Raw genomic sequence first — 72,089 nt, 5'->3', positions numbered from 1 at the left:
ACATGCATACCATCAACTTTATTTTTTTTCTTCATTTGGACTTTTCGCACAACAGAACCCTGAAAGAAGCATTTACTTTAGTGAAAAATATGACTGTGAAAACGTAAATTATCAGCAGGCTGCAGGCACAGCTTCCTGTCTTCTAAAACTAATAGTAACTCAGTTCTATGTGGCAACTGACATTGCCCACTTAATTCAGCACAGAAGTTTTATACAGATGTCTAATGTATCACTGGCAGTTTCATTATCTAACTTAAACAGGAAAAACCAAGCTATGCTTGACCCCGAGGAAGCAATGAAAGAACATATACTTATTAATAAGAATTGTACTAAGCTATTTTTACAATCGGTTCCAAAACTAGAAGTATGTACTCTTCAAATGAGCTCTTTTCCCAGAAGCTGTTTGGAATTGTGGCTGAAAAAGATAAATTGGCCAACAACAGGCTGAAGCATGAGCAAAGTAGTTTTGAGATGTAGTTATGTTCCTTTCTTCCTCATGGGTAAAGGCCTCCTAATTAAGAAAAATTGATAGTGGCATTGACTTACTCATAGACCATCCGTGGGTGAATCTTGCACAGAAAACACAGCCAGTTTATTCTAGTCTACTGATATCTGTCTTAAGAAAACATTGTTTTCTGATCTTTTAATATTTCAAGAAATTGTAAATTATCTTTACTACCCATTCAAATGTAAAGTTAGTGATTTGAGATACAACCACTTTATAAAGCATATTGAATTATATATTTGCACACAAACTTTGTCCTAATACATATTAAAATGTCCCATTATATCTGGAATAGTAATGGAAGTTGTTTCTGAGTTTCTAGGTCAGTCCTGCTATTTATTTTAAAATACTTCTTTTTATCCAAAACTAAAATTCCCTATGCAAGTTTGGTTTGCTGTTGTTGTTTGGTTTTGCACTGGACTTTTTTTTTTGATGGAAGCCAAAATTAGTAGACTATTCAGAAAGAAACAAGCTGTCAGGAAAAATATAAATCAATAATACAGGAGTGGCCGATGTCCCCGTGTGGTCACTTGTACTGGCAGACCAAGAGGGATGGAAAAATACCGCCCTCTTCTGACTTGCTTAATCTTGAGGACGGCATTTTGCCATTGCCTGTCCAGTGGAAATGTCTCCCTTCCTATCCAACCCTTCAGACCAGGGTGGTCCAGTGTCCACCTTGCTCAGATTTTTAAATTTCAGTCTCATTGCTTTTAATCTGGGACATCGCACTGTGACACCACTGGTTTTATTTTCTGTTAATCTCCGAAGTTCTCCACTGTCATCCATTTACAGCCCATCCATTTGTGCCTGTGTTTGTCTGTGCCTGTGTCTGTCCCTGTCCCTGTGCCTGCTGCCGGGGCTGCGGGCAGGGAGGGTCACTCGCCGCCGGTGGCGGCTGCGGGCCGGGAGCGGCAGTGTCCGCTCCGTCCCGGGAAACTGCAGAGCGCCGGGATGCGGGGCACGAGCTGCCTCGGGAAAGCGGCGGGCACGGCAGGACGGGAGCGGGCAGGGAGCAGGAGCGCAGGGAGGGAAAGGCGAGGGGACAGCAGGGCCAAGCCGGTCTTCCGGGCGAGCCCCGAGCCCTCCAAGAAACGCACAGCCAAACGGCATCGTTTGTGTGGCGGGTCTTTGCTTTGATGTGTCGAGGCTCCTCCCACAGTTCGATTTCCCAGGCATTTTTTGCCAGGCATCCGCCCCACCTCGAGTGGGGGTCACTCGCAGGCCGGTGGTGGAAGCTTCCCCTGCCCTGCCCGGCTGCCAGGCACAGCCTCCCCGGGATGGGGCTGTCAGCACATGTACAGCCCTTACAGTCATGATCCCCTCATGTATAACACGTGTTGAGGCAGAAATAAAAACAAAATTGGTCCCTTTTAGGTATGTGAATTTATGATTTAAAAGGTGCCACATAGTGATACATAAATACCGATCATGAATAGAAACCCTGCAAAGATTTTATTTTGGTGCTTGTTTGTAGCTAAAACGGAATTAATTAGCCTTATATCCTGAACATGGAGGTTCAGCACATGCTTTTGCATGTGAATAGTAACCTTGAAATCACTAGGAGCAACTATCAGAGTAATGGGAAGCTTCATGTCCGTTACGGATCTGAAATCTACTGCAGATGTTTACACAGAGTATGATTTTAAAAATTGTATGCTTTTATTTACGTTGATGGGATTATTTGCCCCCAGTCAGATGATGAATTTGTACGGATTTTGGATTTAATCTTCTAAAGAAAGGAAAAGGGGAAGGAATTGAAAAGGAGAATGTATTACAAATTTCTCCTTCTTGCAATAGGTACCTCTACCTGCTACAAAATATACTGTCCACCCACAGTTACATCTGAAAAATTACAACAGAGAACACAGAGGATGCTCTCCTGTGTTTGAGAGCCTTTGCAGCAATATGGAGTGACAGCAGAATGACTGCAGCTGATGAAAAAAGATATTATTATCAAGCTGCATAATCAGCAATTTATTTCACTTGTTTGGGTTTAAGTTTTTTCTTTTTGTGCTCTAATGCTGGTACTGAGCTTTTGGTTCACAATGAAAACCAATATATGGTCTTTATTACAGCTCATTATTTTAGTAATTTTGATTACTTTGCCACTTGAATCAGTGCAAGGATAGTCAAAATATCATTGATATCATTCTCAATGGAGAACTATGTAAACCAAAAAATAAGCTTGTTGAGTAAAAATACGTTGTCTTAATGACTGTAATCAGTAACGCACATAGTAAATGTAGTAAAGTAAATGCTGTCTTTATCTGCTGGCCATGTTGTGCTCTTAGTTGCTGCAATTATTTCAAAATGAGTGGAAGAAAATGTCTTTTCCCTAGAGTGACTGTTGTCCTTCTGTTCTTAAGTGTGATGTGTGCCACGGAGGAAGGAACTAAAGGATCTTACTGTCTATCTTTTTCCACCTCGCCAAGTCCAGAAATCACTTTTAGAGCAATCCTGAAAAGCCACACATCTGTATCCAGTTACAAGATTATTATGACATTATTATTAGAAATCGCTGCACAACAACTTGCCAAATGAACCATTAAAAGCAGGCCAAACTCACTGAACCACAGTAAAATCGATTAACGGCTGCTTGGGGCAACATATGGTCTTTGAAGGTCTTTATCGTTTTAACCATTTGTCTCTTCCAGTGTTTGTGGCAGAGCCCTCAACCTCTCTTTCATTTTAATGTAAAGAGCCATTTCAAAAACTGTAACTTGCTCTTAGTGACAAGCTCATTTGGTGATGTGTCACTGTTCAATTATACCTCTACTGCCATGCAGAAATCTGAATCAAAGGGAGAAAATACCTTTTAGTGTCCAGGAAAATGGTGTGTTTTTTCTGCTTTGGGAACTTCACTTGAGCCTTTTTGGCTGCTGCTTTGCCCTATGCCCTGAGCACCCCTTTCGCGGTTGTTGTTTTTGAGGCTGAAGTTCCAGAGATGCTAAACCATTTTTTCTTCAGATGAAGAAGAAGATGATGATGATTTTCTCAGATTTCTCTGGTTCCCGTAAGCGGAGTTTGCACAGTTAGAGCCCGCTGTGCAAGTCCTGAGCAGCAGCTTGCCTGTGCCTCAGAGCATGTGCCAACACCGCCGTCTAGCTCCCACAAAGGCTTTGTGCACTTCTGCCGCTCGGTTAACACAGCTTTGTCGAGCCTCTCTCTGCGAGCCAAGGTCCTGTAGTACTGGCTTCTGTTTGGAAACACAGAATCGTTTGAAGTGGTCACAGCACGAGATGAGGGATGGAAGAGGGCAGCAACAAACAGTAGAGGAGATCTGAAGCGGCAGTGCATCAAGAAAACTCACTGTCTGCGTTTGCAGATCGGGAAATGAAACCCATCTGTCCAAACTCTTACAAGATATCTGGCAGCACAAAAAGGCAGAAAACCCAGTTCCAGGTCTGTTCAGTATTTCTGATGACAGAGCTTTGCAATGTCATTGAACAGGCTCTCCTGATATATCATCCCACTGATATGCCCTTTGGACTCAGTGTTGGATCCTGCTTTCCTGTGTGTGTCTCTCTCTCCCTTATTCTTCTCTGTCTCATACCACAAATACATCTTTTTTACTCTTCCCCCACAGAAGTTGAAGTTTTTGCTGTGGTGATGGTTTGTGGTGACCTGGGAGCTACTTGCCTGAAGTAGTCTGAAGTACTGTGTTTAGGTTTTGTATGCATCTTTTGTCTGGTCACCTTGGGATTTTAAAAGTTTGTATAGTTTCCATTTACCATGAAATCGCATTTATTTACCAAAACCTGTATTTATATAGCCTTTAGGTTACAGATGGTATTGCATAAATAATAAAGAGGATAATGAAATCATATAATTATTTTTAAGGAGGCAGAAGGCTCTATTAGGGCTCTATTTTGAAAATTCACTATCCCTCCATTTTCAAACAATATGCAGTGCAGGAATGAAGCAATTATGTTCGAGCTTTCCAGGTGGTGTTACTTGTGAGAAATTGATTATCATCATATATTACAGCGATTAAAAGCTGTGGCCTGACTAATTATTTAGTTTCTTGTTTTTGCTTGTTTTCAATAGCCTTCCTTAAATAATTCAGCCACAACATTATAATCATAGAGTCATAAGGGCTGGAAAAGACCTTCGAGATCACCAAATGAGACCTTTGATCAACCACCACCCTGGCATTTAGACCACTACTCTAATTGTTACATCCGGTCATTTCTTGCACACTTCCAGGGATGGCAACTATACAATTTCCCTGGGCAGCTTGTTCTAATGCCTGACCATCTTTTCAGTGAAGAAATCCATCCTGATGTCCAACATGGACCTCCCCTGGCACAACTGAGGCCACGTCCTCTCCTCCTGTCAGTAGCAGCCTGGGAAAACAGAATGACCCCCACTTTCAGGTAGCTGTAGATAGTAACAAAGTCACACCTAAGCCTCCTTTTCTGCAGGCTAAAAATCTCAGTTCCCTTAGCCTCTCCTATAGAACTTACTCTGTACACCCTCCACCAGCTCTGTTGCCCTTCTCTTCAGCACTTCAGGACACACTTCAGCACCTCAGTGTATTTCTCATAGTGAGGGGCCCAGAACTGGACACAAGACTTGAGGTGTGGATTCACCCAGTACAGGGGCATGGTCAGTGCCCTAGTCTTGCTGGCCATGCTATTTCTGGTACAGGCCAGGATGCCATTGGCCTTCTTGGCCACCATGGACGTATGGCTGGCTCATGTTCAGCCATTGTTCACTTACACTCCCATGTCCTTTACCTCTGGGCTGATTTCCAGCCCCTCCTTCCCTAGCCTGCAGCTCTGCATGGGGTTGTTGTGACCCAGGTGCAGGACTGACACACAGCCTTGTTTAACCACACACAGCTGGCCTTGGCCCATGGATCCAGGCTGTCCAGATCCCTCTGCACAACCTTCCTGCCCTCCAGCAGATCAGCTTGGTGTCATCTGCAAATTTGCTGATGGTGGACTTGATCCCCTCACCCAGATCATCAATGAAAATATTAAACAGCACTAGCCCCAGCACTGATCCCTGAGGAACACCAGTGGTGACTGATCCCCAGGTGGATGCAGCACTGTTCACCACCACTCTCTGGACCCAGCCACCCAGACAGTTCTTAACCCAGCAGAGTGCTCCTGTCCAAGCCATGGGCTGTCAGCTTTTCCAGGAGTGTGCTGTGGGAGATGCTGTCAAGGGCTTTGCTGGAGTCCAGGCAGACAATATCCACAGCCTTTTCCTCATGCTCTAGGTGGGTCACCTTGTCATTGCAGAAGATTATGCTGATCAAGTGAGAAATGCCTTTCCAAAACCCATGCTGGCTGGGCCTGATTCCCTGCTTGTCCTGTACATGCCATGGGACCACACTCTAGAAAACCTATTCCATAAATTTCATTGGCACCAGGTTTAGCTGTCCTTACATATTCTTATCAACCTTATAATTAACATGTATCCATGGGTACTGCTTCATGTTAATGAGATAAGGTTGTATTTGAAGGAAAATCTTTTGTCTTCATTAAAGCAGCTGTTAGTGTGGCTGCATACCTGGGTGAATCAACTAATCATTTCATTAAACGAAAGTACTCTTAGCTATGCTAATCAAAAGCATGCTGATCACAATTTTTCCAAACAAACCCCCTGAAACCTATACAAACAAACCACTTCAAGACTAATAAACCAGTCTAGCTCTGATATATAAGCTATGCTTTATTAAAAAGGATTAAAAAGAAAAAAAAAAGATCTGAGGGAGATTTCATCAGCATTATGCATATATTCCTTTAGCCATCTCTGGTGATGTCATCCGAATGGTTAATGCTGCCTAAACATAGTTATTGGCTGTATAATATTGAATGTGACAGGAAACACAGGCTTTCTGCTCTGAACTGCATCTTCTTGGGTGAGAAGAAGATGGTGGATACTGAACACTGAGACAGCCCTCCTTATTAAATCCCAGAAGTAGGTTGAGGAGCTTTCTATGTGCTTCTTTACTTCTATGAGCAAGAACACGAGCAGAAACCGAACAGAGAGTTTGAAAAAGAAGGAGAATGTAACACTGTCAGTGAGCAGCTTCATAGACAGCTTTTTGAAAGAGATGTAGATTACTGTATTTAAAAATGAGACAACAGGTTAAAACTTTATAGGTGTGGTTTAAGCACAGCAGGCAAATAGGTACTACGCAGCAGCTGCTTGATCACTCCCCCTCCAGCAGAGCAGAAGTGAAAAACCGTGGATTGATATAATAACAGCTTAATAGGTAAAGCAAAAGACACACATATAAGGAAAACAAAACAAATAATTCCTTCACCACTTCCCAGAGGCAGGCAGGTGTTCAGCCATCTCCAAGAAAGCAAGGTTCCATCACATGTAACAGTGACATCAAAAGTCAAATCCTCTCCCCCTTGATTCCTTCTTCTTCACCCAGATTTATATATTGAGCATGATCCCACAGGATGTGGGATACCCCTTGATTCCACTAAGGCCAGCTACCTTGCCAGTGTCCCAGCTTCTCCCAGCTCCTTTATACCCCCAGCCTCCTCCCTGGTGGTGTGAGTGAGGAGCAACAAAAGTCTTGGCTCTGTGGAAACCCTACTTAGCAGTAACAGAAAGTGCTTATATTATCATCACTGTGTTAAGTGCAAATCCAAAACACAACCCCATACTAGCCACTGTGAAGAAAACTTCCCCAGCCAAACCCAGTACATTCTCTACTCCTTACTTTGTATAATTTATTTCATGTTGTAGCCCTACATGATTTAATAGAATCTCATTGACACCCCCATCTTCTCCATCCTTTGATATAATAACACAAATACCATTCCCTTACTCTATGAACACCCCCTGCAAAAGCCCATCAAATGTCAACATATGTCCATAGAACACCAACTGAATTAATTTCAGAGCCCATGAGCAGGGACTCTGTCTGTTCTGCTGGTCACTCAGGACAGGAGAGGAGGGGAGAGGTAGTGTGGTACTGTGGCCTAGAGACAGCTCAGGTTAAGTCACTGCTGCATTTGCACTGTTTATTGTAAGACTTGTCCTTCGTTGGTTCATGTGGTACCTAATACAGTAATTTCAGTCAGCAAAAGTCAAATGGGTACGACAATTTAAATTCATTACTCTTTCCACCCCTGTGCCAGACTGAAGGGTTTAATAGTGTAATGAACTCGGCACATTGCTTCTATCTGGCTAGCAACAAGGGGTTCCTGCTACAGCAATTACAGGGTCCACCATGGACCTCCACGGGATGCAGAAGGACAGCCTGCCTGACCATGGCTTCACCATGGGCTGTAGGGGAATCTCTGCTTCATCATCTGGCCTACCTCCTGCCCTCCTTCTTCTATTTCAGGGAAAGGACTTCTCACACTCTTCACCTGTACTGTGGACTCCTCCAGAGCTTACAGTCCCTTTGACTCAAGTTCATACTGGAATTTCAGCCTAGCCATTACATCAGCACACAGCTGCAATGGCCTGGCCATGTGCCAGCCAGGCACATCCTGGCTGTTATCAAAACGTTCCCAGGCACAGCAAAGTGAAGTGATAAGAAGCACAGCACTACAGTAAACAGCCACCAACGAGACCTGGATTGCAACAGTCAGGCAAATGACCCTGTGGGCAAGCACTGGAGCCTACTGATTAATAATTAAACAGCCATAACAGCTGTTTCACCTAGCAATTCCAATTTAGGCTGTCGTAATCTGAGTTTTTTGAGCCCCACGTTGGTGTGGTTTAACCCAAGCCAGCAACTAAGCACCCCACAACTGTTTGCTCACTCCTCTGTGGTGGGATGGGGAAGAGAATTGGAAGGGTAAAAGTGAAAAAAACTCTTGGGTTGAGATAAACACAATTTAATAGAGAAAGTAAAAGTCACTCACAGAAGCAAAGCAAATCAAGGAATTCATTCATTGCTTCTCATAAACAGGCAGGTGCTTGTTCACCCATCTCCAGGAGAGCAGGGCCCCATTCTGTGTAAGGATGAATTGGGAAGACAAATGCCATGGCTCTGAACTTCCTCTCCTTATTTCTTCTTCCTCCAGATTTATATGCTACACGTGGCACCATAAAGTATGAAACTGGGATATCCCTTGGGTCACATGGGGTCAGCTGTCCCAGCTATGTCCTCTCATAATTCCTTGTACATCCTCAGTATCCTCACTGGTGAGTAGGTGAGGAGCAGCAAATGACTTGGTTCAGCAGAAAAAAACCCATCCCTATGTTATCAGCCCTGTTTTCAGCATAAATGCAAATCACAGCCCAACAGTGCGACGAAAATTAGCTCTACCCCAGGCAAAATCGGCACCTTCCCACTAGACTAGAATGAGGTATTTTCTAAACGTCTATGGGGCCTTTAATCCCACTTCTATGTTACCTGTGAAGGAGGCAGAAATGGCTTCTTACTTCTGCCATCACACTGACATGACTTCAGGTCAGCATCAGGATGTGGAACTGAAAATGTTTCTAGGACCCTTGACATTTACTCCAGCATTGAGCTGTGACAGCAGTACAGGAGAGAGGATACAGAGAATAGTAAAGACAGGCTGGAGAAGTAAAAGCTCTTGAGTGATGCTCTCAGTTCTTTTAATATATGTAGAAATATCACACAGGTTTCTCAGTTAGATAAAAGCCATGTTATAAAAAGAGAAGGGTCTCCTTCTACCTTCTGGATGTCACTGAGAAAAGTACTTGTCATCAGCAGGGACATTATCAAGTGTTTCATCTCTCTTGTAAGCAGTCATAATCTCTGCCTTGGACTTCAGGGACAAGAGAAAATGGACAGGTCTTGGTCCTCCAAGATTTTTGCAGAAGCATCCCCAAGCATACACATCGAGCAGCAGCTAAGATGAAGGGAGAGAAATTCAGCTGCTGCTGCTGCTGAACCCGATAGTCCTGCACGGCTCCAGCCGGGGATGACGAGGAGTATTTTGCCATCTCGTGGCAGCTCGGAAGCAAAGCACCTCTATGTGATCACAACCACTCGCTGCCCAGAAGGAACAAAGCCAAAAAAGAGAGACATCCATTGAGCTGGCTGCAAAGTGACCCTTGGAAGGTTTGCAGCAGAGCAGGCCACAGCCCTGAACTGACTGGTACCTGCCCATGTGCAGTCCCGGGTGCATGCCAGTGGTGGAACCTGGAACAAAGGTTGAGAAGATAACACTAAAGAGGACCCAGCCTGGGGCAGGACGGTGGTCAGAGACTAGTTCTAACTCCTGCTCTTAGTGTCATGCTGCCGGACAGACAGCCCAGGGAAAGGAGTGGATAACTGCAAGGTGGCAAAGGCTTCAACACCACAGTAAGAACAAGAACACACTGAAGCTGAGCTTTTATGGTATGGACAATGAAGAAAGATCCAGCTAGTCGGCTTTGGCTCAGACAAAGCTGGTGGAGAGGCAGACAGCTTGTTAGCCCAGAAACCCTTGGAGGAACACTGCTATAGGTCTATGACCATTTTCATGTATTTGCCGGTGATGTAGCTGAGATGGGAGATGCTGAGCAAACTCAGGAATTGAACAACCTGAACCTTCCACTGATCTCTCTTCCCACAGGAGCTGCTGCTGCTGCGCCTGAGGAAGCAGTGTCCAGGATGCCAGGGCACACCAGAAAGAGGGCTGGGGGTTGTCCCTGGCCAGGGACTGCAGATACCACTGTCAACAGCATGGGCGCTGCCAGTGCTTCTGTGGCTGCTGCTCAGGAAGACATGAGATGAGACCTCTCCACACTCTTATTCCCACAAAGCTGCTGGCAGGGAAAACTCCTGCTGCTGACCAAAGGACCCCAGAGGACCTGATGGCAGAGGAAGGACAGCCAGGCTCCCCAGCTTCAAGAGGCATGTGGGATGAGATGCTGCCAATCTCTATGGGCAGTGGCAGAAGAGCCACATGACTTCTGCTCTTCACAGCTGTGTAGAAAGCCAGCGCCTCAAACCAGACCCATCTTACTTCCCGAATTGCTTCTTTTCAACTCTGAAATTATAAACCCCTGTGAAGAGCCTGGAATGCCTCTGTCCTGGTTTTGGGCAAATTTGGGGGAAAACCTCCAGAAGGAGCCCCCAGACAGCAAACCCCACGACTCCTCCCCCCCCACCACCGGGTTCGGGAAGAATATCCTCAGAGAAGAGTGGGAGAAAAAACCTGTTTATTTAACAAGCAAGACACTCCCCAGCACAGGGAAAAAAAACAACACCAGCTGACAAAAAAACTCTTTCACCGTTCTGAAGGGATGACAAGTTCAGTCTCTCCGGCGAGTGGTCGCTCAGTTATCAGTCTCTGGCGCTGGGGAATGACTGCTGCAGGTGACAGAATGCAGACTCCCGGTGTTTCTTGGGGTTTCCCAGGTCCCCGTCCAGAACAGGTTCAGATGGTATCCAGGAGAGGGAGGGAACGGGGTGGAAAAGAAAAAAGTCCAGGGAAAAAGCTGGACTGCCTAGCTGAACTAACTAATAAGCAAAAAGCAAGGGCAAAGCGAAGGAAAGAAAAAGAGGCAGAAGCGAGCAAGCAGGCAAGCAAGCAGGCAAGCAAGCAAGCAAGCAAGCCAAGCTAAAACCTCTCCTAAACATAGACCATGGGGGAGGTGAGCCGGCTGATAACAAGACAAAACAAAGCTTCACTCTCAGAGTCAGTCCTGGAAGCACAGGACATAATACCAAACATAATCAGAACACACGATTGGAGATACAAACACCGTAACATCACCCTAGGACAGCCTCTCAAATATACATTTATATTTCCATGACCAACTTTATATTTCCAACTGCCCATTTTGCCTATGAACTGATGCATCAGGGCTGGGTAAGGGCCCTGATGCCAGGAAAGGGTGCAGGTGACAGTGAGGCTCCAGCCACTAGACAGGATGGATACGTGTGCTCCAGGTGTACCTACTGGGGAACGGAGGCAAGTAAAATGAGTGAGTCTTGGCACCCTCATACAAAGCAGGACTGCAGGTCACAGCCCACATGCCTGGTGCTGCCTGCTGTGAACACAGGAGAGGTTGCATCTGCCCTGAACACCAGGGAAAATTACTGGGGGATGTAACTCCTGAGTAAACTTCAAGGTGGGCTACCCATGGTGGGAAGCAGGGCCTGGGTCCAGGCATGTCATGAAGGATAGGCCCGTGATGCTACCTGGGGAGATCTTCAGGAGTCGAGTGCCTGTTGGGAAGTGCCAGAACATACATTTGCTCTTGAGCAAGAAGCAGGAGAAGTTGGTGTGTGGGAATGAGTAAAATGGCTCAGGATATGGGGCAGGGTTATCACATGAAGAGCTGTGCTGGTACTTCAGGGATCTATGAATTCATGTGTGCTTTTGCAAACTTTAGTCCATACTGAATGTGGGTAAGAAAAGGGACAGGGCTGGCTGTGCTCATGTTTTGCACAAGTCCTGGTGTAATATATGCAGGAACTGTGGCAGGCTGTGCCCCACGTGTGGCAGCCCGCATAGCTGGCCTTGTCCGTTTCCTTTGCACACCAGTGTCTCCTGCAAGTATATGCCAGAAAAAATCAGTAAGGAGAGTTATTTTTCTCTTTCCTAACAGCGGTTTATGCTTTATCTATCTCTTCTTTCCTACGTGCTATTTATGTTTTATTTGCCCAACCAATAACACGGCTTTTTCAGCCTTCGATGGATTCCTCTGCACCCCCGGAGACAACGCCAAGCTCCCGCTGCCGCTCCCAGTGGGCTGTGCCATTGCCTAGGGCAGTCCCTGGGGCAGGAAGCGGCTCTCCAGCTGCCGCAAGGCGGGCACCGGCGCCGCTGGAGAAGAAACCCCGGGTGCGCACCCCACGGCAGCCACAACCTCCGGAACACAGCGCGTTCCGCGTTGGCGGCGGCACCGCCGCGCCTGCCCTCGCTTGTACCCCCCAGGGGCCCCTGATCCCGACCTGCTCCCAGGCCCCGGGGCAGGACCATCACCCCGCCGCCTTCCCGCCCGTCCCACGGCCACGCACCAGGCTCCAGGGCCACCCGGAACCCACGGCCCGCCGGCCCCACCCCGCCCCGGCCCGCCCCGGAATGGCGTCACTGCGCGGAGCACGGATGTGACGGTCCCGGCCCCGGCCTGGCTGCCGGCAGAGCCCTGCTCACCTCCGTGCCCGCGGGCAGCTATTCCCGTGGTAACGCCGCCGCCCATGGCGGACCCGTCCCGGCGCCTGGCGGAGGGCTCCCGCCGCCGCCGCCGCCCGCCAGGGGAGGAGCGGCGGGAGCAGCCCGGCACCGGGCGCTGCCGGACGCGGCACAGGCTGAAGGCGGCCGCGGCCCTGGCCCGCGCGGGAAGCGAGGGCCCGGCGGCGGTGAGTGCGGGCCGGGGGGCGGGCGGGCCGCCGGTCCCTGCGGGGCGCTGGCTGGCGGCTCCCGAGGCGAGGGTGGCGGGGGCAGCGGGCGGGGGCGGGCGAGCGGGGCCGAGGCCTTGTGTGAGCCTGGGCTGCGCCCCTGGCATCCGCTGGCTCATCCCCCGCGTTGTGCTCGGTGTCCTGCCGGCGGGGGAGGCCTGCTGCCAGACCGGCTGCAAAACATGGGCCAATAGCTTTTGAAGCAGGATGGTAATTTATTTGCACTGGATTGTAATATCTTAGGGTAAAGCCAAAACATAAAATAACTTAAATAGATGGATTTTTTTTGTTGACCATGTTTGACATCTCTCATTATTTCACCCCAGCCAGCTGCCAGGCTCTAGGCAGCTGCTTGCACACTCCCTGACCAGTGAGATCAGGGAGAAAAACGAAAGGGTAAAAGCTGAAAAACTCATTGTTTGACATAAAGACAGTTAAATAAGGACGCCAAAAGCCATGCACACAACCAAAGAAAAAAAGGAATTCGTTCACTGCTTCTGATGGGCATGCAGGTGTTCAGCCACCTCCAGGAGAGCAGGCCCCCATCATATGTGAACGTGATTTGAGGAGACAAGCATCATCAATCCAAATGTCTCACCTTTCCTCCTTCTTCCCCCCACTTTATGTACTGAGCATGATGTCACATGGTCTGGAATATCCATTTAGTGGGTTGGAGTCACCTGTCCCAGCTGTGTCTCCTTCCAGCTTCCTATGCACCCCCAACTTCCTCACCAAGGTGGAAGTACAAACAAGAGAAAAGGCCTTGGTTCTGTGTAAGCCTTGCTCAGCAATAACAAAAACATTTCTGTATTATCAATGCTGTGTTCAACACAAATTCAAAACTCACTCCCAGACCAGTCACTGTGAAGAAAATTTACTGTCTCAGGCAAAACCAGCCTGACTACATAAAAAGTGCTGTGTGCTTGAGGATGACATCAGGTTATTTCTGCTTCAGTCTTGAAAAATAATACTTATTTTGGCAGGAGCACATCCCTGGAGATTGTCTACTCCAACAAGCTGTGTGTAGTCCAGCATGAATGCCCAACAAAGAGGGGCAGAGTGTACAGGACCAGAACAGGTGCAGCAGAACTTGGAAGGTGATAACATAGTTGTCGTAGTGTAAATCTTTTGGCTCGTTTGTTTTAAAGCACAAAACTATGTGTTCTCATACTTTTCATGTGTAAATGCTAGATTTTTTAAGCAATGTTTTGGAAGATACCATGTAAATCATTAATTTACTAACCACAACAAAGGAGTTATTTAAGAGTGCAGAAGAAGACAGGCTTGCTTGTTACTTTCATCTATGCCAGCATGATTCAAGTGCTGTATAAAACTTGCAGCATTGAAGAGCTAAATCTCACTGTGAAGAGAAGCCAAAAAAAGCCGTTAGGACATGGTGTCTCTTTGTTCAGCATTCCCTCAGACAGAGACACTGCTGGGTTTTGCAACCTTAAAAGCAATTGTTACGGGTTTCTGCTTCCAGAGTGTAAGACTTTTGTTTCTCCGTGATAGCAATGATCTTCTGTCTCTTGTCTTTTCTAGAACATGACTTCAGATAAAGAGTTTGCAGAAGATAGCAATTTTTCGCCAAAAGCCAGCACCAGTAAGCTGCCGACAGATGCGTCTCCTGACTCCAAATGCCCCATCTGCCTGGATAGATTTGACAATGTTGCGTATCTAGATCGCTGCTTGCACAGGTTCTGCTTCCGCTGTGTCCAAGAATGGTCAAAAAACAAAGCAGAATGCCCGCTCTGCAAGCAGCCCTTTTTCTCCATTTTCCATACGATCCGTGCTGAAGATGACTTTAAGGAGTACATTCTCAGCCCTTTAGAAACCAGCTCTTTTGCCAGCCCCGATGGCCGGAGATTTCGTTATCGCACCACCTTAACCAGGGAACGCCGCTCGCGCAGCTCCCCTTCCCGAAGGATGCTGTCTCCTCCAGATAACGGGATGTTGTTTGAAGGGTTGTCAAGCGAGCCAACGCGACAGCGGCACAGAGAGATTCAGCAGATGATCAGGAGGCTGGCCTCGAGGAGAAAGGCGAGCGCAGAGGGCAGATCTCTGCGACAGATCCAGGAGGAGGACATGATCAACTTCCGCAGGGCTCTGTACCGCACTGGCGTGCGCATCCGCAGCATTCAGGACGGCGGCCGGTACCGAGAGATTTCGGCAGAGTTCTTCCGCCGCAACCCTGCTTGCCTTCACCGCCTGGTTCCTTGGTTGAAGCGAGAGCTGACAGTCCTGTTTGGTGCCCACGGGTCTTTGATCAATATTGTGCAGCACATCATCATGAGTAACGTGACCAGATACGATCTGGAAAGTCAGGCCTTTGCTGATGATATAAAGCCATTTTTGCTGAATCGGACAGAGCACTTCCTGCATGAATTCATCAGTTTTGCTCGTTGTCCTTTTAACTTAGAAGCGTATGATCAGCATGCCAATTATGACTGTCCTGCACCATCGTATGAGGAAGGAAGCCACTCAGACTCATCGATTATTACAATATCTCCAGACGTGGCGTACCCACAAGGGCCGGATAATAGCTTGTCTGTGCCTGGTCTTGGTCAGGCCCCCTGGGACGATGAAACTCCAGGACCTTCCTATTCCATTTCAGAAGAGGTCCGTGCAAGCATAGCTTCTCCTCTGGAGTCATCAGAAAGCTCTGATGAGGACTCTGCTACGGGGAGTCAAAGAGCCAAGCTGCAAACTGAGTTACAGGCTAATGCTGACTCAAACGACAGTGGCTCTTCGTCAGACAATTGTGTCATTGTTGGGTATGTGAAACCCTTGGCTGAGAGGACACCAGAAGTGGTTGAGCTGTCCTCTGACTCGGAGGATTCCATCAAGGAAGAGAAAGGGGAAGATGTCAAGAAACAGCAACCCGTCCAGTGTCACAGCTGGAGTGACAGTGAACCAAGCAGGAGCTTCTCGCCACATTCCCCAACATATAGGGAGGATGTAGGAATTTGTAGAATCTGTTTGTCTCCTGCAGTTGAGAAGATGGAATCAAAAGAAGATGAGAAGAACAAATGTAAAAGAAAAGATCTGCCTCCACATGACTTGAGTTGGAGCCCCTCTCCAGGGAGTGACACAGTATGCTCCCCTTGGAATCACAGATTGTCTAAAAAGGGAAAGTCCAGAAGCCCACAGTCCTGTTCACGGGACAGTCGAGGCAGTCATGGCCATCGGTCTAGGAGGGAACACCACAGCAAAAGCCAACTTAAAAGGAGACGATCGAGAAGCAGAGATAGTAGCAAACATAGAAGCAAAAGAAGCAGCAGAAGGTCCAGGGCTCATGATAGCAGAGCCTCTCTTAAAAGCCAGAGGGGTTCTCTAAGTGGTGAGAGCACTCCATCCAGAGAAGTGAGCAGGTCGCGTTCACGTAGCAAAGGCCACAGTAAAAGGAGATCAAGAAGTAGAGACAGCGATCGCTATTATGTAAGAGATAGTTATCAAAGTAGACACCAGTGGGGTTCTGCCTTCTGTAGTCGAAAGGTGTTTGGAGACAGCTATGAATCCTCCAGAAGGAGGACTCGGTCTAACACTCTTTACTCAAGACAATCTACTAGTCCAGAGTACAGGATACGCTCATTTATTGAGAGGACAGATCTGCATAGCCAGAGGGGACTTCATGAGAGACACTATTACTGTTATGAAAGATGCAGGTCAAGGAGTCGGTCAAGCAACAGATCAAGGACTCCTTCTGGAGGAACTGACAGAATGAAAAGTGAAAAACCTGGTGGAAAAAGGAAGTACAAAACTCGCCACCTGGAGAATGCATTTATGGAGAGCACAAGTCTAGAAAGAGAAAATGACTCCAAGAAAACTTCCTCAAAATTTAATGACTGCTGTAAAAATGAAGATAGCCTGTCAGACAATCGTGCAAGCAGTGAAACAAAGCGCAAGAAAAGGAAGAAGAAAATGAGGAGTCCAAGTGTGGAGATAGTCTATGAAGGAAAAGCAACAGACACAACGAGGCATCTTAAAAAGAAAAAGAAAAAGCATAAGAAGAAACATCGGAAACATCACATGAGTAACTCCGTACGTTCTTCTCCAGTGGTGATTACGATTGATAGTGATAGTAGCAAGGAGCCAGAAAGTACCGAATGGGACAGCAGTATTACAGTAACAACTCAGATAAATGAGAGGGAAAATGAGTCTCCATCTTCTTTTCTGAGGAGGACAGCATGTGAGGAAACTGGAGGAGCAGACAAAAAGTATGGTATCCCTGCCACAACGGAAAACTTAGATGGTGGCGTTAGAAATGCTGATGTCAAACTTCAAGAAACAGTAGCTGATCAGAGTGTTACCACAGTGAATACCAGCAGTAACACCTCTCACACAGAAACTGTAACCAGTTGTGTTCAGGAAGCACCAGCAGCGCCTTCCAGTCAACTGCCTTCCCCCAGGACTTCCTTCTTGGAGTGTCCCGAGAGAGAGCCATTGATACTAAGACTGCCAAAGAGACTTGTCAACAGATCCTCGTGGTTTGATTTCCCTGAAGAAAAAATGTAGTAGGCTTTCCTTGGAACACTTGTTAAAACTGTGAATGTTTTTTTTTTAACTCCTTTTTTTTTCCCTTGAGAACTAAAATGTCTGGTAGGGTTTCTGTCTGTTGAAAAGATGTCTAGAAAATGTATAAAACTTCTGAATGTGTATGCACTTTTGAGTCAAAGAGGATAGAATATTGCTAGTATGTAATTCTAAAAGCTTGTTAGAGGACTGTTTGGAAGTTTTAATTTTATAAAGCCATCTACAGAGTATTTCAAAGTTTTGTGTAAACCAACAGAAAAGGAGCCTAAACAAGAGCCAGGAAATGCATTTTATGGGGATACTCTTCTTAGACAAGGGAAACATTGTTTAGTTCATAAAAAGTTATTCTGTCTGAATTCTAGCATAATTTCAATATCTTTGGTTTAAGCTTATCTCTGCTGAAAAGTAGTCAATAATTTCTACAGAAATTCTCAAAGAACTTTGAGTAATTTTAAGTTAAGCTATGTCAAAATTTCAATAAAGCAATAAGTTTTTTTTTTTTTGTTATTTGTTTAAATGTATTTACGTATACTGTATGTTTGCAAGGGGAGGTTTTTTCTTTTGGTTTTGAGTGTCTCATGTATCCAGACCATTGGATATTTGTGCAGTTAGGAGTACTCCAGGTTGGAAGGTTGTCTGGAGATCAGCTGGTACAAGCCTTCACAGAAAGCAAGAACTTTGATCAGATTGCTTGGGATTGGTTCAGTACTGAAATTTCCCAAAAGCTGTGTGGCTGCTCTGTCCTACCCTTTCTAACATAGGAATGTTCCTTTGGGAAACTTTTCTTTTTTTTCAGATTTCTTTTAATTTCCCTTATTGAAGCTGTGTGCATTCTGCCTTGTGTTCTACAGCTGTGCAGCCTTTGAGGAGTCTTTTCCTCTTCTTTATACCCTATGGCTACATACTTGAAAGATGTCTGTCTCGTGTAGCCTTAGCAATAAAACACTTCCTCCTTGAAATAACCAACATTCACCCAGCTCAGCACATCCTAGATGTCCTGCTGCAGGTATGTGCAATGTGCAGGGCTCTGGCAGGGTCTTGTTTTCCAGGTTTGACCCTTCTCTGAGCACAGCAAAAGCTCTGAGGGCTGAATGAACAGGATACCTTCTCCATCTCTCCTGCATTACCTCCATGAGTTTGACGTTGGCTGATTGCCTGCCAGATACTCACTAAGCTGCTCTCACTTTCCTTTTTCCACAGGATGGGGGAGAAAGTAGAATGGGAAAGCTGGGTTGAGAGAAGGACTAGCCAGATAAAGTTGGGGACAATAACTTCTATTGCCAATGAAAAATTGAGTAGGGGGATAAGGAACAAAAGCACAACTAAAATGAATTTTCTCTTCCTTCTCAAGTTCACTTTCGTTACAGACTATTCAGCTCCTCCTCACCAGCTGTGCAGAAGGATGGGGAGTGGGTTTTGTGGTCAGTCTATAACATTCAATCTTGCTGCTTCTTACTCCTTACAGTATTCCTCTGCTTTAACCTGGGTCCTTTTCTACAGTTGTGCAGTACTTCTGAAACAGATTGCTCCAGCTGCCAGGAAACCTGCTCCTGTGTGTGCTCTTAAGCACAGGCTTCAGCTCCTGAAAGGAGCCTGTTCTGGTGTGGAATTTCCGTGGGCTTTAGTTTCCATCAAGGCATCGCTACCTGCTCCGGAGTGGGGCTTTTCCACAGGCTACAGGTGGGTCTCTCCTCTGCTGTGGTTATCCAGGGGCTGAAGAGGGCAGCTTGTCTCACCATAGTCTTCATCACCTGGAAGTGCCCAGGCTGTGGAGAAGGGCTGCTCCTGCCCAATGAGTTGGCTGAGCCTGAGAGAGAATCAGGAGTGATGGCAGTCAGCCACCTCCACTCTTGCTCTGAGAGCATCTTGGGGCTGCAGGGGTCAGGTTGCTCCCTACCTTGGGATTAGGTTTCAGGAGCCAGGGCACTGGAAAGCCTGGGGGCCACGTGTTATGAACCGTACTGGCAAGACCATAGTGGTGGTTTTGCTGCTCTGGCTATTAGCTGCTAAGAGCTCTCTGGCATCTCCTAACAATGAATGTGGTGGCTCCCTTTGCTCTGTTTAGCCCCGACAGCCCCTCCAAATTCTCCTGGAGGGCAGGGGTGCAGGGACTGGGGTGTCCCTGGCAAGATGGCTGAGGGGTTGATGATGCAAGTGTGTTTAACTGGAAGCCTTGGTCCATTCACAGAGCTGGGGATATCCTTGCCATAAGTGGGACTTGTCCTACACCCGGAGTGGTGGAATGGAGAGTACAGGCTTTTGAGGAGAGGGCGGGGCAAGGTGGAGTTGTTGCACTAAATAGAAAGGAGAGGTTGGATGGTACAGCCCTTACAGTTGGTGATGATGTGGTTGGGAACCTCTGGGTGTGGATGAAGAGAGGGAAAACAGAGCAGATGTAGTGAGTGTCTTCTATCAATTGCCCAGCTGAGATGCCAGTGCTGAGAAGTTAATCTGACAGGCAATAAAGAGAAATTTCCAGATCAGCAACATTTGTCCTTATGGCAGATTTCAACTTTTTAGAGACCAGCTGGAAATGCCATCCTGCTGTGGTGAGCAGATTTGAAAAATTCTTGAAGTCTGTGGGAGAGAACTTGGTATTATAAGTACTCAGAGAATACTAGGAAAGATGCCCTAGACTTGCTGGTTGGGAGTGGAGAAGGCTTGGTGGGATGTGGCATAGTCTTGGCCACAGTGATCAGGAAATGATTCAACTTAAAATGTCAGTGCAATGAGAAAACTGTGGGGTTGTTTCCCTATTTTGAGAGAGCAAACATTGCACCACCCAGGAGTCTCCTGGGAATCTGCTCTTGAGGGCTCAGAACCTGCATGCTGCATGGTCAGGGATCTGCTGCAAACACTGGAAAGAGCAAGCTGTCAGAAAACAATCTCAATGCTTCAGAGACATTTACCATGTGGGAAACCTCATTTGGTTGTTTTTCATGACACTCATTACTAGGAAATTGTCATTGAAATGTGAAGGGTGTCTAGTGCAATGAGCACAACTGAGGAAAACAAGTGTGCTACAGGCAGCCCTTGCTTCCCAGTGCTGCTTTGGGTAAACTGGCTCATCAGTCCCACTGCACCTACCTGCAAAGTGTGAGTAAACAAAGTGACTTGGTATCAGCTGCTACAAAGAATTCTGCTTGCATAGAGAAAGTGTTGTGATTCAGCCCACATTACTTTATTTGGGCCTATTTTACTTTCCCTGGATATTCTGCCTGTTTTCCAGGTGCCTTTTGAAAAGAAAGTGTCTTATCTACCAGACCTGGGGTGTAAAGTCCTGGACTCTCTTGATGTGTTTCTCTAAGTTTAAGCTTAAATTTTTTTATTCCCAGAGATAGGCACATGGGAGAAACACAACGTTCTCAGGAGGTTAAACAAACTTCTACAGGCGAATTTTAGAAAATAAGGGCACCTAGCGATTTTTAAAACATTAAATCAATATAAAGTAATGGTGATGGAGAGACGGGGACATTGTCAGTTGTGATCAGGAGCCAATTTTATTGAGTATACAAGGCATTCATATAGGGTTTTACTTGTATGGCACTTATGTAGGGTTCTAGTTTTGGTAACAATTTCCCATTGGTTACACATTCTTCTTCACATCACCTGGTAACATTATCATAAAGTTTCACAACATGTTCCTTGGTTACTTCTTCAGGGAACATTTATCTGTATTTGTCTCTGCCACGGTTTCTGCTCCGTCAGGCCTAAGATATCACGCTGCTTTATCAGTTCCAGTGTACTCTTCCATTTTATTCACCATAATAAAGCGTTTCACAAGGCATTGACTTAGCAAACTCTAACCCGTCTAACTTAAAGTTACCCAGATTTCAAGAAGAGGAAGTTAGAAACGGAGAGGGTGTGTCTTTGTGCAACTGCTTTTATTTGCTGTGGCCTCCTAGGACCCTCCCTTTCACATGGGACTTCTGGTGTGCCAGTAGCTGATAACCGTTCTGGAGCTGGACTAGAGGCTCCAGAGGGGTGGGGTATGGAGGAGTCCATTACCCCACTTTTTGCAGAGCTTGCCTTGCCACCCTGCCACGCACACACACACACACACACACACATACACACATACACACACACACACACACTTCGGTTGTTTTGAGCAAGTAATGATTTTCTCCAGTCTTTCACATTGGGGTAACTTGAAATATCGTGAGAGACATGACAGCAAATAAATCCACCACAGTTATCTTGCTCTATGTGTATGCAGAGCCTGCTCATGTAGGCGTGGGATAACCCAGGGTGCTCTGCACAGGGCTACCTTAGTACTCACCTGCTGTGCTTTAAATGAGTTTCTAATGCTCATCACATTGACGTGAAACTGTAGAGATGAAACATGTTTCTGTCTCCAAACTGGACCAGAATCCAAAAGGTAGCTGCAGAAAATGCTGCTGCTGTTGTCACATTTTATTGGCAGATGAATCATCAGTAGTGTCACAGATGCTCAGTGCCTCAGTTTTAAGGAGTTTCAAGTGTTAGTTTCCAGCAAGGTAGAACTGTCCGCAAGTCAGCAGGTTTCGTGGCCTTTGCCATGATGTGACAGAAGACCTGGAAACATCACAAACCTAGCTAGGCAACCTGCTCATCTAGGTATGTTGTCAGTGGTCTCCAGAGGGTGAGCAGAATTAACTGAAGCAAGCCTTTTTTATTATCAAGAGCTGATGGAAAGGAGAGGAAAGGTTTCCTCTTCGGATGCTTTGGAACAGAACAAGACACAACTAAATGAAAAGCTGCTGTCCAAGGCATTGAGATGAACATCAAGTGCATAGGGAAAAAGACATTCAGAGGATATTTTTTTTAAGATCATTCACCCAGTGAGTGTAGCTAGGATGTTAAGTTTAATCCTCAACCAACTACGTGAGCCAGGTCACACAGCTCCTCCAAAACCAAGGGCTTTGTGCCTTGAAGTCATAGCAGTTTCTGGTCAATTAGCTGAAGAGTCAAAAATGAAAGTTCGTACATGCATATGTATGTGTATACACACCTGCATACATTATGTTTATGGGGAGAGAGCAGGGAGGAAAGCACAAGTAAGCTGACAGATGCCTCCTGTACCCTGGGAAGGGAGAAAAGCAAAAGCAAGTACTGTGCCCCTTCTGCGTGCACTCCTATTTTATTTGGATATATGAAAGAAGGAAAAAAGCACAAAACAACAAACCACTGGATGGACTTGTGTCTTGTAAGATTTATGAACTACTAAATTTAGAAAAGTCATTTCACTCTTGCTGGTGTATTTCAGGCTCTTGTACAAAAGTCAATAAGAAAAAAATACAAGTTACTTCCTCTGTGAGAGCATGTACAAATAGCATAGAATAGGTTCAATTAATCTTTTCAACCACTGAATTTACTCTGGATAAACAAAGCCTGTATCAAATTATATGTCCTAGAAAGGTAATCAGCCTTATAAAATGCTTCACAGTTCTGCTTTTCTCATTATTGCATTGCAGATAGTTTTCTGAATGGAAAAACTGTTCAAGCAAAATGTTAGATAGCATTCATTTGTCATTTTCCTCTGCAGACCAGGCAGCATTCTGCTGGACCCCAAAATATGTAGTCATTATGAAGATTGTATTGAACTATTAATCTTTTTTTGCTCTTTTTTCTCAGGTAGTGTTGCTTTGTGATGGGTAATTTCCAGAATTCCTGCTTCAGTTGGTACAGCTGAAAATCTGCAGGAATCACACTGATGATTAAATACATAGGATCATCACAAGCTACTGATTGAGCTGTGTTCAGGTAACCTGTACAGGCAACCTCTACTTTACCTGTAGCTATAGCTGTTCTTTGTGGCAACCGCCTGTGCCCCTAACCACATCACCAAGATCATTACAGAAAAACCTGTAATTTTGGGCTGAGGCATTAATGAGTGGAAACAGATTCTATCAATCCCTGTATATTGTTTATTTTTTTTTTTCAAGAAGGAAAAAGGAAATCTCTACATTTTTCATGGCGAGTTGATGGAGACATAACTCAGTAGGACTCTTTGACTTTTTTATGAAGTGGGTCATAGTAAACAATTGGATTAAATAGTCCTTTCAAGTGAAAAAAAATTTGGTAAAAAGACAATGTGAAATAAAGAGTTCAGCCATAAAATAGAACCTCATTTTGTTTAATGGCACAGTCTTTTGCGCAGGGAGCTCAGTTTCAGAGAGTGAGAGATTCGTTACACTATCGTCATTATACACTAGATGTCATTGCTCACTTTAAAATTGATGCAAGAATTTTAGTGTTCCAAAGTATGATTAAATACCACCAATTTATTTTAATTCCAAATTTTTTATTGCTTTATGTGAGATTTGCTATTTACTGCCAGATTTGAAGGGCTATTTGGCTAAACTAGGTTAGAGTGATTATCCTTGGGAATATTAATAATCCTTGTTTTCACATGCCAAAATTGTCAGAAGTTAATTGCACTATTGCTGTCTTTTTGCACAGGCCTATTGATTGCTACAGAGCAGTATGGAAGACAGTGCTGGTGTACAGTCAGTTTCCTGTCTTGTGCAGGAACCAGCAGCACAATGAAGAATTGCCAAAGAACGAATTGCTGTTACAGAATACCCCTACCATGTCTCACAGGACAAACAGGTGAATAACGATCTCATCTCTGACACAGCACTGAGCTGACATGTTGAGATAGTATGCAGCATATTATCTGTGTTGCAACCACAGCTGCCAGGGAGATAGTTTCTTGTAAAAATACCTTGTTATCACCAGTTAGAGTATCATGATCAGTTCTGGTTCCATAGGTATTTCCATCAACAATATTAATGTAATTTAGAAAATGAAGGTTAGTCTTTGCCCGTGCAGAGCTACTCTGTAATACCAAATCAGTTGTTCTGAGTCCTCACGTCTCCTTACCCCATATCATCAGGCTGCTGGATTTCTAAATTCAAAGAACATATGTATTGATTGGAGCGAGCTTGAGTCAGGTGTGAAAATATAGGAGAGTGGAGAAGTAGTGTTGAAGAATATATTTGATGCAGGTAGCACAGTGTGCAAGCTGCAAGTTGAGCTCTCAGGGCAGGAGCCCAAGCTTATTGACACTTTTGTATCAAAGAGCCTGGAGACCTGTGGTCCAGTCAGGGAGATACGAGAGGAGCCAACAATTCCAAACTTTCCCATGTGTCCTATCCTGATGTAAAAGGGGAATCAGGGAGGATTCTTTTGATAGATTTCTCAGACAAAAATATAGTACAAACATGACAATATTATATATGAGAACTGTTTATTGATTAAGAAAGATAAGTGATCCCTATGTTTTTGTTACTGCTGAGCAGTGCTGGTACAGAGGCAAGGCCTTTGCTGCTCCTCATCTACCCCACCAGTGAGAAGGCTGAGGGAAGGACAAGGAACTGTGAGGGGACACAGCTGAGACAGCTGACCCCAAGTGACCCAAGGGGTATCCCAATCCCATACCTTATGGTGCCATGCTTAGCATATAAATCTGGAGGAAGAAGAAATAAGGGGAGGAAGTTCAGAGCCATGGCATTTGTCTTCCCAAGTCATCCTTACACAGAATGGGGCCCTGCTCTCCTGGAGGCAGATGAACACCTGCCTGCCTATGGGAAGCACTGAATGGAATTCCTTGACTTGCTTTGTTTCTGAGTGACTTTTACTTTCCATGTTAAATTGTCTTTACCTCAACCCATGTGTCCCATCCTGCTGTAAAAGGGGAGTCGAGGAGGATTCTTAGTGACAGATTTCTCGGATGAAAATAAAACACAAAGGCAGCAATGTTGTATGTGAGAACTGTTTATTGATTAAGAAGGGTAAGTGTTCCTAGCGAAGAGGGATAGAAAAGAGAGCAGGGAGGGAAGAAGAGAAGACGGAGAGAGAAGCAGAAGGCAGGGACAGATCGCTGCCGCGGCACGGCCGGTTAGCAGCAGCTCAGCAGATGGAGCTCGGCAGCTGCGAGCAGGGATAAATCAGCCTGTGCAGATCCCAGGAGCAGCCGGGAGCGATTTCCAAGCGGCGGCAGCGGCCGCAGTCTGTGTGTGTGTGTGTGTGTGTGTGTGTGTGTGTGTGTGTGTGTGTTCGTGTATCTGTCCCTGTCCCTGTCCCCGTCTGTCTGTGTCTGTCCCTGTCCCTGTGCCTGCTGCCGGGGCTGCGGGCAGGGAGGGTCACTCGCCGCCGGTGGCGGCTGCGGGCCGGGAGCGGCAGCGTCCGCTCCGTCCCGGGAAACTGCAGAGCGCCGGGATGCGGGGCACGAGCTGCCTCGGGAAAGCGGCGGGCACGGCAGGACGGGAGCGGGCAGGGAGCAGGAGCGCAGGGAGGGAAAGGCGAGGGGGCAGCAGGGCCAAGCCGGCCTGCCGGGTGAGCCCCGAGCCCTCCAAGAAACGCACAGCCAAACGGCATCGTTTGTGTGGCGGGTCTTTGCTTTGATGTGTCGAGGCTCCTCCCACAGCTCGATTTCCCAGGCATTTTTTGCCAGGCATCCGCCCCACCTCGAGTGGGGTCACTCGCAGGCCGGTGGTGGAAGCTTCCCCTGCCCTGCCCGGCTGCCAGGCACAGCCTCCCCGGGATAGGGCTGTCAGCACATGTACAGCCCTTACAGTCATGGTTAGATTAAGTGGATTTAGGATGAATGATGGCCTCATTTTTAACTGACTGCCTTGGTCTATTTGCCCTATTAAGTGTTTGTCCCATGAATACTGTGCTGTGAAGTTAACGTCAGGGCCCTGAGGGCATCATTGTATTTCAGCTTTCTCCTCACTTCTTGTCTGCCTTTACTGATGTCCAGCTCTGGCATGGTGCAGCCATTAACCTGTGTTTGTAGTGTTGGGGTGCCAGAGGCTTCCCATCACTTGGGAGCCGTGCATCAGCTCAGCCCCACTGGTTTGTCCTTGTGCCCTGACTCCCAGCTCCTCAGCCAAGCAACCAGCTGTTGCCACTTGCCGGTATTTGGTGGATGTGCAAACTGGTTCAGCTCCCAGTTAGCTTAGTGCTGCATGGCTCGAGTCTGGTTGTGTGCTGCTCTACTTCCAGGTCCTGAAATATTACATTGCCAGTACCACTTAACTGTGGTCTAACAGGAGAATCTAGAAAATTGTCATGAGAACAGCTTTGTGTCAGCCCTGTCATACTTTCAGGTTAACAAAAAAGGACAGGGAAGTAAATGCCTCTGCAATGGTGAACTTTCCTGAACAGTTTCTTTTCCCTCTTTTCCCATGTTCTTTCTTACTTGACTTAAGTTTGTTCATGTTATGTTATGGCTCATTCACTTCTGAATGTACTTTTACTCCATCTGCTCAGGAAGTTTATTTTCCTTTTGTTTTTATATTGAAGTACACAGATGTATCAGAAATCCAGCTTAATTGCTCTGCAACGGTTAAATTGTCTATGTGGATAAAAAGAGGGAGAGGGACTTTTTATATGGGCAGATAGTAATAGGACAAGGGGCAGTGGTTTTAACTGAAAGAGGGCTGTTTAGTTTAGGTATTAGGAAGAAATTAGGTTGGTGAGGCAGGTTGCCCAAAGCAGCTGTGGATACCCATCCCTGAAAGTGGTTAAGGCCAGGCTGGATGGGGCCCTGAACAACCTGATTTAGTGAATGCCATCCCTGCCCATGACAGAGGGGTTGGAACAAGATGATCTTCAAAGTCCTTTTCAACACAAGCCGTTCTATGAAACTGAAGATGCAGAATGAAGATGAGAATAAGCAGAGTAATAATAACCCAACTGGTTATATTTTCTTTTTCATAATAGAATTCAAAGTGATATCTCTCAAGATTAGACTTTGCTAATATCTGTAGGCATTTGCTTTGAACAAGCTGTTATTTGTAGGGAACTAAAAAATCTAATTTCCAGTCTTCTTTTCTAAAGACAGCTTTACAGTCTAAAATGCATCCCTGATTAATAGAATTTCTCAAGAAGTATGATATTTTCATACATCTATACACACTGGAAATACTGTGCAGCTGAAGAAATTACCCTTTTTTCAGGAGAAGAGACACAAATTAGGACAGGATAGGTAATTTTTCAGCCATCTATCTTCTCAAAACACACTACCAGCATTGAGTTGAACCCCACACCATCATACCTTCTAGAGACTGAAAATAAGAAAGCATGAACAAAATGGGTAGTGGTATTTGCCAACGTGTTCTGTCTGATTCCGATTCTATACATTAGTGTGCATATAAATGATATTTAGGTTTCCTCTGAAGACCTGCTGAAATAGAAACTCCTTTGGCAGCCTTGCAGCTTTTATGGCTCCAGGGAAGTCTTGTGAAAAATGTAGCATACAGAACAGAATCAGAAAACTTTGTAATGGTAACCAGACATTTGGACAGTAGTATGACTTTTGAGCTGAATCTCATACTTTTTTTTGTGAAACAACTGCTTCTGTGAATCTTTATTGAATGTCATTTAAGTGAGCATTTGCATGTACAAAATTATATCAGGCATAGTGAAATATGATATGAGGCTTCTGATGAAGTTTCTCAGATTTACTAGTGAATTATTTTATTTCTACAGACTTCGTAAACTGTCTTGTAGAATGACATTTTTGTTGAGAAGCATTTGTGAGTGGCTTAATACAGGGAAATAAAAATGAAAAGCATTCTAAAGGTCCTTCTGGTATTTCTTTTGAAGTCAAAAACAGAGTTTTCCTAAGACCTGAGTTAGAGTGGAGGCAATGCTAGATAAGCTAATCCTTCTGAATTAAAACATCATATGGGAATGTTAGGAATATTTGTTTCATTTTAGCACATTTTAGAGATCTCAAAAATGCCTTCTTTTTCTAATTTTCCTCTTCTGGACTCTTGACTCCAGACTTCCTGTCATGTTAGTTAGAGAAACTCAAGAATTTAGCGGCAGCTGTTGATGTGACCTAAGAAGGGCTTTGTACAAGGTGGAAGTACTGTGGGTGCTGTCACACTTCTTGGGGCATGCATGTAGGAGCCAATGGTACCCTGAGCACCATTGGAAGTACCAGCTCTTGTCTTCTGCTACAGAAGAGTATCCAACAACTTTTGGTATTCTCTACTGAGTCTGGAAAGTACTGGCTAGTAGTCAGACAATTATTTTCCCTTTCTCTTTGTCTGCCTGGGCTGGGCTTTTGCCCGGCTTTGGGGTCCAGAGAAAAAAAGAGCATGCAAATACCCTAAATCCTTTGGTTGCATTTTTTCATGGCATTTCACAACTTCTTGCTGTTGTATTTATTTTAAGTTTAGGCCTAGAATAGGATACTTGAAAGGCCATTTTCTTGAAACGTAGAATTTCACAGCATTTTTGGAAGTAATTTTCTTCTCTTGAAATATCTTGTGTGATGTTTGCACAGCACAAGATAAAAATGTCTCCTCTATCTTCACACTTCCTTCTGCTGGATGAAAACAGACATAATTACTTGACTATCTTTATATGCAGCTTTTATTTCTATCTCCTTTTCTTAAGTCTTCTCATGTTTCCTGATTCCAGTACAGCCTCTGCATCACTAATTGATCCATCTTCATCAGGTTGCTATCTGATTAAATGATTGCCACAATGTATAAATACGATGTTTACTGGAAAACAGCATTTTAAGAGATATTGTTCACTTTAAGTTTTTAATAATGGCTTTTTGCTATGAACTGTACTAATCTTTAATCTGTTTGGCTGCTTTTTTTTTGCAGGAAAACAAAAAACGGATCTGAGAGTATTACCTCCAGCACTGTTTTGATCTCCTTGCTTCAGTCTCTGGCTATTATTGGTGCAGTCAAGTATGTGGCTAGTGAATTCTGGAAAATTGGTTGTCTGGGATGTTGCTGATGTCATTCAAATACACTTTGTATGTTTTTGACTGTACTTGTGTGCACATTTCCAGAACTTTTCAGAAGTATTTTGAGTTTTGGCAAAGGTCTTCATGGTCATGGACTAATGTCTGGTCGATTTTGCCTTTGATGGTGCTGAAGTCATGAGCAGAGCCAGCCAGAGGCTGCCTGTCAGTTTGTTTCCAGAAACTTCTTACTACCATTTCTGTTTCCCAGCAAGAAATTTCCAGGTTTATGAGCAAAATTGTGATTTTTTGCAGGACCTATGTCTGTCTGAGCACTTCGGCTGTGCAGTGATACCTAAAGTATCAGGAAGACATCCCCATCCCAATTTTCCTGCATGCAAGCAAGTTCATGTCTTTTCTAAGGCCTTGTGTGGATGATAAAGCTATGGCTTTGCTTCTTCTCCCGTGACTGCAACAGTATCTACATTGTAGCTTTAAGGAAATTTTAATTATTTTGGAAATGGTCTTTCTAGTTCTGATCACTCTAAAAAATGTAGCCAAGCAAGAGTATAATCTGTTAAAACAAAAGTCAGTCAGCCAGCCTTTGCTGCTCAGCTTTTGCTACCAATCTGTTACGCCTGTCACAACAAGTTGACAGATTGTCACAATAAATGGCACAAGTTTAGGATGTTGTTTTGTGTAGCCTTCATATGAAGTACTTGGAAACACATTTTAGTAGAGGAGTATAATTAAAGTACAGAAAATGAATTCTGAAAGAGGGGAATAAGTTACACAGCAGTATAAAATTCTTAGAATGGTATTTTTTATTATTTTTTGTTTACTTGGGGGACTGCAAATTATCACAAGTGGTTGTGAATACTGAGGAAATAAATAAATATTGATAACGAACTTATTGCCTGAAAGCAAACTAGGAATGTGAATATTTCATTTACTTGCTCAAGTTACTTGATGATTACTACCCCTAAGCAAGTTCAGATAGTGCAGCCTGCCAAATATTCACCCCATAAGAGGAAGAAAACCTGGTGTCTGTTCCAAGGAATGAAAATGCTTAGCCATTGGCATATTTTCAGTAGGTATTCCTGTTCTGTCTGATTTTCCACAGAGATTTGATGCTTTTCTTTTCCTTTTTTTTTTTACATCCTGGAGTAGTCTCTGGGCAGAGATGTAATTTTGGTTTCAGTTCTCAGTCCTGATGCATCAATGTCCCTTTAAAAGTTCTGTTACCATGTGTCCAACCTATGTGGACTATACCGCTATTGCTTGTGAATTTTGACTCATTTGGCTTGTTAAATCCAAATCTTTCTGAAACCATTCTGCTCTAAAATCACCTTCATATCTGTCCTGAACAAGTGTGTTTGAGATTGCTCAAAAAAATCACCAGCAAGGGTATGAGCAAAAGTCAGATTTAATATTAAACTACAAAGCACAACAGATTCATTGGCAAGATTCACTCTACTTACAAAGGGCAACTGAGGCACTACAAGAAGTGTTGTGATGTGTTATTTTATTGTTGCTCTCCCCCCCATATTAATGTTTTTTCCCAATGTTGTTCCCCCTCTTTTGCTGTGTTATTAGTTGCTCAAGTTCCCGCTTTCTCTCTGCCAATCTGCCCTTGTCCCATCCCCTTTTTCCAGACAGTTCCCTATCAATCTCCCAAACCCCCTCCCATGGCGTTGTCAATCCCCTAACTCCTCCCAAACTTCCAGAATCTTCTGTGTCAGTTACCTTTACCTCGGGACATTATTTGTTGATATATGTTGTTCCCGCCTAGATTTTCTCTCATTGGTTAATTATGTATTCATCCCCGCCTTGTGTTCCTCCTTCAAAATACCTTGATTGGTTGAGGCTTTGTACCCTCCCTCAGCACCTCCCCTGTATTTAAGTCGCTCTCTGCTGAGTTTTTCTTTGGCTGTATTCGCTTGTTACTGCTGGTTCATCTCGGACCCTACAATGAACCTCTTCCCTGGATCAACCGGAGGACTCCCTCTTGTCCTTTACCTCTCCCGGACGTGGGCACTCCCAGAAGGGCCTCGCAGCCGCAGCTGCATCTCTGGTATGTCTGTGTCCGGAGAGCGGCCTGCTCGCGGTGTCGGCGCCTGCGGTCAGCAGCCGGCTGGGCAGGCCGCTGGGCCACGCAGACTGGACGCAGGTGGGCCGCGTCAGCAAAGCAACAAAACCAAAAAATCCCAGGCAACTAAAACAGAAATTAATTGAAACGACATAAGAATATGTGTGTAAAGACAGTGTAAATAAGAGTAATAAAATGGGCACTAAAGCTTAACAATATTTAAACTTAACAGTACTTTAATGTAACTTATACCTTTACAGTCTAACCGAGAAATAACAGCATTTATCCTAAGTTATAACTAAAACTTAACCTAACTTCCAGGTTTGCTATAGCATATGTGCAAAGAGTATGCACGCAGATGTAGTCAGTACAAGATAAGGTACCTATGGAAAAACTCCCCTCAGAGGTCGGAGAAAACACTCACTTCGATGCTTTTGCATCTCCCAACGGGCCCCATTCTGAACTGCTGTTTATGGAGTGGCAAGGGAGTGGACTTTAGTCACAACAGTGTTTCATCCTGGCCACAGTTTGGGTTGGCACTTTCTTTGAAAGTGTGAGAATAGAAATGTTATGCCATTCAGAGCAAAGGAATATTTTCCAAGGCTGGTCTTGGAAAAAATAGAAGCTTGTTAGGAGTTCCTGAGTGCAGGCTGTGCTTTTTGACAAGCTCAGAAAGAGCTGAGCCCAGGTGGCATTTTCAAGGACGAGGCTTAAAAAGCATTCTCTCAGAGAGTGCTGCAGCCTGGAAAGGAGTTAAGGGGGAATGCACCACTACAATATTTAAAGCCATCACTGTCAGCAGCATGGGCCATTTGTCATTCAGACCCATGACCTTGTTTCAGCCTTGATTCTTCCTCATCTTGAGTCATTGCTACCTCTTGTTCTAGTCAAATGCTTTCAGAGGGACTATTCTTTACCTTACTCTACACAGAGGACTTCCCATCCGTGGTCATGGCTTTCTGCACATGCACATTTTTCTTTCTCGCAGGAGGTGAATGCCCACTGATTTCCCGTCCTTCTGACTGTGTCATTAGTGTTTTGGCAAATCTCATTAGTTCCCATTTAATTACTTTTACTTGACTTCTTCATGACTGTGTCAGTTCTTCTTCCCACTGTACTTTTCATCATTCAGTACCTCCTGCCCTGTCTGGTGCTGTATTAGCACACTATGCCAGTGTGTGCCAGTTTTGGCACCCCTCTTTCTCTCTTTTTGTTCTTTCTCAGTTTTCTGTGTTAGTACACAAGCCCCTGAAGCAATAGAGCTTTCATTGCATTTCACTGAAAATTTGAATTTTCAAAGATGTGGGCAAAATTTGCAGTTCAGAGGGTGGCTAAAATACAGATTATCAGAATATCATTGGGTTCTGATAGGGCCAAAAGATAGTCCAAATGCTCATCCCTGCAGGCTGGAAAAAGACCTGCCAGTATTCTGCAAGTGGTATAATTGGAGAAGTGTTTTCTGGAGTGCACAGTCACCTAACTCCTCTCCTGAAATGCTTGCCTTTCACTTGTGCCAGCCTGACTGCAATGCAGTGTGAGGGTGGAAAGCTTTTAGCTTTTGGGCTTGGCATATTGAAGTAGTTACCAGAAATGATAAAATAGCAGCATTTCATACTAAAAATGCTGTTGTTTATACTAGACTTCTATACTTTATTACGTTGCGGAACTTTGCCAAAGCAAGCAAAAATTATCGTTTTTCCAAATTAAAGAAGAAAGATAATTAATTATTTTTATGCAAGGAAGGAACAGAAACTGGGTACACCATATTATGTAGTTAGCTTTTAAAATCAATGCAATTAAAAAACCACAAGTGGATTAATATTATCATTGTTCATGTATGCATACACAGAGACAAATTTTCTAGCCAAATAATTATATCACAGACAAAGATTTTGAATTCCCTTGGTTATTTTATGGTTTTGCAAAGAGCAAACACCAGGACTGGACCAAGCAACCTATATACACACAGCACTATTAAAATGCCTGCTCGTGCCAGGAGGTTCACTACTGTGGATGACCCTTGCAGAGGCAAATAGTTGGGAAAAATTTGTGAAGATATCTCCTCACTAAACCAGTTCAGCCTGCACGGGTTAGTGTACAAATCACCCTATTCAGCACTGCTCTAAGATTCAAAACTTAGGACAAAGTTTCCAGGGGCCTTCTTTGTCTTGGTTAAACACTGGCCGTCTCTCTGTTCTGAGTCAAACAGCTGCAGCACGACTTCTCAGCCATTTTGTTCAAGATCTTACAGGCCATACTGTGATGTTTATCAAGAGAGGTGCTGCTTGTTGCAGAGGTCTTGTCCTCCTCTCAGGCAAGAGTCCAAGCCAGCAGAAAAGACATCCCCACAATTTTGGTGAAATGAAGAATGAAACTGAAGGATGAGCTGAACCATGGTGTTGAGGCCAAAGTCTTGAGACACGTCACTCTGGTGCCTTGACCAGGGTCTGAACCAGAGGAGGTTTCCTTATGACCTGTCTCAAAGAGAAACTGCTTGAAATGACAGGCAGCAGAAATGCTGAGATTCAGTTTAGTAAAATTAGTACACATGGTAATGCAGTAGAGCAGTCAGTTTCATAGAACATCAAGAGAAAAATACAGTTCATGGATAAAGAAATCCAACGAAACAGGTGAAGAATGAATCTATTAATTTACATACTCATACTTAAATACTGACATGAGTTTAAGTAAGTTCCTAGGAAATAATGAACTACAGGCAATGGCATTTAATCTGGTGGTGGGATTCTAAAGAAATTAAAGTATTTGATTGAAAAACATTTGAATAATTTAATTGAATGTTCAGTAGAAAGAAAGAGTGGCTCTTCAGGCCTGGTGCTTAGATTTCTGAAATCAGTGGAAATGGTGCTATATTATTATATATTAATATTATATTTGGTATAATCAGTTTCACACTGGGGCAAGCAATATGATCTGCAAGAGAAAGACCAGAGGGTGCACCAGACCTCAACAGACCGGCTGTTTACCTCACATCAGTAGTGCAAAACCTTTTTACAAAACTGAAAATCTAACCAGTTCCCTGTGTTAGTAGTTACAGGCTTTGGATACACAGATATTTTTGACATCTGAAGTCTTCATACAATTCCCATAGTCTTTGTCAGACAGGCTTGCTGAATTGATCTACAGTGCATCCATCCCATGTCATCTCTTTTACCCACGTTCTAATGATACCATCCTCACAGTGCTATATATTAAATTTTCAAATGATACAGTCTTAGACAAAGAGCAAGGTTTTCCTTTCAAGGCAAGACATTGTTTATAGAAAGACAAATTTCACAGAGCTCTGTGGCACTGCATTGTGTGAAGCAATGTTCAGAGCTCAGGAAAATTTCTGTTGCTTTACATTTACTAAATGGTTAGCTTCCGTGAAATCTCCTGTTTCCTTATTCCCCGCTATGTTTCTCACGTTTAAGTAGTCTTTCCCCCACCACATACATTCTTCCTACAATGAGCATTACCACATATGTAGCTAAGACAAGACAGAATAGGAATCTAAACATTGAGATTAGGATTTTTTCCTTTAGATGAAATTTATATTTCCCTTCTGTGGTGGTTTTTTCGTTGTTGTGGTTTTTTTTGTTTTGTTTTGTTTTGTTTTGTTTTGTTTTTTTTTTGTTTGTTTTTTTTTTGTTTTTGTTTTGTTGTTGTTGTTGTTTTTGTTGTTGTTGTTTATTTGTTTTTGTTTTTTATTTGGTTTTTTTCTCCTAATGTCTGTTGTTTTTACCTAAGGTTGTTCATTTACAGAACTACAGCATTTCTGTAACTGGTACCTCTGGGATCAACTAACTGATCCACTAAAGCAGGGTCTCTTAGAGCAAGACCATATCCAGTCAGGATTTGCATATCTGCAGGAATGAAGTCTCCAGAACCTCTCCGAGCAACCTGTTCAACTGTTTGACCACCCTCACAGAAAAGTGTGGGAGTTTTTTATTGTTTAAGAGGTATTCATTGTGATTCTATTCATGCTATTTGCTATTTTTCAGCTCACTGGGTACCGTTGAGAAAAATCTTCCTCTGTCTTTTTTACTCCCATCTAGTTTACATACACACACATGTAATCCTCCCCTCACACTCACCCTCCCTCGCCTTCTCCAGACTGAACAATTGCAGCTCTCTGAGCTTCTCCTGACAAACAAGATACCTAAGTTATTGCACAAGAATATATATAATTCTGAAGTTATATTACCCTAAAGCATAGCAATTTAATTTTTCTTACTATAAATGGTGTGAAGGGACACCAGAATAAGCCAAAGTCAAGTGGGAGAATGATGGGGTAACCTATATAAATGTCAATTCAGATTATTTTGGATTAAAGCTCCTTCCTCTGCTTAAATAGAACTGATGCCATTTCTGAAATTTAAATTGGTCTCAATTTTCTTAGAAAATGGTTTTCTGTATTTTGTTGCCTCCCATCTATTTTTGTCTACTACAACCCAGTGTTTGACATTTGTATGATTTCAATCCTTTAATCATGGCTTTATTGTGACACTCTCAGAGACCTAGAGATGGAGGCTTCATTTCTTTGTTCTTCACCTGCTCCTTGCATAACTTTGGTAACTGAAAGGAAAATGCCATCACTGAGATTCACTTTTGTTTCACTTCACAACGATGAAAATTAACAGACAATCTTTTAAGAAGAAAAAAATTTAGCATTTTTCTCATTTTCTCTATGCATTATTATGAATTGTTATGAAAACAGACTCAAGGACATACGCACCAGTCTGCAGCTGCTGTCTAAACTTGTTCCAATTTTTTTGTTTATTCTGGTCATTCCAGAGCTTACTTTTTTGACTATAAAGATACAGGCAGTCCCTGTTAGATTAAGATTGCCTCTTCATAGCTAAGAGCTTGTACTTCTAATGTTTCGTATGCAAATGCAAATTAAATATCTAAAAGTGCAGACACTCTTACTCCTAAGTACTTTCCATTCTGATTGTAAGAGGTGGAGCTGATCTCAAGAAAAACTTCTCTTTTATCTTCTCTGAACTGGCCTGTGTGTTGTAGTGTTTCTAGCTGGGCAGACTGATGGTCAGCTTTTATGAAATGAGTGCAAAAGTTCCTTAAGCAGCAAAGTCTGCAGTTCTTCCTCTCAGCAAGGAGAAATACTGCTTCCTCAAAGAGAATCTACTTGGTTGGTTTGTAGGGGGTGGGAGGCAGTTGTGCAGTTTGGCACACTTCAGCACTGATCCCCCAGAACTTCAAGGAAATAATTTCAAAGGACACATCATGTCATCAGGTGGCCTGTGGAAAAAGAAAGAAGCCCAGTAGCAACATAACTGCTTTCCTGCTGGTGTTGAGACAGAGAAAAGGATAGAAAGGAAAACTTGGCAGTTTGAACAGTAGAAGTTTATAAAGGTAGAACCAAAGAAATGCCACTGCCAGCACTCCCATATTTTTCAGTTAAACCCTGCATTGCTCTTGAAAGCTTAGACCTGAGATGATGACTCAAAGAAGAAGCTGAATTGTTTATTAAATCCTTCATTTTTTCTGCTGGGTGCTTCAAATTTTACTTCGTAATCCGTATTACATTGAGAGATAGAGGATGTCTCTGTTTATTTTAAAGGGAGGTGCCAAGTGCCCATTATATGAGCAGTGGAGCAGAGCAACACTGCTAGAGAATATTAACAAGGTTAGTTACTTCCTTTCCTAAATGGCAATGGTAAACTTATTAAAAGTGAACTATTAACCTATTTGTTGAAAGCCAGGTATTCTGCCCGTTAAGAAATATGGAAACATTGAAAATGTTTACTAGAGAGTCTCAAAATCTTAGGAAAAGTTTTCAAAACTTTTCAGTGAAATCTGTCTTCTGTTCAAAGATGGCAAGGGGAATTCCTTAATCAGAATAATCAGTGGCTTAGCAGACTAATGGATAACTCTAGCTGCACAGGGGTCTATAAGAAAACCAGGGTCCTAATCACTTCCTAACAAATCTAACTGACAGTCTCTTATTAGTGTGTTGGTTTCCTCCTAAATTCCTCTTGAAATTCATATGTGAGTTTGGAAAAATTGCTGAATTGTATTTACAAAATGCAAAGAACTTTGACAAACTTCCCTAAAGTATGAGGACTAGTGAGGTGCTACGATTTTTAAGGTTTCTAAATTTAGCAGTAAAAATGTATGTTGGTAATTGTGGTTTTATTTTTTACAAAATATACTGCTTTTTTTTCCCCGTATACTATTATTTTGAACATATTTTGCTGATAAGCAATGACCAAGGATCATTACTAGCAGGAGTTTCACGCTCCTTTACATTTCTTTACTTGATAATCAACATGAATGTTATCTTTTACGTGATTCACTTGGATAGACCAAAATTTTTTGTTTATCCAACAGAAAATTTCTGAAACATTGTGTAATGGATGTACACAATGTGTCCTTCCCTCCCACCCCTAAATAATGAGTGTGCTAAATCTGTGCATGTAGACCTTAGGAAATGTCACTGGTTTTGGTGTGGAAAGGAACTAATGAAGTGGAAGCTGGCATCTTCCCTTCATGTTCTTTTACTAGCTGAAGTGCTCTCCTGCTAGACTTTGTTTTGGTAGCTGCTAACTCCAATAGGATATTCGGGTGGCTGCTTTGGGTGAGCCAGGCTTGGCTGATTAACTCAGTTGCTTAAGCATGTTGCTAATAGTGCCAAGGTTGTGGATTTGATCCCTGAATGAGCTATTCACCTAGGAGTTGAGATCCTTGTGGGTCCTTTCCAACTCAGTACATTCTGTGGTTGTGTCACCCACAAGCAATGATGTGGTGTGTAGGCTATGCTTATATCCCTGAACTCTCACTTGCGTTTGTCTGTCGGTGAAACTTGCTTCCTTCCTTACTCCTCTTCAGCTAAATCAAGCAGTGCAGGCCTTCTGAAATGTGGTAAAAGGGAACGACTGATTGGAGATGCCAAACTGAAACTGTGGCTATTGAATAGCAGCGTCTTAATAATGGCAGTTATAAAAACAACCTTAGCAGATCACGTGGAAGTGCATCTCTCCAGGAAGACACTGGAAGGGGAAAGGAGATGTCTATCCCTCTCTCTGACCACTGTGGGCTAGCACACAAAATACATATGCCATGATCCTAGGCAGAAATTTTTGTCCTGCTTCTCACCCATCCTCTCTCCTTTGTCTTGCTCTCTCACAGAGCAGAGCTGTGTCCACGGACATACGGAAGTTGCACCTGGTCCACCATTCTGCAGATGGATTGGTAGACACTCCTGCCCTGGCATCTCCCACACAGTCTCTCAGCGTCAGTGATGGACGTGCTCAGGATGAGAGTTCACTGAGGCACAGAGGAGAGTGAGAAACCTAAGGAACGAATGCCTGTGCACTGCAGGCACTTCCCAGCAGCAGCACCACACTGGCACTGTCCCAGATTTGGCATGAAGACACCATTGTCTCAGCCAGAAGGTTGTATTTAATGGAAAATAAAATACCTCCAGGGCCATTGTTCCCAATTGCAGTTCCTGTCATATTATTTTAATTGAATTTGTTTTGCAATTTAGCAGGTAATTTTATATTCTAGCTTATTCTGTTTTGAAAATGTCTGCTCTTATTTTTCTTTCTTTACTAAATGTGTGAACAAACTGCTGTAATACCAATATCTGTATAAAAAAAAGTAAAGAGATATAGATCCCCATCATTTTTTTCCATCTGCATAAAAAAGGTGAAAAAGTACCTAAGTTTTTCCAAGTTTAGGAAGTTGATAGAAGACAATCTATTTTGAAAAGGTTTCAGTGGAAGGACCTTACACCTCTTTTTTTTTTTTGCCAAACAAGTACTATTTTTATTTTCCAAATGTATTGCCATTACAAAGGAAAATAAGTTGTAATTCTTAAGTGTCAGCCCTGGGTATTATCTGGTACCTTAGATTAATGTAATGTTGTCTTAATGCATGCATACGCATGCCTTTGCACCTCTGTGTATGTGTCAGGTGTGGGGAGCCCTTTACTATGTTTGTTTCAGTGAAAGGAAGGCAAATTGACAGCAGAAAAAAATACAGCTTTTCAGCTAACAATAAATTTGTGGACATCCATGGATTTCAACTGAGCAGCTGGCCAAGTTTGTTCATAGTCTCTAGATCAATCTGCATGCTCTATACAAGTGATAATAAAACTACATAGTCCGCGGAAGCTCGAGGTACATGATAGGCTTGCAGCAGCTAAAAGCCTGTGGTCAGATGCATGTGAACTTAATCTTAGTGTACTATGATTTGGTTTGTGAAATGTGCAGCATCGGTCCTCTGAATGTGGGTAGGGGAAAAAACGCCTCTGCTGTATGACTGGATGGCAAAACCTTTTTGTAGTTATAATCAAGTAGCAATCATTTTTTTGGAGGGTAAACAAGATAAACAGCCCGTGAATTAACAGCTGCAACATAATTTCCTATTTTACCTCTAGAGATATACAGCAGGGCCTAAAATACAGCTGCCACTCACTTTTAAAGCAGTTCTAGTTGAGGCTAATGTTGCCACTCTTACCTCTGAAGTGCTCAGCCCCTTGTGCCCTGACAGAAACTTCCATCCTGCTGCTTTCCAGCTACCCTCCACCTCTTCCAAACCTTAGGGCCAATACTTCAATGGACTCCATGAACTTCTGTGCAATTTGTTTTGTTAAAAATTCAGTTTCAACCAAGCTTAGCTTTTTCAAACTACGCCCCACCAAGAAGCATTTTCTGTGACCATTTGGCACCCAGTGCCGATGTGACTGCAGTCTCAGGGAGTACCACAGAATTACCTGCAAATCTGTTCACAAGGACTGAGCCTTGCTGACAGTAGGTTCAAGCATTAGTCCTGACAAATTCTTAAAGCTACCTCTTCACTTGGCTACTTGGGTCTGCACCACTTGTTGATCTGTCATGTATTTCAGCCCACTGGAAATCTCTTTGGTGTGTTTCTTTATGCTTCATATTCTTGAGGATCAGCTTGAACCATTTTGCTTTGACTGCACAGACAATTACTTTGGTACAAATCATCTGGGATTTTACACATTTTATTAATACTGGTACATAAGTGTGAAACCCTTTATCTGCTGCCAGTAGATATCTCCTTTTGTTTTCTGCTTGTTTTGCTTTATTTTGCTTTGAACTTAGTCTAGTTTTCACCTTCTGCTTTATATTATTTACCAGCAACTGTCCTTTTCTCACAGGTAATACACATTCATAATAAACTCTACAGCTTTCCCTATTTTTTGTTCAGATGGATTTTTATACTACTTTGGCCTATGAGATTGTAGCATTTATAGAAGGGAGTAGGAGCTGGAGCTGGTGGTGTAAGCCTTCTGTAACTTTCTGTTACTGTGGAAGTTAAATTCGGTGAACTAATGGTCTTTCCTTGCCTGAATATGTGTCAAGAAAGCAGGGGATGGGAGAGTAATTCAGAAAAAAGATGCTGTATATCATCTGGCATGTTTCCACTAACTTGTCTGGATCTAAAAAATTACCCAAGATGATTGTGGGCCCTAGATGTTGCATTATGTGAAGTGCATTTTTGAGTAGGTGTTTGATGCCAACACAGTGAAGCATCTTCTTAAGGAATGACTATCTCTAAGACAAGTCTGAGGCAAATTGAGAAAAAAAAGTGGGATTTTTTTAGAGTAAGTGAAGTAACAATATCTTGTTTTTTCATTGAGTAATTGATGTTGTATGCTCAGTTATTCAGTAATTCATATTCTGATTACTGCATTTAATCATTTTGGAAAAATCCTAATATATTTTGTCTATTAGAGAAGCATTTAACAAACAAATATCTAGTCATTAGCACTAGAATTCCTACTTTACCTGCTTGTAATACTTGATAGGCTAATCCTTTTTGAGATTAAAAATTTAAAACTGCACAAGAAAATTTATTCAGATATGTGTTGTGAATCATATCAGATTTAGTCTAGATACATTTCTGTTGTCTCAGATCAAGGTTTTCTGAGCAAAACATCTTACCTGCTGCAGAACATGGGAACACAGATCGTAGTGGTGGGGATCCGGGAACATGTTTCCATACCTGATGTTGAGGACCACATTCACTGAGGTAGCTGGGGTGCAGCTGCAGTGGGAGCTGCAGGTGGAGCTCTGGCTGGTGGAGCCCAGGCAAAGAGGTCGTGAAGAGCCGACCCGGGTCCCTCCTCAGAGATACCAGCTCAAGCTGTTTGTTTGTAATGCACCGTGATTAAATTATTTTAATGGTTGGGACACCTGAGACTGCTATGGAAAACCTGGGGTCCACCCAGTAAGGAAATCTGGTATGACAGTGGGAATGTGGGGGCAGAGCTGGGAAGGCTCCAGCTACAGGTGGTCCCAGCTCAGGTGGTGCAAGAGTGACTGCCAGAGTGGCTCCTGGATGGTCGGGCAGGGAAGTTTCCTTAACACTGGGTGCTGTGAGCTGCACCAGAAGAGTATAAAAACTAATGTTAGACTCCATAAAAAAATGTTCATTTTCATCAAACCTGTCCGATTATGGACAAAAGGATAACAGTTTGCTTCCCTTGTCGTGTTCAGAATGACCCTGACTTCTCCTATAGCCTAAAGAGATTTATGCCTTTGAGTGCCGCAAAGCTTCTGACCTCAGGAACATTTCTTGGAAATGAGTTTCACAAGGAAATTGTGCACTAAAAAAGTGCATTTCCTTCCACTGGTATGAAACGTGTTGTCTGTCAGTTGTATAGGATATTTCCTTTCCTTTTCTTTTTTGATATTACTAGTGAAGATGTTGGTGGTTCAAATTCTTTTCTCTGTCTGATGCCTGCCCAGCCCACCAAATGGGATTTAGGAGTCTTCTAAGGGTGGTCAGTAAATGGGCATTATTATCCTCTTAAATCTTAGCTGTCTTTTATGTGTGTTGAGTCACTGTAGAATTGACTTACTCTAGAAAGTCTTTATATTTTATATGCAGAGTCTGTATGTGAAGCTAAAAGCAGCTATACAAACTGACCCAAGAGATGCTGGTAATAAGAGCTCAACAGACAGGAAAAAAACACTGGAAGAAAATATTTATCTGAAACAATTTGTTGCTACTGTATCCGTAGAAATAAAATGCAAAGGTGCCTGAAATGGCATTTGATAAGCAAGCACTTCAAAATCTGAAGTAACTTAAGAGGTGTTTTCCATTGAAAGAATATCAGTACTTTACAACCAGTATTCAAGCATTTAGAGGGCCTTGGTAAGCCAATACCTCTTGACATTTCCTTTTAAACCTGTGCCATCCATGACAACCATACTATTGTTGCTGTTCTTTGAATCTCTTCAATGTGGTTCTGTAATTCTGCAGCATTTCATTTTAATTAGAGGAGCTAGAAGTAACTGCATGTGTCCCTTTGCTCTATTATAGCTGCTAAATAACTGTGCTTTTAAGTTGGCTATATTTTGCTTGCAATGTATCTCTGAGTTATTCAGCTGACTCAAAAGAGGGAGGTAATACTTTATTAAGCCCTTTCACCCCTTCTATTTGCCACAGATAATTTGAGAATACTTTTGATAGCTACATTAACACTGCTGATGACAAGTTTTGCAGTTTTTGCCTTTACCGTGTGCAGAAAAGTGCCAAGACAAATAAATCTGGATAAGACTATCACTATTAAACTTCCTGGCAAACCAGAAGGCTCCTTTAGGTGCAAGTATTTTACTCATAATGGGTGTAGAGCAGTTGAGTGAACTATTAATGTTCTGCAGTCCAGAAATAGGTATTGTTTTGTGCTTTGTTCTGACTATCATTAATTAAATGGTATGATTCAATTTGCACCACATGAGAAAAACTGGTAGAGATAACAAACAGAAGTAGTTCATTCAGTGTTGGTTCTATATGGACAGATTTCTTTTACTGGCCATGTAGATTCTCAGTAGGTTCAAAAAATTTGCATTTCAGCCAGGTTTTATTGTCCTCCCTGCCTATTCTCACAGCTGCTTTTCAGCTGTGCTGATGGGTAACAGTGAAGAATATGTAAAAATTCTAAGGCAAAATGCTCTGAAATATTTGCTTTCACCTAATTATCAAATAGTTTCATTCAGAATTCTTATATGAAAGCTCTCATTGTTCGGAGTTCTGATGCCAAATTTGGTCACTAGAAGTTATCACTGAAAATGTAACTGGTCCAGAGTTATGTGCATTTCTTATGGCAGTGCTTATCGCATAGTTACTCATACCATCTCCAATACATTGTTACTAGAAAAAAAGTCTAAAGCCCCTGATTAAAAATTTAATACTGGGAATAAATCTGATACTGTATCTACATAGGACTCTGTCTAAAATCGTCACCAGTAAAGGATTCCAGATTAGATATCACAGACAACAACTGAAGAAAAAAAATAATAAAGGAGTTTCAAAACTTTTGTTGTATTTACTTTAAATTAGCTGATGCAGTCTGCATTATGATCTCTACAAGTCCTTTATAACCAGAACTTGGGAGGATATTTATGCTGTAATTATAATTGACAACTGAGATATATATCCCTCATACACTCTTAATTTCCCTGCCAAACAAAATGAATGATGAGGATATACTGACATATTTATTATTAAAAATATAATGTCCTGTGAGTAGTTATTGAATAAAGATTTCTACATATTATGATAATTCTGCAGTTTTCTTAAATTGTCTTTAAAAAGTCTTGCCTTGTTCTATATAATAGTGAAGTAGTGAATAGCCAGTGTATAACATAATGAACAAATCTGTTTATTAATATGAACGTAGCACACAGGAGCTCTAGAAACTGTTCAGACAGGTAACAGTTGTTTATAACTTGTATTTAAAATATATTGTTTTTAAAATTTAGCTTTTAAAAGCTTAAATTGTTAATGATTTCTTTAAAAAGTACTTACTTACTTACTTGGAGAAAAATGTTCTGTTATGAACATTATTAACTGACAAATTCTTCACACTGGTTTTAGATACTGTCTGCAAACTGCCAGCATGACTTGATTTAGTTAAGAGTTGGTCACATCATAGAGTTGTGACAGAGAATGATTTTCTCAAGTGCATCTCATGCATGATAAATTTGGTGAAAGTATTATTAGGAGGAGTACTTTTCTTACTTAAAATGTTCTACTCTTTCAGTGAAAGTGTAAGATGCAGTTTTATTTGTAAATAACTGAAGTGTAGTATCTGCAATACACCACACAAAAAGTATAATCACTGTCAAAGTGACAAGACAATATCACAGAAAGTGGCTGCTGGAATTGACAGAGGTGACAATCAGGCTCTGAAACTGTTTTGTTCTGATTGCATATTCATGATTTCTCTCTATAATACGTTACAGTTACTGTGTTTTTCTAAGCAGATGTTTTAACATAAGTAGACTGACACCTTGTACCTTGAGATTTGAAAGTCTAATCTTTCACACTGTTGCTGTCACCTTTTTCCTAAAGTCTAAATCTTGACTTGCAGGCTTAGTTATGAGACACATCCAAGAGCACATACGTGCAGGAGTGCAACAAACTGCTGCATCCATGTTGCTACACCAGTGAGGGTGGTTTACTGGTACAGCAGCCACCCGACCCAACAAGTATCTGTCAGTCACGGGTGAACACTTATTCGAGTGCAGCTCTAATGAGTAGCTGAGGTTAGTAGCAAATTAGCAGCTGAGAAATGTGTTTTCCGTACACACCCATGAGCAAATAATTTGGTTGAATTTCTCTCTGGCCTTGGGTAGCTCTTTGTAGGGTGACTCTCTTGTTTGCTGTTTATTTGACTCATTTGACTTTTAGGAAGTCTCTTCCAACATGATGTGCCATAACAATGACAGCTGCTGGTGAGTGAATGATAAAGCTGCAGACACTTGTAGGAATAAACTGTTCCGTTTGCCTCTTAGATAAGCAGAAGGCAATGTCTTCTTTTATGATTTTCGTTTCAGAAAGAAATCTGGAGGGAACAAAGCAAAGATATTATATGTTCCTATTTTTTCCTTTATTGTTTGTTTTTCAGACAAAGTCAAAAGAATTTGGCAGTTTTCCAAATAAATTATGATTTTTAAAGTTTTCTTTTCCCAAAAAGTGAAAATTTATCAAGAACTGTGAAGTTCTATGTAACTATATTCCGTAAGACTTTTCAGATTGTATCAATACATAGTCAGTTGTCCAGAAAGGAAGTGACTATAAGAGGAATTTATGAAACGTGCAAAAAGAGAGATAAGCGAATACACTTTTATTTTACATTAATTCTCTCCTTTTTCTCATCCTCTTGTTAAATGTATACAGAAAAGTTTTAACTTGATCTCAATGCAAAAGTAGAAAAAAGGTGGGTTTTATAACTAAAAATATCTTGTGCAATTAAGAACTACTAATTCCTATTCCACTCCATTCATGAGCAAGAGAAATATATACTATAGGATGTAATTCGAGACTCAAAGGCAGGTGAGGGATCCCAAATTTACTGTTGCTTTGTCCAGTTGCTGCCTTACATCTGACCTTCCTCAAGTCACGGTCTTTCTGCCATATCCCTGGGTGATGCTGCCCATGTTTTCATGGCAGAAAATACAGACATCTTACATTGGATAATCTTTCTGTTCATACAGTTCTCATCTAAAGGCCATCAGGCACCACAGTCATATGGATTTGAGTATGTTTTGAGTTAAATATGCTTCTGGATGGAAGAAGAGAGGGGCATCTCTCTGCAAAGTGGACAAACTTGCAAAAAGTTGCACAGACAGCTGAAAGCTGACTCTTATGCCTGAGGAACAGTGACCAGGATAGCAGGCCAATTTCCTTTTGCTCTCTTTATGCATCCAGTATAAACACACCCATCTTTGTTAGACATTGAGGATGAGTAAGTTGCATGAGTGGAGTATCTGCTGTTCCCAAGATTAAAGCAATAGGTCCTGGTATTTTGACAAAGCCAGTCAACGGCATACCTAAATTCTTCAGCAAATCTAAATTTTTCAGACCAGGTCACCTGAATTCAAGGTATTTGCAGCGAGTCATCCATTGTTGAGTGCGCTCCTTTAATGGGGAATAATTCACATGGCAACACCTGAGACTGTTGTCAACATTTCTGCAGTACTGAAACAGCCTGGAGCAGCAGCTGCAAAAGCATTCAACTTACCAGAAATCGCATTTTGATGTCTACCTAAAATGGGAGAATGCATTTAAAGACTTGGGTGGAACTACAGAAGGCTATCCCTTCATGATGCAGCATATAACCTTCCAAGTGTCTCCGTGTCCCTCCCGACTCCCAGACCTACTAGCAGCTGAATAGAAAGGGTGAAATCACCTAAGACGGCAGAGCTGGTCAAGCCTTGCTGTTGTCAGGGCAAGGCACAAATTCCTTTTCTGTCTGCCTACCCTCCACCGCAGAGACCCACCTCCTCTTTAACAGGTGCTGTGGGTCCTCAGTGAGCTCTGTGTCCAGCAGTGATGCCTCTCTTGTTCGTACAAACCAGAGAGATGCTACAACAACTCTTACATCAAGTGAAGGGGCAGACAGCCCTTCATAATCCCATTGCTGACCTTGTTAAAAACACAAAGATGTTCTCTTTCGTTACGCATGGTCCAGAAAATATTTGTGATCATGCAAATTTTGGAAGAGGTGCCAAAAAGGAAGATAATTTTTGTAAGATGAAAACGTATTTTTTGCAATTCTCCTGCTTTTTAAGATGTCATACATTGAAATGACACCTTGTAAATTTCCTAATTATACCTGTAAAGTTTCTTCTGTTAGTGTTAATACATTTATCAATTTTTTAACACACACCAGTGCTTTTTTGAAATCAACAACAACAACAACAAGCATGGTAATATGCAGTTTGTTAAAAATTGAAGCATTTTATAGAAATTTCCCCTAAAAAAAAAAAGAAATTAAAGTCTTTGAGCACATTTTCAGTTTTCTTATGTCAAATCATTTAATAAATGTCAAAACAGCTTTTCTTCAATTTATAGAGTACATTAACGTGCAGAAATTAAGCTACTAGATGTTTAGTGTAACACCCTTTGCGTTTTATGATAAACGGAGAACAAAATGTTTTAATGATATTGGCAAATACTTAGATATTATTGAAATTAGTACTTTCAGGTTTTAATTTCATGGTAAATTTTTTATTTCATGGTAAATACACGGTTTTTATGATTTTTGATTTGGATATGAAGTAATATATTTCTGCTAACTGCTAGAAATGTCTTCAGAACACAAATTTAAAGTTTAATGAGTTTTCTTCACTTTTTAATGAAGTAGCAGCAACACACATTTTCCCACAAGATGGCAGAGGTGAGTTGTGAAATTTATGGGCAAAGATGTATGGAGATACGAGAAAATCTGAAAAAAGAAGATGCAGGCTTGATAAAGCAGCAAGAATGAGGATATTACAAAGTCACAGGGAAAACTCCAGCTTTAATTCATTTTTTTTGTGACCAAACAGAGCAGCATGTGTTTTATTGTAAGATCATGTACTGTGACTCTCCGATTGCAAGCCAAAATTGGCTACAAGATGGAATTACAGGTATCTAAGATCTTCTATTTCTTTTAAATGAAGTGTTTTCAGATACAGATTTCGCTCCAAATATATAGTTTTATATTCATATGGCTGAAAAGTGTTCATATATTGTCTGCTGTTAACTAAGTAGTAAGAACTCACATATTATTTTACCAAAAAAATTTTGAAAAGACAATAAGGGACATTTGTTACAAATATGGTGATAAATACATATCCAAGAATTGTATTTTATGAATAATATTAATGAATATTTTATTATGCCAGATCTTGTTCTAAATCTCATTCAAATTGACATTAAAACCCTCATAAGTAATTAAATACTGCATAGCAGAGATCTGCCATAAATATACAATAAATTCCTTGTTCAATCATGAGAGGAAACATCTGTCATCAGTGGGCATACAGTGCTCTTCCCTGCTCCTAACTGAGAAATAGAAACACGTTTTTCTCACAATCTTCATAAAAAATGCTGTAATTCTTTTTATTCTGATCTAATTTAAGTTTGGCAAGAAAGCCAAACCAGCAAATTCCAAGTCTTAAGTAAAAGCCGGGGTTTTTTTCCCAGTTTTTTATGAAGCAGCTTGGACTATGTGTTGTCTCTCTACACATGTATGTGTGTGTGCACACCTCCCCCAGTCCCCCCACCTATTTCCAGCTTTTCCAACCCTATCTCCCAGAAGGATGTTGGGGAAAAAAACACCTATATTGCAGATTATGGGTACTACTTCACTGTGATAGTGCAAAGCGTGACCATTTCCTGGAGATGTCGGACGGAGTGGGTCTCCCTCTGTATGGTGGAAACCATCAGTAGTGCAAGCACAGGAGACAAGCCCAGCCTGCAGCAGCTCAGGAGCTGTCCTCATGAGTTAGGCCCTTCCTAAGTCACAGCTCTCTATGGGGGAATGTGGATTTACTCGAGGTAATGTAAAGCCTTCCTGTGAGATCTGCATGAGGAAATAAATGGTTCATCCAAATGGAGCCCAGCTGAAGTTAAGGATGGCCATTCTGAAAATATGGCTTGGCCCCATCCAGCAAGTGCACTTGCTGATAAAGGGTCACACTTGGATTCTTTCCAAAACACTGTGGGGGCCAGCTGAGGGTGTCTGCTCCACAGCATAGCAAGGAACTCTGGGTGAGGCAGACTCTGGGTCTTCTGACGTTGTCAAGTCAGGTCAGGTTCCTACTTTGCAGCTTTCAGTGGGTTTCCAGCAGGGTGGTATCGCCCTCCTTCCACAGGCAAGGAGAATTATCACACAGCCTCAAAGCCAGCAGTGCACCAGACTTGGGGGGAAGGACTGACTGTCTCCGCTGGTGTGGGTGAAACAAGAAGAAGCATGGTAGGCTGCAGGGGACAGGGAAATCTTGCACTTTGTATAAACTTAAGTTTTCCTGTCTGTCCCTCAACTGCTGTCACTCTGTTGAGTCTTTGAGAGTACTGTCATTTACAGAAATGTATGTTTTGATGTCAAAAACACTGTAAAAGTCTCCCTATTGTTGAACAAATATGGATATTGCTTCCCTAAGGCCTTGGAAAAGAAATTCCGGTGGGAAGGATGTCCACAAGTCATCCAAAAAATTTCAGCCTTAAGTGTTTGAGAGCTTTTGCTAAACTTTAGCATAGCTTTCCTTAACAATTATAATTTGTGTTCATAGTTTAGAATTTGGTTTGGATTTTTTTTTTCACCCTTGACCAAATTCTAATCGGCTTTGCAATTGCTATGTCAATTGAAGGCTTTGAAAGCTGATTTTTATTTCCTGTAGTTTCTTGGTCTTGACCACAATAGCTTCTTTTTGCTTAATTCTATTTTACGGCTTTCCTGATTTATGCAAATTTTTGTTATCTCCATTTAATAAGAGATAGATTCCACCTCTGCTGAAATCACCAAGGGCTGCGCTATTCTCATGAATGAGAGTTAAAGTTATGAATGCCTTTAAGATAATTGATGCATCATGTTAGTCTCACACTGGCAAATGCAAATAAAGTGCAGGCTTTATTCTGGCATCTTGGTATACTTTAGTTTTAACCTGCTACTGAAAAAAAGTGACAGGTATTTTTATGTTTTCAAAACACTTTATTGTGACACAGACTGAGCTGACTTTGCTCAAGAGCAAGCTTGCTTTATAGATGTGTTTTTTGCTAACTACAGTTTCAGGTTGCCACTGTTGTTTGGATGTCTCAACGAAGAATGGGAGGAGTCCAATTCCCGTAACACCACTGTAGTTCGTACAAATCAGTTTCACAGAAGTAAAATTCGACTTGGCTAGTGAAATCACTTGTCTTCAGGAGCAACCAGAGAAGCTGAAATTAAAAAGAATTTGCATAAAATTTGTTTTGAGTTTCCTTCTGTCATGGTATCGTCTTTTTGATGTAGTATTTATCCAAATACAAGCATCCGAATGTAAACCACTAGTGCTCAATGATAAATAAGAAGTGCTCTTACCTTTTGCAAATAGGATAGTAGGTAGGATTCTCTACCATGTCCTGAAAAGTTTGAAAATTTTACCACTGCTGTGAGTTGATTTAAACTCTTTTGACTGCATTGTCACAGAAGGAAAATATGCTCATAAAAAAGTCACCATAAAGTTTCATTTGGAAACACATTCTTTAAAAGAAAATCTGTATTCCCAACAAACTTGATACCATTACCACTTTTAGAAAGTGCAGTCAAAGAATGTAGGAATAGGAATTACTTTTATGCTTTTAATTTTTTCTAACTGTGAAAAGAAAGTGTAGCTCATATATGAAGTTTCAGGTTGTTTGCACTGTCTCAGAAGCAAGGGGTGGCTTGTAGTTAAACACAACAGAAAAATGGAATTTGCATGTTCGTCTTTCAAGTTCCTGGTGAGAAAGCTGGATTACAAATTAAAGGGAATAGTAATTAAATGGGTAATATAAAAAATGGTTACTTTTAAAATTTTCACATGCATGTACAAGAACAGGTATTGCTTAGCTTTCCACATTTTTACACATTGGAGAATAATATTGTCTTGTATTGTCTTGTTACTCTGTAACTTCCATAAAGGCAATATGCAAAATGTCAATAATTCATGTTTGTATATCACTTGGTTTTGAAAAGAAGAAGGCTGAGTCTAGGATGTAAGTCGGGTCCATATTGTAAAGAAAATAAACAAATTCATTTAAAGCAACTTTCTATTTTAAAAATGAAATAAAATACATAATTCCATGGGCATCTTATTTATTTCAACATCTCTTAGTTTGGGCTATTGACGTGTAATATTAAAATATTTCATGATAACTGGCTCCAAAAAGCCTTTGGAACTGGAAAGTGAAAGTTTTGCCTTTACATTTCACGAGAAACAAGGATTCTGAGATCATTGGTTTTTCAACTATTCTGTTGATAATAGGTCAGAAAAAGATCTGATTCATTCTTCCAGCTCTTCTCATATATTAATTGGAAAAGAATAAAAGTATTTTGTTCACATAATGCTACAAGCAACTCCCTGAACACAGAATAGGAATAAAGATATCAGTACTTTGTAATTGCTTTCTAAATTAGAAGTTTTACAAATAGTGCAAATGGAAGAAGGAGGAAAAAAGATTGAAGTTCATATTACAGTGGATTCAACAGTTCTGTTTGGCTCTCAGTTTACAGCTGAAGTAAAATGTTTTCTCTCTCCTTCAAGTACTCTCAGAATTTCAATCTGACTTTGACTATATATGAGGTTTATCCAAGATCTATCTTCCTCTGATTGAGAGGCTCAACATTTTTAATTATTGCTTACAAGTTGAAGAAATTCACTTGGATATGTAAAAACTTCATGAGGTTCTTTGAAAAGACAGAGCAAAAAGACATGGCTGCCTGCAGAAGAGCTTATTGCCCTCTCTGAGAAATGCTGCATGGATTTATTTATTTATTTATTTATTTATTTTTAAATAAAATGCATAATTAACATTCAGGGACAATTTCACCTTTTTCCTTGGTTATTTTGAGCAAAGTATTTCCATTTATCAAACAGTTTCACTATCAAACTAGGCTACTCTGAAAAAGCCAAGGAAAAATGCCAAACCACTTGCATTTAAATACTACAAATCCATTTTTTTATCTGCCAAGTTCTGCTGGGCTTCACACCAGAATTATGTGAAACTACAAATATCTTACTGTGCCACTCCTGCTCTCCAAGGATTGATTTGGAAAAGAGAAGTAATAGCCCACATGTGTGTACTCCCTATCAAGATTCTTTCCTTAAAGATTTGTTTTAACAGCTTTTTAAGCTGCTGTCTATCTCTTTAGAGTTTTAGAGAATAAAGCCTTTTAGCCAAATGTTTTATATCTTGCAATGAGCACCTGGCCATGAAATCTTCCTAAGTTTTAATCAGTGCAATAGTATGAGCTCTCTTTCATTTGTGACAAGGAATTTTACCGCGATACTATCAACGTACAGCTCGTGCAAAAATGCCTCATATGATTAATTTTTTGACAGTTGTCTTTTCCTCACCTTCTTGACAGAGCAATTCAGTACTTCCCTTACTAATTATGACACTTAAGCACTTCAGAAAACACTTTTCATATTCAAGGGTTTCTTCAAGCATTAAGTGATATTTGTTCCATGTTAAAATACTGACATGGGCCAGGCAGAGAAAGAGCAGCCTCTTTGTGGGAGCAGGCAAAGGAGTAGAAGGGTTTGGGACTTGGTTCCGTTCGAAGTTGTCCCCACACAGCCTTTTCTGCAGCCAGGCATGTTTACATAGCCAGTAAATCTGCCCTGGCTTAGCCCCCAGCTGCTTCTGCATAAAATAAAGCTAGACCAAAGCCTGGCCTGGACCCAGCATCTGCTTTCCCTGTGCAGGAGGGTCAGCAGATCCCTCCCACTGCATCCTGGCCAACAAACTGAGCACCCCGGCCGCGGCTCCACCATGCCCCGGGGCATTGGCATCCCTCCTCCTGGGTTTCCTTTTGCATAGCAGAGACAGCCAGTGCTCCAGCCATCACATGGAAGGAGTGCTCCTCCTTGGAACAAGTGGGGTCCCTGCAGCTCAGCTCACTGAGTTGTATGACATAAACCAGAAATAAAGTTTTACAGAGTATTATGTTCAAGACATTAAATTGCAAGAGCCACTTTCAAAAATCTTGGGGTTTTAGTATATTTAGTAGTGAAAACCTTGTGTGATAAATTTTCAGGGAAATTTCATGGGATTGTGTTTAATCTCTTGTAGCAGACATACGACACAACACCTGCACTAAAAGAGTTGCATATATGGTGCAGTGAGTAGCAAGACTGGTGTGTGAATCAGAAAGTCGTAATATCATGAATGTTTTTATTGCAGGCTCTTTTCCTTACCTAATCTCCCGTGTCTTCTTTGTATCTTATCATTGGACACATTATTTATTTTACCGATGCCTCAGTTTCTCTAACTGTGCAATAATGAAATTCACACTTCCTAAAGTGCTTTAAAATCTCTAGACAAATTCAGTACTTAAAAATCTCTGGAAAATTGGCAGATCTGTGCAAGAGCAGTGTCAAAACGTTGCAGATGAAAAGATTTCTGCAGGTACAAGATATACCACAGTATGAGACTCTCTGTGACTGCAAAAATTGCATTGACCTAACAGTCCTTCACACACAATTGTTTTCACACTGGCAGTACAAATCCAGTTAGACCTGAGAGATCGAGCACTATCTCCAGGGTAAATACCAAACTTTGGACTAGTAACGACATATGCATCTAAATAGAAGTGGTTCTTTTCAATAAGTACAGGTCTTTTCCTGATAATATAAATGCATCTGGTCACTAAAGGCTATATACGTATTGACAGTTACTGACAGTCTCCACACAATTTCTATACAATCTTAAAACTGAAGCGAAACCATTGGGAAAGAAGGTATTTGACATACAAGCAAGCAAGCAAGCAATGTTTAAAGCATCTAATTTCCTCTTACTGGGGCACAAACACTGCCCTAAATGACACTGTGTTTCCTTCAGTGCATAGTTTCAGTAACAGATGTTTCATACCATCCTCTGAAGAACAGAAAGAAAAGTTGTGGTGTTTGAAATATGTCCCAGTATTTCCCATTCATTTGAGTATAATTCATTTATATGGTACATATCATCATTTTAGTGTGCTGTTGATCACAGTACATCAGTCATTGCCCTCTGTACAGAAGATATCTGTACCAACTCCCTATATTGCATTACCTTCAGTAGCATATAGTGGTTTACCCTAAATGCTGAACCAGGACTTCTGTGTTCCTGACAGCCAGCATCTCTGCACAACAGTCCTGGCAGAGCTCTTACGGTGAAACAAAGTGTGTTTCATACCGACAGCTTTAAAATTCACTTTTCTCCTCTCTGTCTTTGAAATTCAGTTGATTTGTGAGTGGAGGATTCCTTTCATGAAGTGCTGAGGGGCCTCTGCAAGGACTCTGATATGTAGAAGGAGCTGGAGCTTTTTGATCAGTGATTTTGTTTTCTTCTTGAATCCTGAATGTATCAGCTTGATAAGTTTTTTTGGCTTTAGTTTTGTTTTACTATGTTTCCCATTTTATATTCTCCATCCTGTCTAGCAGAGGCGTTTGAATTCTCTGGCACTCCCACGATATATGCGTGGGTAGGGAGGGGAAGCTCTTTATTCTCAGAGGTTTTTTGATATCAATATTGAATTTAGTGAATTCCATGTGCACTATAAAATAATCTAGCACACAGAGGAGTAGGTGCTAAAACACTCAAGTTGTGTGCAGCAAAACGCCCTGGGTAAGACATGGACCCAAGTCACCTGGTCTTCTAAGTTAATATGGGATAGTTATTCTTCACACTAAAGAATTTATCTAGAAATGACTGACGGGAAGTGCAGAGCATCCCACTGGCACTCAAGATGTGCACGGAAATGTTTAAATGATGTACGGCATATACCTCTGTTTCCCACATTCCTTCACCTGGAGCTTGCTATACCCAAATCAAGATACTCCTTGTTGGCTTCCCTCCCCTCCTCTTCTCCAGGGAGGACACAGGTGCTCTGCAGGGCTCCAGTGTTACTCTCTGGCTGTGGCTGGACAGCCCTGCCATCCCTCTGGCCACAGGTGGAGGGGCATTCTCTCCCAGACCCCTCACTCACACACAGGGGCAGTTTTCTCTGCTCATCAGCTCCTGAGCCCTGCAAGCTTTCCAGTGTCGATGATATACACACCTGAAGCAGATTGCAGGGAAACATTAGAAATTTCATGTTTTGCAGGTCCTTGGAAGTATCTCAAAGGAGTTCAAGAGGACTTCATTGACAACGACTGGGAATCTCCCCAGAGTGGCTGAAGGGCAGTCAAACAAGAAGGGAGACAATGCACTCAGTTTTAGTTGTGAAACATTTTTCTCTTTGCTAAGGTTAATAATTTTAATGTGTAATTATATTTTCATTTGCAGTATGTAATATTCATACACTGATATTTTACTATCTCTAAAGAAGTATGTTTTGTTATCCTGTGTCAGTGTTAGATAGCCATAGCCTGGTTCTCAGCCAGATAACTAAACTATTTCAAGAGGGATTAGTCATTTTCTGTCTCCCTGCAGGGAAGTTAATTTTCAGCATAGCCATTTGGGCTTTCTGAAATTTGCAGTACTGTTCTAGAGCTAATTATAGTTCTAGAACTCCTAGTGCTCATGCTTGGTTCCTTGCTTCAATTTCCCCATTACTTACTGCTCTCATAGGTTTTCAACAGCTGGTTTATCACATTAAATGTCTGCCTGCACTTGTGGGCAACATAAAATACAAAACTGTCTCTGACTCCAAAATAGTAACTAAATACAAAGAATTCTCTAAGCACTCTATTGAAATAAAGCATGAATCCTCCACTTGTATCTACTCTTCAGCCTGAGTCATCTGTATACAACCTAATTTGCAATGCTGTAACTTCTTCAAAAAACTTAGGGAGTAAATCTTGTTTCATTGTTGCCTTAGTGTTTCTGAAAGCACAATATAAAACACAAAATCTGTTTCAAAAACGGATTCAAACTTAAGCGTTCACAGAACACTTCTGAGACACAGACCTGGGTCTTGTCCAAGGGCACCAGCTGGATGCAAAGCTCCAAGGCTGTCGAGATTAAATTAGTTTACACTTCACAGGCAATTATCCTAGTACAAACTACTCTTGACCAGAAGTCAGAATGATCAGTTTTAGGAGACATCAGCAACAAAGTCCAGACTGCTACACTGACAAGAAGAGAATAAAGGAAAGCAGTTTCAATTAACACAACTTCTTTTGTATAAAATCTGTCAAGGGTATCCTTCAATGACATTGCCAAAATTACCTGCATACTATCAGCATACTAGCTTCAGTTGCCTTAACTTGAAAAGCTCTCACCTCCCAAAACATTTCATATTGCAGCTCCAGTAGATGAAGCAGTTCTCCAGCAGATCTCCACTCATGCCCCAGGAAATTAATCTTCTACTGCTAAGGGTCAAGAATCCAAATCAACCAGAACTTTGAATTTGTCTTGCGTTTGCACTTAAGTAAATGTTATTAGAAAATGATAAGAAATGGAGAATTAACTTTCATGCAGAAAACTTGTCCATAATTTCCCTTCTTAAAAAGTTATGAGGAAATATACATTAGCATACTTCTGTCACTGATATAAGTACATGCTTAAATGAGGGGATAGTAATAGTAAATTGCAGTGAAAATCCTGCTTGAAATATTTGTGGGGGGAAATTATAGCAAAAACAATAAAAAACAAAAAGGGATACATCTTATTTTATGGTGTTGAATTGGAAGCTGTGTGTGCATTCATTTTTATGTAGAGTTTACTATAATTAAAAGCCTAAGGTTTCTACTGCCTATTTCTTTAAATAATAGAAATAATAAGGCAACACACATCCCAGGATTTTTATTAGACTGTAGGTAGTTCTATTCCAATGTAAATTTCAATACCATGAAATTGAGATAATTTTATACATTCAGTTATCTCCTGCTTTCCAACATGCCACACATGGGAACGTTTTTTTCATGCATTTTCACAACAGTGAGTCTGAAGAGAACTCGTGTTAATTATCTGTTGCCTTACAGGAGCTTTGATTCTTGATTTTTTCAGCATTCACATCAAATTAAGTTGTCATAGAATAAAGTAATGAAAAACAACACATGTATTAAACAGTAGTTATGTTTATTGATTGATGCTAAAATGTCGGAATTGTATTTCCTTTCACTTCGGATAATAGAGGAAACTTGTTTAGCTCAATCTTTATTCTTTCAACAAAACCAAGAAAATTTCTCCAGTGTAGTCTGAAAACTGACTATCTATACTAGTTTAGGAATAAAAAGGTAACTTGGTGCTATGGTTCTTTTCAAGGTGTTTTTATTCTAGCTTTTTACTTCCAAACTCTACCATTCTGCAGAGTTTCATTAAGCATTTTGCTTTCTCACATGCAGCACATCTGAGTTACAGCTTATATACTGACTAGAAAGAAAGGTTTGATATACCTGCACAAAACTATCAGAAATGAAGAACATCTGCACATCTTGCCAGGTTTTGCAACAAGTTCAAGGAGCATGACTTGACTTCTGCAATATGATAAATTATGGTTGTGAGCAGTCTTTTGGCCTCTAAAATCTGTAGAGATTGAAAGCTAGGAGAAGAAAAGATCTGGAGGCATGTGCATTCTGCATGTAGCCAGCTTCTCTGGAAGTCCTACGCCAGACCTAGTGGGAGCAATAGGATTTACTTTGGTTGGCCTCTTTTGTTCTGTGAAGTTAGCCTTCCTTCCCCTCCTAGAACAAGGGGCATGGCCTCCAGAATTACACAGCCTCCTTAAGAATGTCCTTAATTTTAAGGTCTACAGCAGATAAATAGCCATTTGATATCAGAAATCACTGCCTGTCTTGTTGTCTGTAATAATTTTCCAGTCTCTGCCTGTATTATTGAAATCTGAAAAAGTATTTCGGGACAAAGATCACTCAGTGTACATACACAATTTCTTAGGCTTGCCTCACATCTGGCTACTCTCGGGGATGAGACTATGGGCCGTGTGTTCTTGTCTGCAGGCATTTTCATTCTTACACTGTCAAATATTATTAAGTTAGAGATGGAACAACTTTTTTAGTTTTGTTTTGTTTTCTGCTTGTGCAACAGCTACAGAGATAGGGAAATGATCTGTGAAGATATTTCTCAGGCACTTGATTAGCAGTCACTGGTGTTTCAAATAAATGCTAGTACATTGCTGTCAGAGAGGCATTTATATTTCCATGGTCTCCAGTCATCCTAGCTCCTTTTAATTGCGTAGTGCCTAGCTGCTTTTTTTCCAAAGGAAAGATTTCATTCAGGCTCAGTTCCATCTTTGTAAGCTGTCCTGGTTTAGGGCAAATTTTGGGGGAAAACCTCCAGAAGGAGCCCCCGGAAAGCAAACCCCCACGACTCCTCCCCCCCCCCCCCCCCCCACCGGGTTCGAGAAGAATTTCCTGAGAGAGGAGTGGGAAAAAAGCTCTTTATTTAACAAGCAAAGCACTCCCCAGCATAAAAAAACAACACCAGATGACAAAAAAACTCTTTCACCACTCTGAAAGGATGACAAACTCAGTCTCTCCTGTGAGAGGTCTCCCAGTTATCAGTCTCTGGCGCTGGGGAATGACTGCTGCAGGTGGCAGAATGCAGACTCCCGGTGTTTCTTGGTGTTTCCCAGGTCCCCGTCTGGAACAGGTTCCGATGGTATCCAGGAAAGGGAAAGAAAAAAAACAGTCCAGGGAAAAAATATTGGACTGCCTTGCTGAACTAACTAATAAGCAAAAGCAAAGGAAAGAAAAAAGAAGCAGCAGCGAGTGAGCAAACCTAAGCTAGCAGCAAGCAGAGCTAAGCTAAGCAGCAAGCAGAGCTAAAACCTCTCCTAAACACAGACCATGGGGTCGGTGAGCCGGCTGATAACGAGACAAAACAAAGCTTCACTTTCAGAGTCAGTCCTGAAAGCACAGGACGTAATACCAAACATAAACAGAACACACGATTGGAGATACAAACACCGTAACATCACCCTAGGACATAAGCTTCATTAGGGGTAAAGGTTTTCCAGCAGGTGCAAACAGTTCTGCATATTGGTGTGGTGTGTGACTTCACCAGAAGGATGAAAAGGGAGATGCTGTGGACCCTCTGCTGTCCTTGGATCATCAGCATCTCAGCAGCTTGAGACCTCCTGCTGTCTCCTGGTGGACTCAATGCCTGCTTGAGGTGCTGACTGAAATCTGGTATGGTGAATAATACCTGGACCATTATAATTATTTCAAACTATCCCTACGGAATTACCATGTGGATGTTGCACTGCACAGGTGAAAAAGGAGAACCAGTTCAGATCTAGTAGTCTTCCATTTGTGATCAAAACTAGCTACAAATTAATTGTCCTCCAGGGCACAGAGCTGGTTCATTAACCCTAGTCTAGCTTAACAGGTGTCAAGGAATGTCAGGATTTTTGGACTCAACCAGTTTTTTGACTCAACCAAATGCATATTTCTTTGCATACTTCTACTAAATAGTGTTGTAAGGATAGGAAAAGTAGTAGTAGGAAAAGCCTGTAGCTATACTTTTCTTTGGTTTTTTGTCTTTTATAGATGTGAGCTTGCACATTGTAATGTCTCTTCTTCATTTCAATCAAGTTGTTTCCCTAACTAAGCATGTGCTATCTGAGTTGTATAACTGCTCCTGGATTTACTCTCACTTATTAACTTTTTATTTTCTCTGAGACTTTAAATCAGCAGAAGATACACAGTTTAAAAAACCAAACAAACATTTACTCAAGAACAAATTTTGAGCTCACTGGAATAAAAATATATATGTAGAAAAATAAAGTCTTTGGATAATATTCAGAAAAGAAGGACACATGACATTTCACAGTGAAGTTGCTCTGTGGTGGGTGGAAGTGCTTGTTTTAATAGCAAAACTATGGCAATAGCTGCACTGTGCAACCTGCACTCTAGATGAAACAGAATAAATATTGCAATGCACAGTCATTCAGCAGGGAAAAGAGTAACTTTTTCCAAATGGGCTACTTCTTTATTCAAACTTCCATTTTGCAGGTAGATAGCTCCTTCTCTCTGTTGTCCAACTGTGATTCCCATCCAAACACAATGCTCTGGGAAATAATTTCTTGCAACAAATTCCCTTTATAAATAATAAAACAAAGCTTTGTCTCAAAGAAAGCCAGGACAGCTGTCAAAAGAGGTGAGATTTGTTTACAAGGAGGACAAGGAGATGTAAATGAATGAGGCTGGAACAATGGGAAAAGGAAGCACGGTGTCTTAAGGTTAATGTACAATGCAACAAAACTGTGGGGCATGTTTCAGGGGAAAAGTCAGAGGCATTTGAAATATGAGAAACTACATCAAATAAATCATATGAATCACTAGGTCATGAAATTGTGAGAAACTTTATTTTTATTCTAGAACAGCAGCTGACCAAGCTCGGAGAAAATTTTCTTATCTATTCAGCAATAAAAGATGCAAAAATGTTTACTTACAGCTTGTATTGGTAGGAGGATGGCAACTGTTTATTCTTTTCCAAATGTTTGTTGTTCCTGTATCAGCACAAAGATATAGAAAGCTGTAAAAAGTAGTCTACAGTCAGTGTGACACCTATCTTTTGAGATCTCCTGGATATTCATGTTCATGATGACTTAAATTTATATAATAATTTAGTGTGATGCAATAAAGACTTTCCTGGGCTTACACATTAGCGTGAATTATCAGCTCCAAATAACATTATTGACTCCAAATGAATTATTTTTAGTTTCTATTTTGATAACTACTCTGGTGATTAATACCTAGGAAAACACAAGTGCAGGGAAAAGTCCATGGCAATTTGATACTCAGTTTTGGCTCCTGAACATGCAGAAAAGCAATTAGATTTTCTTCATGTTTTTAAGATATATAATAACATTAGTCCTCTCTAAGTCAGGCATTTTCTGGCAGCTTATAGTGGGTTGGGTTAAGAGCCCCTGGGTTTATCTGGTTTTACTCTTCCAGCCAGTCATTAACTGCCAGGAAATATTTGACTCAGGGGTCATTATTGCTTAAATATTGCTTCTAAAATCTTTTCATTACTATCAATTAATTTTACTCTTGTGCTGTATTAGCAGGCATAAGTAGTAATACTATCAACTATAATAACAAGTCAGGCAAATAATAAAGGCACTGCAGGACAGGGACAGGGCCAAGACAGATTGTTTTCTATGTATTTCTAGTTAAGAGTTGGATATTGACACTGTAATAAATCCAAACAAGAAGAGTGAGTATCACTAGAAGAGAGAAGGCAAAAAGAGAAAAGGAGAAAAGAAGAGGGAGAAGCAATTTCATGGCAAGAGAATAAAAGACAGAGTCAGAGGGAAAGAGTAGCCTAATGCCAAAGTCTTGAGTGAGGAATTTTGCATTCCTGAGAATGAGAAAAGTTACGAGGACTTATTGCAGTGTGCAAAGTAGTTGTGCATATTTCCTCACCAGCATCCTCTTTCTGTGTTTTCAGTCTTATATATGCAAACAATGACTTGTAGCTGGAAGCCACAGTGTAAGTATTAAACAGGTCACTTCATTTTGTCACAAGTTTTCCACAAGAGAAGACCTCATCTGAAATCCCCAGAAGCAAACAAAAATGGATCATTGCCTCAGTGTGAACAAAAACTTTATTCCTTTTTCACCTGGTGAAATGGCAGCTCAGTTTCTCATAAACATGAATCCATTATCATGCATATTCCTTTATGCTCCCTCCATCAGTTATCTTTTACTGCGTAGTTCAGCTTCTCCCATCCTTTGTTGCCTGGGAGAGAAGCTGACCCCCACTTGGCTAAACCCTCCTTTCAGGGGGCTGTAGGGGCTGATAACATCTCCCCTGAGCCTCCTTTTCTCTAGGCTAAACATCCCCTCAGACACTCAGCTCCCCCAGCCACTTCTCATCAGAGCTGTGCTCCAGACCCTTCCCCAGCTCCTTTGCTGTTCTCTGGACACTCTCCAGCACCTCAGTGTCCTTCCAGTAGTGAGGGACCCACCAGTGAGGTGTGGCCTCGCCAGTGCCAAGTGCAGAGGGACAGTCACTGTCCTGGACACAATATTGTTGATACAGGATAGGATGCCCTGGGATTTCTTGGCCACCTCAGAAGACTGCTGGATCATGTCCAGCAATGCAAGACATCACTTTCTTTTGACTGTCTTTATGTACAGCCACCAAAGAAAAGCACTGCTAGCTGAAGGCACTGTGGTGCACAGTGAAGGGCCCCTAAGAAGGCACCAGGATTCATAGCCCTTCTTTTGCACTGTCTTCACGGAATTTGTTCACTTCAACATTTACTCATGTAAATTGTCCATGAATGAGTCAGTGTTCAGCAGCGAGACCTCCCACTGAGCTCCATTTTAGTGAAACACTTTTGTGAGCACTCAAGCGCATCCAATATTTCAGTAAATTTTGGGCAAATATATTTCTAAATTATTCTGGAAGCAGACTTAAAGTTGTGCTTAAATTAGGCCTATATAAGTTAAAAGCACATTTAGACATCTTGGATAACAAGTCTAATATATTTTGCTACTGTGTCGGGAAAAAAACGTAAATGAGAGGAATAATTATTTCTTTAAACATCGATATACTTATTCTGGAGACGAGAAACAGTATACTACCTTCAAGCATCACATTATGTTATCAGTACAAGTCCTACTCAAAGCTGACAAGACCTATTAACCTAGCCCTGTACGATATTCTGCAAAAAATAATTGGAAGACATGATTATCTAAATTTAACTTTGTTGTCTACAAGTATGTGCTACAAATAGGACTCTGGTTGAGTTTAACAGCCTCAGACAAAAATTACCCTAGAAAAAAATGTGAAAAAAACAGTATAATAAGATGATCAGTACGTCAAAACTGATGCATTTTAGAATTAATTTCAAGTTAAATTAATTAATCTAACTCAATATAATGAAGAAAATTATTCAGTGTTATGAGGAAAGATACATTCTGAGTGAAGTAGATAGTGTTGCCCACAAACGAAACTTCCATTCTGTAGAGCAGAAATAAAACTGGGGTTCCAGCCAGCACCTGCAGAAGGAGCGGTTCCCTGAGCTCTGGATTTGAAACAGATACATTTATTCCTAACTGTATTTAGCCCTTCAGATGTAGATAGATGTATGAAACTCTCACAAATTTGAGTTTCCCCGTCTCAAAGGCAGCAAGAAAAACAACCACCTGAATTAGTAAACTGCATTGAGACATTACTACCTCAACAGTTTACTGAACCAGTTTTCTAATTAAAGTAAAATGTCAGTAGTTTTTAAATTACCACAATGTTCAGAGTTCCAAACAATAGTCTTGAGCCCATAATCTATCTCAAACTGACACTGCAAGACCACAAAGATTGTGAAGTGTAGTGCTCAGAAAACGAGGAACTATCGGAATAAAGTTGTCCCTGATATTTGCATTCACCATTCTTCTGCACTACCTTGCAATCCTTTCTTACATAACAGCACACAAGTTGTTCCATGGGATGCCTGACTCAGTCAGGGAAGGGTAATCATTTGGTATTCCCTTTCATCCTCATTGGAAAGGCCCCAGGCCTCACTTAATGAATACAACGGGAAACCTTCAGTGAATTAAAAGTTAATTATTCCCTCACAAATATTTCTGTAGTAATTTCTTTATGGTCTCTAAGACGGGGATTTTTAGATAATCTATTTAGATAACTGTTCAGACTGCCAGTAACTTCCATAAAATGTTTGAAATTTTCTTTTTCAAGAGGCTCTGCAGCAACTGTAAGCATTTGAGTGGTGGTCACCTCTGGTGGGAGCTACAGAGAGCATTCACCCATTCCTTGCTGCATTGGAGGAGGATTCACTCTCCTAAGGTACAGCTCCAATTCACCATCTGGCAGAACTCAAGGTTGCTCTTTATATTTCCCTTGTGTGTGTGCCATACCCAGCTGGTACCACAATGTCATTTTTTTGGGTCTGGCCAGGGTGATGAGGAAGAAGCTGGGAATGCAAAGGGGCTCAGGTGCAGCTGGAAAGGCCAGGCAGGAGGACCTTTCAATTTGGGAGAAGTAGCCAACAGGTCCAGCAGTGACTCTGCCTGCTTCTGTTCTCCTAAGATCAAGGGCCAGCAGACACCGTGGGATGTACATTCATCATCCTCAAATGCTGCAGAAGTGCATTAAGAGAGATCAGTCCAAGGTATGAAAATCCTGGCTGGGAAAGCCATTAACCAAGTGAAGATCACAGATGAGTGAGTGATAGGGAAGTATATAGTGTAGCTCAACATGGTAGCCCAGAATCTTGAAGATTCATTATGATATTATCAAATGATAATAAATTAGCATTTTTGGTAAGCTGCAGAACACAATCTGCCTTAGGATTACTTCTGCATGCTTCTAGAACACTTCACAGAGATCTGCCAATATTTCAGTCATTTTACTTACATTTCTTATATAATATTTTAGCATCATCCTTTCTTGTTTTCTAATTTGTCACCGTCCATAAACTATGTTTTTCTGGTGCATTAAAAGGTGACCATTTTTTGCTGCTTGTGCCTTGCAAACCTGTTCTGAAAAGAAATGAAAGCAATCTAACCAGAATCTTGAAGCCTCAGTAGTCTGTGGCTCTCTGTGCCAGCCCTCTAAGCTGTAAATGGATGTTGTGGAGATTAAACTGAGGACAGAAATTTGAATGCCATGTCTCTGAGTGCTGCACTGGGGTCTGCAGTGCTGGGCAGCTCTCAGAAATACGTGTCTGTGAGTCCTGCAATACCAACTGAGGACTGCTCGCCAGGATTTATGCCTGGAATTTAGAGCAGCTCCTTGGTTTGTCTGGCAATCCAGATTTGTAATTTTGCTCTTCAGACATTTTGAGTAGGCAGGCAGCTGCTACAGTGAAGTTGCAACAGATTCTTCCCCAAGAAAAGGGGTAAAAGCAATCCTAAACAAGTCTTCTATTTATCCTGAACCGTGGTGTAGTTGGTCATAAAACTGTCCATTTTTCTTGTCATACTATCACAGCCTGTAACACACACTGTAAGTAACAGAAAGGAGTAAAAAAGCCAGTCTTATGGTGCAGAATAATTGATTATATCATGTGAATTAGACAATGAAATGTCTCAATGATGTTTTTCTTTTTATAGATTCACTGTAATACAGCTTGTGCAATGTGAAACTGCTGTTTCCTTCCCTCTTCTTGAGATGAATCCTGAAACATACTGTTTCATTACCTGCTTTTTCTTAAATATAAGATAGGGCAGGACACCCTAATTGGAGGTTTGTGTGATCAGTTCTGCACACGCAGGTAATAAAAGGCATGACTTATTCCAGAGAGTACATGGGGAAGAAGCACAAATCTGTGAGAGCTGGTGGAAAAAAAAAGGAAATCAATTCTCATTCTTTGTCGTGAACTGGCTTCATACAATGTGCTTCTTTTCTACCCAAGTGTTATGATTTGCTAATTTTCTCTAAACAATCATATGAAAATGTGTTTTATCTATGTATAGATATATATTTATCTATATGTAGGAAAGTGAGAAAGCAATATACATGGATGCACAGGAAAACCCATATATACATAACTGAGAGCAACTGAGCACTGTACCTGTTTATTTCAGGACATGATTATGATTAATATAGTCCATAAACTATACATGCAGTAACAATGCTTCTGCCTGAAAGACATTAATTAGAGCTTGAAATAAAGGGGTTTTTGTTTCATTAATTTTGACGTGGCATTGAAAAATTAGCTCCCAAGAACTTGAAAACCAAGGAGGTAGAAATGAACTCAGAAATGTCTTGCATCTAGTGGAGATCAAAGAAATGTAAATTGAAGCTCTTAAGATACAAACAGGAAATGTCAGTTAATGCTAGATATTTTCAATGCAATATTACATTTCTATGGGATCACAGAAATAAAAAAAAATTAACTAAAAGCTCTGTGGACACTCAGGACATGACTTAGTTATACCCCAACAGTCTTACAGTGTACACAAGGTTTAGATTTTCCACAGCCAGGTGGAACTTCTTCCTTGCTATGAGGTTGTTCCTCTGACAGGGAAGGAGTTACTGGATACTGAAATAGTTGCTTGATTTGGCCACAAGGAGCACAGATGAACACACTGGCCATGGTATTTTCTTTGCAGTTGTGGCCCTGAGATTGCTGTGCCAATGACAGGATGGCAAGAATTCTTTCTGCAGGCTGGTCAGGTTTTTCTGTGCATTTTATGGGGAAAATGGAGACATGGACAGGAGCTATGAAGACATTAGCAGAGGTAGTGCATGAAATTTTCATGCCTACTAGTGTTTAATTCGTGCTGGGATACAGTAGGTCAGAGCAGCGCTCCTTCAGGAGCTGCCCAGAGAAGTTGGACCTACCACAAATGGGAGGGATATTTAACCCATTCTCAGCCACATTTCAGGAAGACTCTAGGAATTATATTTACTTCTCATTCTCTTTTTTTTTTTTTTCATAAAGAGACTTTTAAGAAATAGCTTGAGTGGGTTCTTCTTTGGAAGAACAATTATTTTCTTGAAAGAGGGGAGAGTGGGTTCCATTCTCTTTTTTTCAGAGCACAGACCCAGAACCCAACTAAAGTGAGTCTGTAATTGAAAATCTTGGTACCAAAATTAAGACCAAATACTTTCATGGTGCAGCCAAAAAGGACACAGCAAACACTGCTTTTGGCTGTCCGAAACAAAAGTCAGACCAGCCACATCCTTCATGGTTTTATGCTTTCCAACAGAGCCTTTGAAACTATATCCCATAACATTCTCCTGGAGAAGCTGCAATTCATGGCTTGAACAGGTCACTCTTCACCTGGCTGGGTGGCCACACCCCGACAGTGGTGGGGAATGGAGTTGCATCCAGTTGGTGCCCAGTCATTATAGGTGTTCTCCAGGGCTAAGTTTTGTGTCCAACCCTGTTTAATATCTTTATTGATGGTCTGGATGAGGCACCATCTGTCAGTTTGTGGAGCTGGGTGGGAGTGTTTATCTGGAGGGCAAGAAGGCTCAGCAGAGGGATATGGACAGGCTGGGTTGAAGGGCTGAGGCCAATGGTATGAGGTCCAAGAAGGTGAAATGCTGGGCCCTGAACTTCAGTCACAACAACCCTGTGCAGTGCTACAGGCTGGGGCAGGAGCTAGAAAACTGCCTGGTGGAAAAGGACCTGGAAGTGCTGGTGGACAGCTCTTGAACATGATCCAGCTGGGTGCCCAGGTGGCCAATAAGGCCAGTGGCATCTTGGTTTGTTTCAGCAATGGTGAGTCCAGTAGGACTGGACAGGGAATGACTGTCCCCCTGTACCTGGCACTGCTGAGGCCAAGGGCTGCATGCAGTTCTGGGCCCCTCAGTGCAAGAAAGACACTGAGGTGCTGCAGCTTGTCCAGAGAAGGGCAAAGCACCTGATGAAGAGTCTAGGGGTTAAGTCCTATAAGAAGCAACTGAGGGAGCTGGGATTGCTTTGCCTCAAGGAAAGGAGGCTCAGGGGAGATGTTATCAGTCTCTACAACTCCCTGAAAGGAGGGTGTAGCCAGGTGGGGGTCATCTTCTCTCCCGGGCATCTGGAGTCAGGACAAGAGCAAATGAACAGACACTGCACCAAGGGAAGTTCAGGCTGGACATCAGGAAAAATTTTTTAATGGAGAGTGTTATTCAGCATTGGAATTGACTGCCCAAGGAATCACCATCCCTGGAGGTGTGCAAGAAATGACTGGACATGGCACTTAGTTCCATGGTCTAGTTCACAAGACAGTGGTTGAACAGCGGTTGACAAAGGCTGAACTCCGTGATCTTAGAATTCTTTTCCAATCTAAATTATTCCAAGGGTCCTCTTGTAAAAATAGTTTACTTGTGACCATTAATATGAATATAAACTGCCTTTAAAAATCACCAGAGAATCAAAATATCCTGTGTGTGAACAGTAATTTTTCAAGATATTTTAAATATTTGAAGTAACTGCAGGTAATAAGAAATTGGTAATTTGAATAACTTTAAAGCAAATAAAGTAATCTTATAATTTTTAGAAGTTTCTATTATAAGTCCTTGAAGGGTTTGGTTCCAATCCCTTTTAAAAAAGTAGAAATGCTTCTTTCTATCTAAGTAAGTGTTCAGTCCCTCTTCACCTAAGATCATATTTACAAGAATAAAGGATTATTTGCACACTTTTAAAAGGTCCGAGCAATTTTTTATTTACATCTTACATAAATATGGCACTTGTCAATCCTTATTCAAAGCTACACAGTCTCCAGCTTACTGAGGTTGGCAAACACCTCCAGAGACCATTCAGTCCAACTGCTACACCCTGCCATTAGATGTTTACATACACAGATAAAATACCCATCTCAACAGCCTCAGCTCTCTATCCCTACTTTGTGTAAGACTTGCTTCAGTGCCCTGACTCCTCTGTGGCTGTTTGCTGGACTCCCTCAAGGACGTCCATGTCTCTCTGGAACTCGACTGGTGCTCTAGATTTGTCTTGCCAGAGCTTAAACAGAGAGGGAGGATCACCTTCCTTGCTCTGCTCACAGTCTCCTGAGGCAGCTGAGGATAACCACTGGCCTTCTTTAATACAAGAGTACATTGCTGGCTCATGCCAAAAAAAAAAAGAAAAAAAAAACATGCCAAGGCCATTTCTGTGTTGTTATTTCCCAACTAGCTGTCTCCCAGTGTGTACTGATATCCAGAGTCATTCCTTCCCAGGTTCAAAATCTGGCATTTCCAAGAAAATGAACTTCAAGAAGTCCATGTTGGCCCATTTCTCCAGCCTATCCATGTTCCTCTGGAAGGCAGCCCAGCCAGCCAATCAGCCCCTCCTCCCTGTGTCTGTTTTGTGTCATCTGCAGACTTGTTAAGAGTCTATTCCATCCCAGCATCCTGGTCACTGGAAAGAGGTAAAACAGTATTGATCCTAGTGGTCTTATTGATCACTGGGATGGATACATCTTTGGTTATGCTCCTCCAGCTGAAGATTTTGTGCCACTTGTCCCAACCTTTTGAGCCCAGCTGTTTAATTTCCTTCTTCTCTTCCTTTTTTGTTCTCAGAGACTGGAGTGTTATTTGTTTTCTCTTAGTCCTTTGGAACTATTGTGTTCACCATGAGGTGAAAATAGTGATCAGGAATTGCCTCAAAATGGACTAGTGGCTGCATACTTTGACACATGATGCATTTTTGACTGTACAGTTTATTTAAATATTTCCTAAGCTAATTAAATTGCAGTTGATTATATTTCCTAATTTTTTGCCCTCTTTCTTCCTGTCAGGTCCTTGGATTCTACCACCTCCTATACTGTTTGTTCCATGCTCTGTTTCCCTTCCACTTCCTACTGGGATGGTTAGGTCACTCAAGAAGACAGATATCTGTCAGAATGAGACTTCTTCCAATTATTTTAAAAAGGCAGCATCTAATTTTTCCTGATCAGGTCACCTGTAGCAGTAGAGTGGTACCACTTCAAGGTTGTCCATGTTCATCTTTGGTCTAGCCCTAACCCTTCACATCTGGATGGCTTAGGATTCCCACTGGGTGGAGCACCGTGCATCTCTGCTCTCTCATTAAGTCAGGATGCATCACATCACCTGCTTTGGAGAGGAGTCGTCATTTGAATCTAGGGCTTAAATCTACAGCTTCTGGTTTTGAAAAATTGTGGCAGTAAGAAGTCCAAATAAGTCACCATAATTGGTCTGTGTACAGCTGCTGAGCACTGGCTTGCCTTTTTTTTTGCTTGCTTTCATAGGCTTTTGTGAAGTTAGTACATCTAACAAGTGTGTCTCCTTAGTTTTGTGATCCAAGAACACTAGATTTAAAACAAATATCTGGTATTAAGTAATTAACTACGAGCAGCTATTTTTAAAAAATTTATTTACTAAAATTTTACACTTACACTTAGTTTGAGTCTGCTTCTCCTTGAAAAGTAGAAGAGCAAACTTTGGAGTGTGGTGGTGACACACAGCAGACTGGACATGTCTCATTGAGAAATCTGTCTAGAACAGATACTACTGCATGTCTAATCCTAATTAAGGGAACTGTGTATTATTTCAGAGTTCTGTCCAAGTTCGAAAGTATTTAGAAGGTGATAACTGAATTGCATATTGTATTAGGGGAAAAAGTCAAGAGTCAAATTTAGATCTCAGAAACCTTGGTAGCACGCTGAGCAATTACGTCTAAATACATTCATTGATTTTTAAAGCAGGGTTTAAATGACTTGCTACAATGCTATTTTGATTATCTAAAATGCAGTAAATGGGTTAATTTGTATTTTGAAAGCCTTGTGCAACACCCTTGACAGCACCTAACATTTGAATACCAGTCATCTGTGTGTATTGGCTTTTGAGACCTCAAGAGCTTCTGCCATTTGTTGTGATTAGGTCTGTCTTCAGGAGATAGGTCTCTCATATATTTTGAAGCAGAGGTGCAAAATGAAGTCTGTTTGATGGTCTGAGCCTAAAAAAATGTCTCTCACCCAATTAATTAACACCTTTTTAAAAAATTCCCATTCATGTTTCATTTTTTTATACCATTTCCTTAGATAGCTGAATAGCAGCACGATTATTTCAGGACTATTTGCAACGTTTCTGAAGAGGTGCCCGTTATGTAAGTAGCAATGCTTTTTACCATGAGCTGAATAGGGGTCCAAATCCATATCTGTGTCCACAGTGGCATACTCCCACCAGATAATTTCATATAATGTCTGTGTAGGGTTTAAACTGACCTCTTTTACTCCAATATATCATATCCACCTTATTGAGGATTATTTAACACAGGAGCAAGCAGAGCACAGAGACAAAGGAGGAAGAGCTAAGCTTTCACTCTCTGTAGTGTAGCCTGCTCCATTTCCTTTTAATATTGCAATTGAAGTTATATGTTCTGAAGATTTCCTTTAAATTTCAAACTTTTTTTTCCCCATTGAATCGGTGGATGCTAATGCTGAAGAGCAAAACTGATCTCTGGCTATAAAGTCACTGCATTATTTAAGCTCTCATCTCTATTATGTAGTTACTTTATTCATACCTTTTTTAAGATCATGACCTTAATTCAATGTTTAAAGGAATAACGGCAAATGTCTCAGTCAGTGGCACATTTTTCACTTTCAGGAGAGCTAAACCTCCTGCTCAGCCCAGAATTATGGAAGCTGGAAACGTAGCAAGCATTTCTCAGCATGTACATTCAGCAAAATGTGCTCCAAGGCAGCAAATGCCACTTCTAAATCCACATCCCTTGTCAACCATTTTGCACACAAGTAGCATTCCTGTGAGCATGGCTTCTTGCAGAGAAATAACATCACTTGTGCCTAGGAACAGCAGGAGACATTGATAAACACTAACCACACTTTATTAACGATGCTTTAACGGGCAGGAAAAAGATACTGTTTTATTTTTGAGCACTGTGAAGGCACTAGGAAATGATATTGCTCTTGGAGGTGGACAAAGATATTAAAGATTTTACTTTTATTACACACATATCATAGTGCTGTGAGATAATAAAGGAGATACGAAATTAAAGTACTGCACCAGCTAAAGAAGTGATGATACTTTTCCTTAAGTCAGTAAGAGTTTTATATTGAAATGCTTGTGAAAATAATTCACAAATAACTCAGATTGGATCTAAGCCTCAATTTTCCTATTCCCAGCTCCTCCATTCCCTTCCCTTTTTTCATCCATGGTGTTTCATCTTCCTGTTGATCTAAATATATGGAGTGTGATGAGATACTGGAATTGGCAAAATAGAAGTGTTGCCCTTTAAAACATGAATGCTCGAACTAAGATAACTAGAAAGCAAAGAATGCTGTTAGGGTTTGTTAATGTAAAAAATATGGCAATTTTCACTATGTAATGGAATTCTTTATTACCAATGAACTTGTTTGTTTTTCAGCTTCTCTAAAGCAGAATTGCAAATCCAAATCCAGTATCAGAAATTAAAATGGTGCATGGGGTGCACTTTTAGAAGCCCAGCATTTTGCAGAGCACCTTGCATAACTGAACAAATGAGGAGAGCTTAGGAATAAAAATAGAAGGGAAAAAAAGCCAGTGTTGTCAGATACAATTTGCCAGACTTTTGATCACAAAAACATTTATTATGAAGTTTTCTTAATCAGTAACTAAGATTGGCAATGCTGTTGTTCACTGCAAGAACTGTAGGAATTTTTAACCTCATCAGTGCTTTACTTCAATTTTCTTCTGGGGCTATTAATTCTATTTATAAGATAATGTTGGAGGATGTGTATATATGTTTTGGTTTCATAAGGTCACTTTTTGCATTCCTTTTTTAAATGAGGTATGTTATCCTGTGTTGTTTCATGTTTTTGTAGTTTTTGCCACTATGCAGTTCATCCTGACAGCTGTGGCACACCCTGAGCAAGTCAAGCATTGATCACCACTGTGATACCCAGAGCTACTTACATCATTCCTTCTTAATGATGTTTTCCCCATATGCTGCACCACCACCTTGTTAACAACAAAGAATTGTTATGTTAATTAAACTTCTTTGATTTTGCCAATATTTAGCATATGATGTAATCTGGAAAAGCTGGTATTTGATGTAGTAATAGCAGCAGATCTTTGCAAAAATCTCAGCAGTGTGTGTTTCACATAATACTGTGTACGTTCAGGTGGGTTGTTTTAACTCATGACT

At 41.5% G+C, this 72,089-nt stretch overlaps 2 protein-coding genes across 10 annotated transcripts in view; both read left to right on the top strand.

Moving 5' to 3' along the window:
• LOC148219714 (E3 ubiquitin-protein ligase Topors-like) overlaps nucleotides 1-1,361 on the top strand; it is an 8,477-nt gene extending 7,116 nt beyond the window's left edge. The window contains exon 3 of the mRNA XM_088156299.1: nucleotides 1-1,361. This exon is cut by the window's left edge and continues 4,179 nt beyond it. The gene's annotated coding sequence lies outside the window, so the exon portion shown is untranslated.
• Nucleotides 1,362-12,541: 11,180 nt separating this feature from the next.
• Nucleotides 12,542-56,813, top strand: TOPORS (TOP1 binding arginine/serine rich protein, E3 ubiquitin ligase). 9 transcript variants are annotated; one of them, XM_088155833.1, is made up of 7 exons: nucleotides 12,542-12,758; nucleotides 14,340-18,336; nucleotides 18,831-19,010; nucleotides 22,947-23,075; nucleotides 23,775-23,924; nucleotides 28,949-31,105; nucleotides 54,723-56,813. In XM_088155833.1, the coding sequence occupies exons 1-2, from the start codon at nucleotides 12,597-12,599 to the stop codon at nucleotides 17,310-17,312; spliced, it is 3,135 nt and encodes a 1,044-aa protein (XP_088011959.1). In that variant the 5' UTR covers nucleotides 12,542-12,596; the 3' UTR covers nucleotides 17,313-18,336; nucleotides 18,831-19,010; nucleotides 22,947-23,075; nucleotides 23,775-23,924; nucleotides 28,949-31,105; nucleotides 54,723-56,813. The 9 variants fall into 9 exon arrangements, with proteins under 9 accessions (XP_088011959.1, XP_088011958.1, XP_088011960.1 ...); XM_088155832.1 differs by having other exon boundaries at nucleotides 18,796-19,010; XM_088155834.1 differs by having other exon boundaries at nucleotides 14,340-19,010; nucleotides 28,949-29,035; nucleotides 29,347-31,105.
• The last annotated feature ends 15,276 nt before the right edge of the window (nucleotides 56,814-72,089 follow it).

This window comes from Sturnus vulgaris, chromosome Z, assembly GCF_052056855.1.
Source record: "Sturnus vulgaris isolate bStuVul1 chromosome Z, bStuVul1.hap1, whole genome shotgun sequence".
NCBI lineage: Eukaryota > Metazoa > Chordata > Aves > Passeriformes > Sturnidae > Sturnus > Sturnus vulgaris.
This window is presented reverse-complemented; position numbering and strand designations above follow the sequence as displayed.

Coding starts and splice junctions, on each gene's coding strand:
- TOPORS (XM_088155833.1), top strand. CDS start 12,597: ATGGCGGACCCGTCCCGGCGCCTGGCGGAGGGCTCCCGCCGCCGCCGC. Junction 12,759..14,339: donor GAAGCGAGGGCCCGGCGGCG/GTGAGTGCGGGC, acceptor TGTCTTTTCTAG/AACATGACTTCAGATAAAGA.